The 52720-nt window shown below is 41.1% G+C and overlaps 3 protein-coding genes, 1 long non-coding RNA gene and 1 pseudogene across 4 annotated transcripts; 1 reads left to right on the forward strand and 4 right to left on the reverse strand.

Moving 5' to 3' along the window:
- Positions 1–2661: 2661 nt before the first annotated feature.
- Positions 2662–3072, reverse strand: LOC117461905 (histone H3). Its single transcript, XM_034103901.1, has one exon. It carries the CDS (start codon positions 3070–3072, stop codon positions 2662–2664), a length of 411 nt encoding a protein of 136 aa, XP_033959792.1.
- Positions 3073–5899: 2827 nt separating this feature from the next.
- LOC117461933 (histone H2B 1.2-like) lies at positions 5900–6495 on the reverse strand. Its single transcript, XM_034103928.1, has one exon. It carries the CDS (start codon positions 6479–6481, stop codon positions 6101–6103), a length of 381 nt encoding a protein of 126 aa, XP_033959819.1. The 5' UTR covers positions 6482–6495; the 3' UTR covers positions 5900–6100.
- Positions 6496–8161: 1666 nt separating this feature from the next.
- On the reverse strand, positions 8162–8477 carry LOC117461944 (histone H4). The gene has a single exon (XM_034103939.2). The coding sequence runs from the start codon at positions 8471–8473 to the stop codon at positions 8162–8164; it is 312 nt and encodes a 103-aa protein (XP_033959830.1). The 5' UTR covers positions 8474–8477.
- Positions 8478–14452: 5975 nt separating this feature from the next.
- LOC117461894 (histone H1-like) lies at positions 14453–18029 on the reverse strand (annotated as a pseudogene).
- Positions 18030–24241: 6212 nt separating this feature from the next.
- On the forward strand, positions 24242–28653 carry LOC117461955 (uncharacterized). The gene is made up of 3 exons (XR_004553766.2): positions 24242–24309; positions 24499–24572; positions 28568–28653. It is a non-coding gene; the product is annotated as an uncharacterized lncRNA (long non-coding RNA).
- The last annotated feature ends 24067 nt before the right edge of the window (positions 28654–52720 follow it).

A 52720-nucleotide genomic window follows, 5' to 3' on the forward strand; every position in this document is an offset into this window, starting at 1 on the left:
TTGTTCCGTTATGAGATTGATGTCATATTCTTTAGGAAATAGTTGACTCTGTTGTGAAATTAATCTAAAACGTGCTTTCTTATTTTACTGATGCCTCAAACATCTTGGTGGGAGAACAATTTCACTAAAGCAAAATACAGTCAAGTAATCCATATTATCCGTTTTGTCACTTTGCCTTAATCACATTAACTTTTTTTCTATTGGCATAGTAACAAACTATATTATGGCCTTTTATTATTTTAGTACCGTTTATACTTTTACATTAGTTAAAGTTTATATGCAATGTTCTGTTGTAACATTGTTAAATTAATGCTTCTGGGCTTGATTACCTTTAAAATAATGACGTGTTAATAAGGATAAACCAATCAAATGAAATGTTGGACCAAACTATGCCGTTAAATCTCTATCCGACTGTTTTTCAGTAGGATGGCAAGTTCCTATCTATAAACAATTATTAGTTTTTTCTCACAACAGATTTGATTTTCTGAAGTGAATCTAACTTTGGCGACCATGTAAGGTCATAAGGTACAATTAATTTGTTTAGGGTTATTTATGTATGTACTTATTTATAGAAGGACCATGCATACAAATACATTAATCTCAGCAAAGAGAAGAGATGCAATATGCCAGATTATAGCCAATAGCTCATTTCCATCTGTGGTCCTCAGGTTGACTAAAATGATGAAAAACATTTAATTTGGATAATTTACTGACAGAATAAAAAACTCAATACTTACCTCACCAAAGAACGTCACTTCTTGAATCTGGTTTTTAATGTGTGGCTGTTGTTATTGCTTGCTTTTAATTTGACTTCAACCATATGTATTTGTTGTTCTTTTCACCATCTCTGTAAAGCAACTTTGAGCACCTGTAAGAGCACTTACAAAATACATCCATTATTTTTACTCACCTGTTCATAGTGTTTAAAGTGAACAAGTTATAATGATAGCTTTTAGTACACTTAAAACAGCCTTCCCCCAAAGTTATCAAGGAATATATGTATCCCTTGTGGCTCTTGAGTTTTAGAACTTTAATACATATTTTTATAATATGCAACGAGGCGTGTGGTGCAGTGGCTTGTGCGTTGGTGTTGGGATCAGGGAGCACAGGTTCAAACCCCACTGCAGTCTGTATGTCGTTGTGTCCCTGAGACACTTCACCCCATATTGCTCCTGTGGGGATTGGCCACAGTACTGAGTATGTAAATCGCTTTGGATAAAACATGTAATGTAATTAGAGCTCAGTATTTGGCAGTAATATTATATAAATAGTGTGGATGATCCATAATTGACATACGTTGTGTTTACACTGATCTATTGCTCACATTTTAATGTCTTTGTAACTTCAGTAAACAACAACCTTTCTTGTTTCATTCATCTTGGTACAGCTAACCAAAAATAATATGAACCAGGATCATCATAATAATGAGTAGGATTGTAACTCTTTGAAAGTGTGTGTGGCTCTTAAAAGAGCCGTTGTGTTTGGGTGTTCTGGTCTCAGGTCAGTCTAAGGCTGCAGCCCCACGAGGACGAATTCGGTCGTTTGCGTTACTGTTTAGTGTCATATAGACCGTTCGGCCACACGAGGACGACCGAATATGGCACTAAACGACTGAGGAAACGACAACGGGTCCCAAGGTGGATAGAAATGCATACGCCACTCTCTGGGGGGTCAAACAGCTCCGTGTGTGCGCCCTATACGGACATTTTCAGATCACTGATAGTGATTGCGCAATAGCCCCGCCTCTCCCCACCTCTTCTGCTCACCTCCGCTTACCCCGCGCCAGTGCTGAAGTGTTTCGCCACCAACAACAACAACAATGGCGGATCGCAGAGTTGCTATCGTGCTCCGGACGCTATTGACCATGCTACAGTTGTTTGTGCAACATCTACAGCAATAATGATGAGGCAATAGCCCCGCCTCTCCCCACCTCTGCTGCTCACCCCCACGTCAAAGTAAACTGCACCCTGAATTCAGATTATTTATCTTTCTCTCGCGAGTGAAGTCTAATCTGACAGGACGGAGACACGCAGCTCTGCCCACCTGCAGCTCCTCCCGCTGCAGCAAAACACACACTTCAAGTCAGATCATCACCCTTAGCTATTTTAATTACCTCTCAAACTCCCTAAACTAGTTATAAATATGTTTATTTTTTACTGTCGGCCGGGTCACTCATTACTGGATCAGCTGCTGCATGAGACAGACACTGACGCTGTCCGAAGAGAAGGAGGAAAAAGAGAGGCTCCGTGTATTTTATCATTATATTATATAGAGTCGTTATTCATTTGTTTTAAAGCTCAATAAATAACAAAGAAGACCTTTGACCGGCACTTTTATAATTTTGTCCTGAAGATTTCAACTTTAATACACGCTGACTGGCGAAAAACTCTGCCCGGTTCCCTCGGCCCCCACCGCGGAGAATAAACAGAAGGGCAACCATGACAACCATGCTTCTTCGCTGCTTTTGTGGAGGAAGTTACAGCGCCACGTAGAGGCTCCTGCATATGTACTGCAGCTTCTCCAGCGGTTGGAGCTAAACGGAGCGGTCTCGTGTGGGCAGACACTATCCGGATAATTATTGCATGTGGACGGAAGCCGTTTGCGATTGCGTTTGCGTTAATCCTATGCGTTTAGCCGTTTTCGTCCTTGTGGGGCCGCAGCCTAAGCCCTCTCCCCGCGGATACGGCGGGCCAGCTGGATGTCCTTTGGCATGATGGTAACCCTCTTGGCGTGGATGGCGCACAGGTTTGTGTCCTCGAACAGGCCGACCAGGTAGGCCTCGCTGGACTCCTGCAGAGCCATGACGGCGGAGCTCTGGAAGCGCAGGTCGGTCTTGAAGTCCTGAGCGATCTCCCTCACCAGGCGCTGGAAGGGCAGCTTGCGGATCAGCAGCTCGGTGGACTTCTGGTAGCGGCGGATCTCCCTCAGAGCCACGGTACCGGGCCTGTAACGATGAGGTTTCTTCACTCCGCCGGTGGCCGGGGCGCTCTTACGAGCAGCCTTGGTAGCCAGCTGCTTCCTGGGAGCCTTTCCTCCGGTGGACTTACGCGCTGTCTGCTTGGTTCTGGCCATTGTAGTTTCTCAGTGTTCACAGCGAGAGAAAGAGTGCAGGGTTTCTGTGAGCAGCGGCTTTATAAAGGAGCTGCCGGAGCAGGGCCGCGCTGATTGGTGCAGGCCAGGAGACACGTGCGCTGTAGCTGCTTTACTATTGGACAATGTAATCCACTCCCCCACAGGGGATGATCCGGGGGCTCCTCAAAATGAACTTTTGTTTAGTTTACGGGGAAATAAATATGATTAAATATAATATAACCCGTCCCTAACCCTGTCATTTTCTAACGTATAACTATGATTTAATTTGTAGTGAAAAACTCGCCCTGAAATAAAGGAATCATTTAGTCAACAACACTAAACATTTGCCCAAAAGTTAAATAATAGTAAACTAAGTGATACATGAACCAGTTTGAAAACAGCTATGCTCTCTTTCTCTTTTCCATGTGGAAAATGGCAGCTGACCGTGCTCTTGTCGACGCTTCCATCCGTCCGTTTTTTAAAACAAAATGTTCCATCCACGGGGCCGACCAAAGCGGTCTCATCAGCTTGTTCGTTCATGTTTGATTATTGTTCACCGTGGTTTGTTGTTGTTTGAAGTCCCATGCTGAAGTCATGAACGTTAGTTGGTGCTCCAGTATAATCGGTACGCCTGAAACTCATCCAGTGAGAAACGTTCCGCTGTGCAAAAATAAGTGCGATTAAAGTGCGATTAAAATGCGTTAATTTTTTTAACGCGTTAATTTTTGTGTATTAATTAATCTTAAAGTCCCGGCCCTAATAATGATCTCTTTTAATAATTTTCTCTCAGTAATCACACAACAAACAGATTGACTCACTGTCATCACAATGAAACACGTCCAGAAGAATGTCATGCAAAGCTGCCTGCCTTCCTTCCTTCGACTCTCCCTGAACTGCCTGATATTTTAATGTTCAATGTTAACCATTTGAGCAGATAGCATTAAGTATAGAAGATCGCCGATGCTAATGTGCCGTTAGCCTACCTCCCGCCCCCTTAGCACCTGGTGGAGGGGGCGATAGGCTACTCTTCTAATGTTTCACAAAATACTTACCATCATGACTACTCTTACGGCCCGTCCACACAGCGGCGTGCGTTGACGCTTCCCCATTCACTTTGAATGGGGTGACGTCAATTTTAGCCGAAATGCATCGTGGGAAGTGACGTGGAGCGTAGCTGGCTGCAAAAGTTGAGCAATGTTCAACTTTTGACGCCTCAGCGAGGCGTCAGCCAATCGAATCATATGCCAGTACAAGCTCTAGCCAATCAAACCGCTGCTTGTGTGTCAGGGGCGGGAGATTCATGTGATTGGTTGTTGGTCGAGTTTCAGACACGCCCGCCGGCAAGCGTCAGCGCACGCCGCTGTGTGGATGGGCCGTTACTGTTTAACGTGTTGGTTTACTTCATGTTAAGGCTAATACAAATGACAAGGCTAAGTAATGTAATGCTAACTAACGTGCTCGCTACTAGCTAGGTAGCTAACTTGACTATGTTCCATGCAAAACATGTATATTACCTGATATGTTTGGTCCAACGACTCCTGGTCCTTTCATCAGACGGGAAGCGATAGAACGAGCAAGTGGTTGGATCACTTTTGTGATTCCAACCTGGTACAAAGCACACAGGCATCTTGTAAAAGTGAATGTATTGGAGCAATCTCTGGAGGGAATAAATCAGTTATGAGATCTTCTTCTTCTTTGCTTTAATTGCGAGTCGCAACCAGTCTTTATCGCCTATTACATCACTTACGCGACCCAACAAATGGGATTTGGGATTTGTAGTCTTTCTAGTAGCGTATTTGTCAGTCTTATATTTCAACAGTTTTACGACAAACTGTGACTTTTTTTTACATGGAAATGATTGTTTAAGATTGACAAACATCATATGTGTCATTCGTGGCACAATTCAAACGGGATCAAAAGATACATTTTCTCTCTCCATTGACTTCAATGTATAATTTTCCGCTTCCGGGGTCCCATGGACCGGAAGTAGATGGGCGTGACTTCGCCTCTCTATAAGAATACAACACTGAGGACGGAGATCTCTTTTTGTCCCCCTCTTCTCCCCGCTGTAGCCTAGCAGCTGATCTCAGAGCACGCTCCCCTCTCCTGCAGGGTGGCGTGGTCAGCTGCAGCAAACAGAATCAGCCCCCTGCAAAAAAAGCACTGGAAAGAGCAAATAGAGCGAAATGAGGCATGGCTAAAATGCAGGATCTGTTTGGTAATAGTTTTTATAGGTGTTGCTATCTGTTTTGTGTAGCGTGGTTCTACAAGCAAGTCAATGCATTCATTGGGTGGTATCAGAGAGTTACACGGGTCTGTAAATGCAATGAAAACAATTGGCCACAGCACATCATTTATATTAAACATGTAATTTTTACTTTTGAATACTTCAGTACAAAGGATGTATTGAATAATTTAAGTGATATGTGTACACATAAATCATTAGTCAAAACAGGGCTACATTTGATTTAATTAAAAAGGTATGTGGTAAACTGAAGAGCAGTTTGGGAGCCGAAAGAGCTGGCTCTTCTTGGTGAGCTGAGCCAAATGATCCGGCTCACCAAGAAGAGCCAGAATTCCCATCACGAATTCAAGGGAGGCTTTAAGTGTCAGCAAGAAACACCATCTGGATTGTTGTTACAGCACATTAGAGTTTGTGGTGGCAGAGGGACAACATGTAATAATAAATGTGTTCATTTGTCCCCTCTAAAGATTTGCTAAGATAAAGATTACCACTTAGCATTTTCTCTCAGTATTGCAGTAAAATAGCCACCATATTTCCTTCACATTGTGAATGTATTTATTTTCATTTTGGAAAAACAAACACCAGTGAGGTGGTATAAACATGTAGTGAAGAATGAACAATATCCAATCATGGTTTATCTTGCTTTACAAAACATTATGTAAAAATAAAAAGTTATTTAGATTTCTGGTAGAGTAGTTATAGAGTAAAACAGGATGGGCTCTTTGGATGGGTTGGGTGGCTCTTAAAAGAGCCTTTGTGTTGTTGGTATGTCAGCAGCAGAGTTTACTTGGAGCTGGTGTACTTGGTCACGGCCTTGGTGCCCTCAGACACGGCGTGTTTAGCCAGCTCTCCGGGCAGCAGCAGGCGAACAGCGGTCTGGATCTCCCTGGAGGTGATGGTGGAGCGCTTGTTGTAGTGAGCCAGACGAGAGGCCTCACCGGCGATGCGCTCAAAGATGTCGCTCACGAAGCAGTTCATGATGCCCATGGCCTTGGAGGAGATGCCGGTGTCGGGGTGGACCTGCTTCATCACCTTGTAGACGTAGATGGCGTAGCTCTCCTTTCTGGACTTTCTCCTCTTCTTTCCAGTCTTGCTGACGCTCTTTGCGACGGCTTTCTTTGAGCCCTTCTTGGCCGCCTTGACGGGGGGTGCTTCAGCAGGCATGATGAGAGAGAGAGGTGCGACAGAGTCGAATGACTTCTTTGTCACAGTGTGGTCTATTTATATTCACATGATGCAAATGATACTGTGCTGTTGCTCGCACGGGATTGGTTGTCTTCTGCGCAGGACGGAGCATGCGCTTAACGAATTTTAGAATCAAAACAGATTGGATGACAACATGTAAAATGAACCCCCCATTGATCATGTATTTGTATTATTGGGGTTTTATAATGTGTTGTACATGAATAAATCAACAAATCTGTTGGGATCAATGTCCTTTTAACCCTTGTGCCCTCCTCGGGCATTTTTGTACATTTTTCCTGACTTTTTTTTTTGATTTGGTAATCATTTCAGCTGTGTTACAGCTTTTGGCATGGAATTCTGTAAGAAGTCTTCTTTTGAGAATGGCAGTGAGATCAAAAAAGGTGGTTTGAATGGCAGTCAATGAGGCATTTTTTGCCACGAAGGTGTCCAGAGGTAGTATGTAATACTACGTAAAAAATAATAATGCAATCAAATCAATGTTGTTGCTAATATTTGACTCATCCAAGACTATTAACCACCAAAGTTCCATCCGCCTACTAATTATTATATTGAACATCTTTAATTTTTTGTGTTTTTTTGTAATGAATAATGAAATAATTCAAATAATTAAACAGGCATTTAAAGGGTTAAAATCCTGAAAATGATTGAATGTTTGGTAGTTTTGAGTACGTTAGAAGTTGTTTATGTGATTCATGAAAAAAAAAAAAGTAGAAAAATATATTGATGTATGATGATTTAATAGCAGTTGTTTGGGGCGTGTACATGTTTGCCATGAAGGTGTCCAGAGGTAGTATCTGACACTACATCAAAAATAATAATGCAGTGAATTCAATTGTGTTGCTAATCTTTGACTCATCCAAGACTCTAATAACCACCTAAATTCCATCCCTCTTCTAATTATTATATCGAAAACAATTCATTTTTTTTGTCATAGTGAGATAATTCAAATAATGAAACTGGCATTTAAAGGGTTAAAATCCAGAACATTATTGAATGTTTGGTAGTTTTGAGTACGAAATAAGCTGTTTAAGTGATTCATGAAAAAAAAAAAAAGTTAAAAAGTATTCATGTATGATGATTTAATAGCAGTTATTATGGGCGTGTACATTTTTGCCAAGAAGGGGTCGAAAGGTTGACAATTCGAGGAGGGCACAAGGGTTAAGTCTTTCTTATGTTTTTAACTATGTATAACGTGGACAACAGAGAAACACACATTTTTAATGACCAACAAAACAAGTGAGGTGAAAGTGATGCTTGTCACCCTCTAGTCCACACGTATTAATCTACATGAATCCCAATACGTATGACTTTAAGATCATAAAATAAATACAAATGTATTCATTATAAAAAAAGTTTAAGAAACCACACACAGCTGGAAGTAGAAGTTTTTAGAGCAGTCGTGGTTGTAGTTGTGGAGACTTTATCCTCTACGAACAGATCATTGATTTGTTCAACTTGGATGTCGGATAAACAACATTGTGAAATGGTCTACATTTTTAATATCCAGTATCCTACCAAGAGTTTGAGATGGAGTTTAGGTTTGATATAATGTTCATCGAAAGGAAACTGACTCTTTGAGTAATGTGGGTGGCTCTTAAAAGAGCCGTTATTTTTCCAGGTACGTCAGGGTGTATATGTTTAACCTCCGAAGCCGTACAGAGTGCGGCCCTGCCTCTTCAGGGCATACACCACATCCATGGCGGTCACGGTCTTTCTCTTGGCGTGCTCGGTGTAGGTGACAGCATCACGGATCACATTCTCAAGGAACACCTTCAGCACTCCACGGGTCTCCTCGTAGATCAGACCGGAGATACGCTTCACTCCGCCACGGCGAGCCAGACGGCGGATAGCGGGCTTGGTGATGCCCTGGATGTTATCACGGAGAACTTTGCGGTGACGCTTGGCGCCTCCTTTGCCGAGTCCCTTTCCTCCTTTTCCTCTTCCACTCATTTTCAGGTATTGTTATATCAGCTCGTTCAGAACGAATGACTAGAAGCACAGTGACCGGCAGTATCTATACTTTCACTGCGGACCTAAGAGAAGACGAAGAGCGGGAAAGCTGCTGGACGGGGCCAACGCTGCAGCCTCCACAGTAGGCTTGTTTGAGACAAGCAAGACCTGCGCAGACCTGCGCAGTTGCGATCAACGTCTTGCTAGTGCGTTGCATGATGGTTAGTCATTTTGTCCGACTTGCTCTGGAGGCTCGCCCACATGAGACTTTGAAATCTCGCGGGACAAAGACGCCCGCAGCCTTGAGAGCGAGGCAAGGCGAGTTGGCGCAGTTGCTAGGCTTTTTTGAGACAAGCAAGACCTGCGCAGACCTGCGCAGTTGCGATCAACGTCTTGCTCGTGCGTTGCATGATGGTTAGTCATTTTGTCCGACTTGCTCTGGAGGCTCGCCCACATGAGACTTTGAAATCTCGCGGGACAAAGACGCCCGCAGCCTTGAGAGCGAGGCAAGGCGAGTGGAAGCGAAATGCTTGATGGGAAACGGCTCGCTGGTATCTCGAGCTGAGCGCTTATTGGTGGTGTTTACCACGTGCTGCTGATGAAACTCTCCAATTGGCTGGCAAAAGTGTGTTGTTGTTTTGTGTCAGTTTTACGTCGCCACATCCATTCCCATTTTTCATCATTGTTCCACAATGTTTATCATCATGAAATTAATATCTATATATTTTATACTATACTGCTTACCGTTTTTATACTTTATATATCTTAGCATATTCATACACACTGTTCATACTGCTCACAGGCTGATATCTAGTGTATTCATACCCCTCACTGTTTATTCATCATTCAATTCATTCTATATGTTATTCTGTAGATTGTGTACATTACTTTTCACTTTACTGCTTGTTGCACTTGGTTAGAAGCTAAACTGCATTTCGTTCTCTCAGTACCTGTAATCTGTGCAATAACAATAAAGTTGAATCTAATCTTGAGCAGGAACAAATGTATTTACTTAGTACATATCTGACATTAACGATTAAACACATGTGTGCATTCTTTATAAATGCAAACCGAGTCAAGCCGACTCCGGAGGTGGCGGTATGCACCTTAAAGTTGTTTGCAATCCGCCAAAAAACCGAGAGAAGAAGAAGCAGAATGCGAAGAAGAAGATGAAGAAGAAGAAGCCGACTCGGAGCTGTCCGACTTCAGGCGAGCTTTTTGACACCTCCCCCGGCTGCGATCGGCTACTCTCGTCTACTTTCGAGGCGAGCCGCAATGTGTCTCAAACAAGCCTGCTCTCCACGAGCTGCGGAAGCGAAATGCTTGATGGGAAACGGCTCGCTGGTATCTCGAGCTGAGCGCTCATTGGTGGGTTTTACCACGTGCTGCTGATGAAACTCTCCCATTGGCTGGCAAAAGTTTGTTGCTGTTTTGTGTCAGTTTTACGTCGCCACATCCATTCCCATTTTTCATCATTGTTCCACAATGTTTATCATCATGAAATGAATATCTATATATGTTATACTATACTGCTTACCGTTTTCATACTTTATATATCTTAGCATATTCATACACACTGTTCATACTGCTCACAGGCTGATATCTAGTGTATTCATACACACTGTTCATACTGCTCTCAGGCTGATATCTAGTGTATTCATACCCCACTGTTTATTCATCATTCAATTCATTCTATATGTTATTCTGTAGATTGTGTACATTACTTTCCACTTCACTGCTTGTTGCACCTGGTTAGAAGCTAAACTGCATTTCGTTGTCTCAGTACCTTTAATATGTGCAATAACAATAAAGTTTCTCTTTAAGTTAAACCAAATCATTAAAATAAAATCTATTGTAATGTAATGATTTGGTTTAACCTTATTTATTGAATGCATCATTTAAAATGGCAAGATTAAATCAAATTACATCCATGTTGTACACATCATAAAGCTTAAAGTGGCAGCTAAAGAATTAACACAGCAGCAGGTCTGTTCAATTCATGCTCTTTAAGCTTCATGTGTGCGGATCTGAAGGGACTGATCATTTGTAGCCTGTCCACCTATCAGTTTTGCAAACATTAAGAGGGAGGAGCATTTCTATTGCATCCACTTCATCTGCAACGAAAAACGTCAACGCAATTTCCGCCATTGCAAACCCAGCCAGTCAAGCCGACTCCGAGTCCGAGCTGTCCGACTTAAGACGAGCTTTTTGACACCTCCCCCGGCTGCGATCGGCTACTCTCGTCTACTTTCGAGGCGAGCCGCAATGTGTCTCAAACAAGCCTGTTCTCTTCCTTCTAATATTGTTTATATAATTCAGTCAAGCTTTATACTAAGCGTTTGATGATTACACGTTTGTTAATATGTAATAAAACCCTCATATGCTTAATAACATTTATAATTGAAATAAGACCCTTTCTGAGATTAACATTACATTTAAAGTTGATCAAAGTTTTCCAAAAATACTCTTTATAGGAGACTTTCATTCTGTTTCTGATGAGTCAAGACATACATTTGTATAAAACACGTCAACAATTTGACATACAAGTAATAATTAGTCCAATAGAAACACCTGAATGTATACACTGTATTTAGATTTGGGTGTTTCAAGAGATGTACCAAATAGTTCATGTTAAATATAAAATATAAAGTATATATATTTTGATTGGCATTTGATGTCATGAACCTGCACAAAGTCAGTGAAGATTGGTGAAGTGAAAATACAAATGATCCTGTTTTAAACAATGAAAAACTGAAAGGATTGTGTGTGCACATGTATTCACCCTCTTTGCTATTTAGCCCCAAAAATGACCTTCAGAGTCAAAACATTATTTAAATAAAGCTAACTTAACCTGTGTGCAATCAAATGTCTGATTATATCTGTATGTATACACTTGTTGTAGAAGGCCCACATCTCCCACACCACTTAACAAGTGGCAATACTTAGCAAGGAAACTACACTATGAAGACTAAGGAGCTCTGCAAACAGTTCAGGGACAAAGTTGTGGATAAGTATACATACGGTTGGGTTATACAAAAACCTCACAAACTTTGTACATCCCACGAAGCACGATTAAATCCATTATTTCATTTTTGAAAAAATATGCCACGACAACAAACCTGCCAAGAGAGGGCCGCCAACCAAACACACTCTGCAAGGTGAGCATTGATCAGAGAGGCAACAAAGAGGTCATGGATAACCCTGAAGGAGCTGGTTAGCACCACAGTAGAGAGAGGAGAATCTATAGGACCACAGTAAGCCGTACACCCCACAGAGCTGGGCTTTAAGGAAGAGCGCCAGAAAGAAGCCATTGCTTAAGGAAAAAAACAAGAAAACACGTTTGGAGTTCACCAAAAGCCATGTGGAAGATTCCCCAAAATGGATGTGCCAAGCTTATAGACACATACCCCAAGCGACTTGCAGCTGTAATTGCTGCAAAAGGTGGCTCTACTAAGTATTGACTTTGGGGGGGTGAATAGTTATGCACGCCAACGTTTTTTCTTATTCATTATTATTTCTTATTTTTTTCACAATGAAAAATATGTTTTGCATCTTCAAAGATTCATGTTGTGTACATCAATAAAAACAACATCTGCAAAAATCTAATTGAATTAAATGTTTTTGTGCAATAAAACAAGAAAAAGGCCAGGGGGGCTGAATACTTTTGCAAGGCACTGGAATGACACAGAAGGATGGAGCAAGTATGCAGCCAAGGCCACTCCATAGTGTTACTAAACTGCAGGACAATAGTATATAATATTGTATATAAATGGTAAGTTATTGCAGCATTTTATCCAAAATGCTGAGCCGACATTTCTCTTCGATTGCTTCGAGCAATAACAATTCTTCATGTGTATCCACAGAAATTCAGTTTGCAGGGAATCCTATGTTCAAAGTACATTAGTGCTGACTTAAGAGAACTTAAGGGTCCATATTCGATAAAGGAAATATTTATAAGAATTAGTGATACTAAAATGTGAACAAATCCACAATTTCTCAGGATGTGATAATGGTACAATCCTGTGGATTATGGGAAACATTAAAACATAGGTTAACATGTAGAGAATTAAATAAAGCTAAAAATAGTATGTTACTCTAATCAAACAGTATATTATTTTAAAACGGATTAAAGTTAAATCTAAAACAGGTGAAGAAAATATTTCTAATTTGAAAACTGAAATTGATCAACTAAACCGGGAATTATCATAACAAATCTGAAATATATAATAGAGGAAACTTAACATATGCCATTAACACTTAAGTTAAATTAAACAAGAAATAAAAATAATTGGTTTATTCTTTGAAAACTGTGCTGACCTAAATTGGGAGAATAAACTGATTGAACCCCTCCCAAATAATTAAATAATTAAACAAACACGTACATTTGGTGTGGGGCACAACGAGGGAGGTTACTCAGCGTAATTTATTATTTAAAATAATGGAATATGGAGGCGTATTTGGAGACGCAGACCTAGATATTAAACTTAAAATGACTTTTGTTAAAAATGTTTCCAGAGGCAATATCAAGGAAAGCACCCTGGGTTGGGGATAAATCAAGGTGGACAAAAAGGAGAGGTAGAGTGAGACATGGCCCATATTACAAATTAGTATATGCTGATTTCATAAATGAATATACACCTTTGAATGGAATGGACTTCCAAGTATGTATATATTTGTTTTAAATAAATGAATACAAATATGGTGGATATATTCTATCAGAAAGCCCCAAAGTGTTTTATTCTACGTCCCTTGTATGCAGATATGGAAGACCAGATGCACCGTGGTAATACATCAAACAATAATTAACAGTTGTACCAAAACAAAACATATCGGAACAGAGCTAAGGAGAAGAGAAAGCCTCGACAAGTCACAGACTACCATGGAGCATACTGAGTCTGTGATTGAACAAAGGCTGATCTGATCTCTGTATTCAGGTCTTTAAAAGACTTCTGATCTGATCTGACAACATGGAAAGACATTTTAACCTTTCATTTGTAACAATATTATGAAGTCACAATTATATGAAGCATTGGATGAGAACCACAACTATTATGTTTAAAAAGTACACAAATGTAACGTGCCATACTATAATATGATTGTTATTCTACAATGCACGATTGTTTTACTTCATATATAATAAACTTGTGGGTTTTATATAATATTGTTTCAGTAACCTTTTTGCATTTAAGTTTAATTTGAATTGTGATAACATGATATAATTTCAATAATGTACTGAATTATTATGTTACAGTGTGTTCAGGCATTACACAATAAAAAGCGTTTGAATAAATATAGAAGTAATAAGATACAAAATAAAATAAACAGTGAATATAAGTACAGAAGAAAATACATATTTTAAAAATGATTGACATTATAGAATATTGTGGATGGATTCAAATGTGTACATGTAGTTGACTTATATACCAAAGTATATAAATGACAGATGTGCAAGGTTGCTGTTGTGCAGAGGTCTGTTCGTGGTTCTGGAGAGGGAGAAGCTAAAGGGAGCTCTCTGCCAGCCGGAGGAGACGCTGGATCAGTCTGTGGGAGAAGGAGCTCCGCTGTCTGTCCGGCTGCAGAGGGGGGTGAGGGTAATGGTTCATGTGTAGTAAAGACACGTTCTAATATAATAATAGTATGTCATTATGAAATATGGATTTTAAAACAATGTCTATAGGAAATAATGTACATGTAAGGGATAATGTTTGAGAGAGAATATGTAAGTAGTAGATGTATTAACAACAACATAATGAAATGTATTATATTAAGAGGAAATGGATGAATGTCGTATAGCAGGTAACATGTTATTCATGTTTCATTCAAGTCATCTTTATATCAGTTAATTAACTTCTTGTAAAAAGTAAGGTAGTCTGGTGTTATACAAATATAAACATGTAATATTAAAACAGGAGAAGTGCTCTTTCGGTGTATGTGGGTGGCTCTTAAAAGAGCCTTTTGGAGATGAAACAGATGGTCTGTTTACTTCTTCGCTGCTTTCCTGGCTGGTGCCTTCTTCGCTGCTTTGGCAGCTGGTTTAACCACCTTCTTCACAGCTTTCTTGGGGGTTACGGTCTTCTTGGGGGTCGCTGCCTTCTTGGGGGTCGCTGCCTTCTTGGGTGCTGCCTTCTTGGCCGCCAGCTTCTTCGGGCTCTTAGTGATCTTCTTCACGGGGGTTTTCTTTGCAGGAGTAGCAGGCTTCTTCGCCGTCTTGGGAGTTACTGCCTTCTTGGCTGCTGGCTTCTTGGCTGCTGGCTTCTTGGCGGCGGGTTTCTTCGCTGCTGCCGGCTTCTTGGCTTTGACTGCGGGCTTCTTCGCTACCTTCTTGGGCTTCTCGGCGGGCTTGGCTGCCTTGAAGGAGCCGCTGGCTCCGGATCCCTTGACCTGCACCAGGGCTCCATTCTCCACCAACTTCTTCACGGCGCGTTTCACCTGGTTGGCGTTGTCGATGCCTTTAACGGCCAGCTCTTTCTTCAGGGCGACATAGGAAATCCCTTTACGCTCCTTGGAGGCGGTGACGGCTTTCAGCACGAGATCAGTGGCGCTGGGGCCCGCCTTCTTCATCAATCAATCAATCAATGTTTATTTATATAGCCCAATATCACAAATGTTACATTTGTCTCAGTGGTCTTCACAGTGTGTACAGAATATCAGTATGACAATACGACACCCTCTGTCCTTAGACCCTCACATCGTACAAGGAAAAACTTCCAAAGAAAACCCAGTTTAAAGGGAAAAATGGGAGAAACCTCAGGGAGAGCAACAGAGGAGGGATCCCTCTCCCAGGACGGACAGACGTGCAATAGATGCCGTGTGTAAATTGAAAAGATAATACATTTGCAACATAGGTAGTCCAAATGTTTGGAAATGCATGTGTGTATAATAGGAAGATGAATCCACGAGGATATCCATCCAGGACCTATGATCCAGGACCACAGCCACGACTCAAGATCCAGCGCTCGCGATCCAGGACACAGGACCGCAGGATCATCCATGACTCCGGATCCCAGCGTATATAGACACCAAAAAGAAAGACATTTGGGGAAGCTGGGTTAATCGGAACATGAGTGTACACGGGTATAGACAGAGAGAAGGAAGAAGTAAGATGTCCCCCGACAAACTAAGCCTATATCAGCAAAACTAGGGGCTGAATCTAATCAGCCCTAACTATAAGCTTTATCAAAAAGGAAGGTCTTAAGCGCACTCTTAAAAACGGATAGGGTGTCTGCCGCCCGAACACAAACTGGAAGCTGATTCCACAAATGTGGAGCTTGATAAGAAAAGGCTCTGGCTCCCATTGTACTTTTAAAGATTCTAGGAACAACCAACAACCCTGCATTCTTGGAACGCAATGCCCTAGTAGGACAGTAGGGTATAATGAGTTCTTTAAGGTAAGATGGCGCCTGCCCATTAAGGGCTTTGTAGGCGAGAAGAAGAATTTTAAATTCTATCCTGTGTTCTATAGGGAGCCAGTGTAAGGCAGCCAGAACAGGAGTAATGTGGTCCCTTTTCCTAACTCTGGTTAGTACACGAGCCGCAGCATTTTGAATCAGCTGAAGCGACTTGATTGACTTCTTGGTACTCCCTGATAATAAAGAGTTACAATAATCCAGCCTAGAAGTAACAAATGCATGGACTAGTTTCTCTGCATCGTTTTGAGGCAAGATATGCCTGATTTTTGCAATGTTACGTAGATGGAAGTAGGCGGTCCTTGAAATTGATTTTATGTGGGCGTTAAAGGATAAATCCTGATCAAATATAACACCAAGATTCCTTACAGTCTCACTGGAGGCCAAATTAATGCCATCCATAGTTAGTATGTCTTTAGATAATTTGTTTCGTAGATTCTTCGGGCCAAGTACAATAACTTCAGTTTTGGTCGTGTTTAACATCAAAAAGTTTAAGGTCATCCACGTTTTTAAGTCCTTAAGGCAGTCTTGAATTTTATTTAGATGATTAATTTCATCAGGCTTGATTGATAAATATAGTTGAGTATCATCCGCATAACAATGAAAGTTTACAGAATGATTCCTTATAATATTGCCTAACGGAAGCATATATAATGTGAACAAAATAGGTCCGAGCACTGAGCCCTGTGGCACTCCATGGCTAACTTTGGTTTGCGTGGAAGATTCATCGTTAACACGTACAAACTGAGAGCGTTCAGATAGATAGGACCTAAACCAGCCTAAAGCAGTTCCCTGTATGCCAACTAAGTGCTCTAGTCTTTGCAATAGGATATCATGGTCGATAGTATCAAATGCAGCACTAAGATCGAGCAAAACAAGAATAGAGACAAGTCCCTTGTCTGAGGCTATTAGAATATCATTTGTGACTTTAACCAGAGCTGTCTCTGTGCTATGATGTGTTCTAAAGCCAGACTGAAAATCTTCAAATAAATCATTGTTTTTTAAGTAATCACACAACTGTTTTGCGACCGCTTTCTCAAGAATTTTTGAGAGGAACGGAAGATTAGAAATAGGTCTATAGTTGGCTAAAACCTCTGGATCGAGGTTGTGCTTTTTAAGAAGCGGTTTTATCACTGCTACTTTGAATGATTGTGGAACATAGCCTGATAATAAAGACATATTCATAATATTTAATAAAGAAGTGCTAATTAATGGAAAAACTTCCTTCAACAGCTTAGATGGAATTGGGTCTAACATACACGTTGATGGTTTAGAAGAGAGAATCATTGAATGTAATTGTTCAAGGTTAATGGCTGAAAAGCATTCTAGTTTACTATCTAGTGTAATATTAGAACTTACGATTCCGGGAGCTGTTGATAACACTATACTGGTCGAAGGCAAGAGGTCATTAATTTTGTTTCTAAGAGTAACAATTTTATCGTTAAAAAAGCACATAAAATCATTACTACTGAGTGCTAAGGGAATAGAAGGCTCAATCGAGCTGTGGCTCTCTGTCAGCCTGGCTACAGTGCTGAAAAGAAATCTTGCATTATTCTTATTCTCATCTATTAATGAAGAGTAGTAGGCTGCTCTCGCTTTACGCAGTGCTTTCTTATATTCATTGAGAGTAATATGCCAAATTAAACGAGATTCTTCAAGTTTAGTGGAACGCCATATCCTTTCAAGTTGTCTAGACTTTTGCTTTATTTTGCGGGTTTCGGCATTATGCCATGGAGCTAATCTATGTTGTTTTATTTTCTTCTTTTTCAAAGGAGCAACAGAATCTAATTTTATTCGCAGCGCATCTATAGCACTATCAACAACATGATCAATTTGGGGTGGTGTACATTTTGTATAAGTTTCCTCCCCTATATGCAGACATGCTATCGAGTTAAGTATTGGTTGAATCTCTTCCTTAAATGTGGCTATAGCACTAACAGATAGGTTTCTGCTGCAAGAGCTTTTGACTAATGCTTTGTAGTCTAGTAACAGTACTTCAAAAGTTACTAAGAAATGGTCGGATAAAGCAGGATTATGCGGTTCGACTAATAGTTGCTCAATTTCAATACCATAAGTCAGAACTTCGGCTTGGTGGCTCTCTTCCTCGGGGACTTGGCCGGTGCGGCGGCGGCGGGAGCGGATTCTGCCATGTTGCTTTCAAAGTGGATTCTCTGGACTCGGTGAGACTGAGAGAGAAACCCAGCAAAGAGCGGAACTTAAACACACCATGAGAACCGTAGAGACTCAATCGCAGCCTGTCTCACACGAGCAGCAGGCATACTGTGCCACTTTGTGTTTTCTCTTCACGAACAAATGTAATAAAATCACACCTGGAGGAAACAATATATTGTAAAATTCACCCTAAACGATAGCAAAGGAGTTTCTCTTCATGTAAAAGTGAAATTAACCTCAATATTGTGTTATGATTTTAATGGGAAGCCTTTCGACCTCCCTCAAATGCTGCCGTGCGAGTCGTAAATATGTGACTTTCCTCTCTAATTTCCCTCTTAAATGCTTTAAAATACTTTCAAATTCGACTTAAACTAGTCTGGCATAGAAATTAGATGTTTGGTTAAAGACCTAACATAAAAAAAGGTTACTAATATAAATACGTTAATGTTAAACAGAGTTTTGTCTCTGCAAACACACTCAAAAGAGTCGTGGGATTGTACTCCGGTTCTGATAGGGAGTCGGTATGGTTTCTTTTACACTTCACTAATTTAGGATAATTTAACTTAATTCAACACTTTGATAACATGTAGGCCCATCTTTTCTTCTTCAGAAAACTAAGTAACCTGCCGTTTGCCTGCTGGAGTGATTTACAGTATGCAAGTACATTTATTTTTTCCGAAAACACGTCAATCATATAAAGTGCATTCATCTATAATTTATCATATCACTTTTACGATTTTTATTTATACATTTTGTGTCTTTTAATTTCGTATGTTTAACTTTAAAAGACACAGCAGAAACGCATTTACAAAAAAACACTCAAACACTTGGAACATTTAAATCGGGGGCTGTTTTTGAGAAACTTGATTACTTTAGAGTTATTTGTTACACTCATTAAAGACTATTACCATAAAATCACTAAATGTGCTCCAAAAAACACCTTTAATAAACTTTAGACTCAGAAGATTAGAGACTTTAAATAGGCTTCTTAGGTGTTTTGGCTCCACACATGTCTGACTAGGATTTTAACTTTATTTATTATTTAACACCGGTTAAATGGGCTTGTTTCTTTCTCTCATGTATTTGTGTTCTGCATACTCTTAAAATAAAGCATTATCTTCTGACTGTTTATCACATATATTCTTAAGGTCACGATGAATGACCAGCAGTTTCACCACAATACATTGTTTTTATTCAGAAATGTTAACCAAATAACATTAGAAATAACATAAATTGCAGAAAAAGAAGATGTATGCTTTTCTGTATTTAGTCGACGCATAACCTGAAAACCTTTTAAAATAACTTAATCTATGTATGTTTTAGTTTTTTGCCTTTAAATACTTCTTACATGAATCTTGTGATGCACCAACTTGAACACACCCGTAATTGGGTGATTCGGGTCTTTAAACAGAAAGCCTCTTCCAGGCTTAAAGCCTGAGTCCAAATAAATATCACTACAATAAACAATATTTATTTTTACATTCTGTTTTTGTCCATCGTATTCTATTTACATCTATATAGACTCTTTCATTTCAACATAAAATGCACTATTTTATTCTAATTGATTCTACTGTTTCTTTTTGCACTATTTTAATTGCATTTGTTTGTTTTTTTCAATCAGTTTTGTTGTCTTTTGTTCTATATTACTATGTTGCATTGTTGGAGGAGCCTGGGACTTAAGATTTGCATTGCCACGTCGACACTGTAGCTACTGTGCATATGACAATAAAGCCTTTGAATGTTGAATCTACCGCCCCCACTGGTCCTTTCCCATACATGATTTACTCTGCTCTTTACAGCTCTTTGCACTTATAGTTAAATGGTAACTGTATTGTGTTGTCTCAGTTGAACCTGAAAATAACTCATTGTTGTTTCAAATGACATCTTATGAAGCGTCTAAAAGATAACATTAACACAAATCAAACATCAAATCTAAATAGTTTGCAATACTTTATCATATATTCTTATATATTTGATGTGATCTGTGGCAAGATCTGATTGATTCCTTGTTCCTTTTAGGTTTCATTTGTGCATGTTGCAACACCCATTTTGAACATTAAAGGTGGGGTAGGTAAGTTTGAGAAACCGGCTCGAGATACACTTTTTGTTATATTCCATGGAATGCTCTTAACATCCCGATAGCAATGATATCTTGAGGTGGGGTACACTGAAAAAAGGGGAAGGTGGGGTTGTTCAATTTACAAATATGCAGTTAATATATGAGACAGAATGTATTCATGTTTCTCATCGAAACATCAATCAATCATGTAGAACTATTTTAATCTTGAGGGGTGTACGTTCTATAAGTCTCAATCATGTTAAGAAATAAGAACAAAGTTATGTTTCTGTAACTCCGCCCACTGAGCACATACGTCAGCAGCTTGCTCTGCAGCTGATTACTCAGCTTCTAATTATTATTTACAAATATTTTATTCACAAATCAAAATGGTCGGACTCAAAACCGTACTTTAATAGTTTCGTAATTTAACCTGAACAATATGGCACTTTAAGGGACAAGATGTAAAGCAGGAAAAACATCGCAAAATGTCTTTATTTTAACAATGTGAAGCTTTTTTATTTTTTTGTTTAAAGGGGGGTGGGGGGAGGGGTTTTACCATATTTTCTTCTCGTATCGGAGGAGTAAGCTGGTTCTCTCCCGAGAAGATCTCTACAAGGTAAAAGTTATTAAAAGTTATTAAATGTCATCAATTGTTCGTCATCGTTACAGGTTATCACAAGACGCATTGTTTGCAAAAAGCAGATCGTTCACATTTGCCGTTACAACGAGCAACGTAAATACAGCTGTCAATTTGTAAACGTTGTCATTCACTCACTGGTGTTAGCTAGGATAAAGCCATGAACATCATAAAGTGAGTTTATATTGATTGACAGCGTGTTTTTAGTGTGAGTATTTGTAGAGCGTAAGTCCGGCAGTTGCTTGAACCTTGTCCAAAGTTATGCACATTAAACCGAGCTCAGGCTCTGCATGTCTAGGCTACTCTTGTGCCGACTTTTAAGGGCGCTGAGGCAGGTTGTAGGCCTACCTTACGTTAAGCGACCATCTTTACCCATTTAAGGTGTTGATTGTTAAAGATATATTACAATATTGTCTGTGGTTATTGTCCGCAGTGTTTTCCCCAAAAAATTGTGTATAAAATGTTTTGGTGTAAAACAAATGATGTAAACCATTTTTTTTGCAAAAGGACTCTGCTTTGATCCGCTCTGTGTTCATGTAAATACAGTGGATCAAAACTGAGACACAATGTTGTGTGTGGGGGTGTGTCCCGGAAAGCGACACTTGTGATTAGTTGTTCCTCGTCATGCACGAGCCGTGCGCGTTGCTGCGGTCCCACAGTTGAAGGCCGTGGCCTGAAAAAAAGACATTGGAAGCCAGTGCACGTCTCCATTGATGAAACCAATGGAAATTAGCTCGCAATGCTGATGTGTATGGCTCCGTACAAAGTTGTACTTATTTGTGTGTGAATAATGAAATAATTGCAAATATGTTTTTCTGTGAAAGGTAATTAGTGTGGAGAAGATCGACCTCAGCCTTTCTTTGAACATTGTTCAAAAGGCTCTGTAGTAAATGGTGAGTATTCAAATGTTTTGTGTGATTTACTTGACTAATTGAAAACTGGTATTGGTCTGACAATTTCTGAATATTTATTGATAATATTTACATACTGCAAACATTGCAGGGATATACACATGTTCTGATTTATTGGGCAACAGTTATTCAGAAAGTGAGAGGCAAAAGCCTGCGATAAAGCCTCCTTCACAAAAGGGATCATGTTTTGTTTGTTGAAATGGCTATAAGGGTGTTTCTTATATGTAGTCTTACATTACAATAATACTTATTTTAAGTCGCTTTGGAAAACAACATCAACTAAATGAAATGTAATGTAGTCTAACCTGGTTGTTCTTCATGGGTGTACTTGATATACAAAGTAATTCTCACTATATCACAACACCATTCAACAGCACCACAGATTCCATCCTCCAAAAAGAGCTTTTGTGAAAAAACCTCTCACAGAGTTTTAACAAAAAGTAAGATCACCTCCATGAAGGAAGGATTTATTGCAGGACTTGTGTATTCGACTGCATTTGATTTTGCTACTGTAGATTAACCTAATAAATTGAGTTTGCACATTTAAATATAATATATAGTAACTTGCCTTGCCTTATCTTTCTCTCTACAGTGAATGTGGAAGTGTAAGGGGTGTCCAGTTGCTGTAGCAAGTAGGTCTGCACTACTTACACATTATAAACTTGAGCATCCACATTTTGGACGCACAATTCGCTATCCATGTACATATTTGAAATGCCCATGCACATTTAAGACATGGAATGCTTTAATTGTACACCAGAGTAAAGTGCATTCCACACAAGTTAGTCAGACCCAAAAAGAGTTATCTACTTTCAGTTGTCACATATGTAAGTGCAATAATGTATCTAATGAAAGGGAGTACTTTGTTCATATCAACACACATCTGAGAAAAAGTGAAAATGTCCCTTGCATGTTTGTTGGCTGTAGTTTTCAAACTAGTATTTATGGAACATTTAAGTCCCATAAGAGTCGTCAACACACACCTCAAACCTTAACTGATTTTGCACCTGCACTTTAAGAAATGAAATATGGATGTTGTTTGCATTAATTGCTTTTTTTATATTGAAACTACTAAGTAAATGCACTTTTTACAATTAAATCAAGAGACTTCAATTGCATTTATGTAAAAGTTCAAAGTTTTGGGATTACATTACCATGTTGTGTTGTATTTAAATGGTAAAGTTATTTAAAACGCACTGATTGTCCCAAAGTGCTTGCCGTACTTTCTCAGCACATGCGCTGTAAGACCGGGGACATGCGTCATTTGGATCCTGTGACTGAGATGTGGATACTGAACCGCATGTTTTCCCTTTCCTGTGCCATCCTGCGATTTTATGGTAAGTTTCTTAAATATTAACATATATTAAACACAAACGGTCTCTGAAATACAAAAGTTGATGTGTATTTTTGATTTCCCTGCTACCAACTGTATACTTTGATGATAGATTTGAAAAGCGGGTGCAGCCTAGCTAACAGCTAGCTTAACGGTCACTTTTATGATGTTCCCTTGCACTTAAAAGTGTTAGAATATGTCACAAAAGAGGTGACATTTCAAGCTTTGTCTGTAGAAGTCTCAATCGTTATGTATTTCATGATTTTAGCTTGATGTGGTTATAATTAGTAATGTTAGCTTAACTTTTTTTAAAAGGAGGGAAAAAACGTGTCCACTGTAAGTGGACACTTAAGTATTATTTTGAACTTGGGACTATAACAAGTAATGGAGTATTTATACTTTTACTTAAGTACAGGATCTGAGTACTTTTTCCACCACTGCTTAAGATATTAATTTAATATCGAAACAATCGCACAATTTAATATGTGCGAAAAAGCACAGTCCCACCGTCCGGGACATATTATTTACAATATTAGACAAGTAGATCTATCAATTGACTTGTCCAGAGGACAAGTGATGTTTTTCGCTCTCATTTATTTATTGACAAATTATAGATAAATTCAGTTTACAAAAGGACGAGCCCAGCTCCAAGCTTTTTTTAAAGCTGTAGTGTGGACGGGCCGTTAGACAGGGGCGGGGCGGGAAGTGGAGCACAGTGGCAGGGTTGGGAAGCAAAACTCGGTTCCGAGTAGGAACAAATAACAATTTTCTGGTAAACGGATTAATAAGAGTTGTGAGGACAGGAGGCGAGGCCGAGCCCCGCGGACTGCAGCTCTCTCTCTCTCTCTATGCTCCGTATCAGCTGCACGGTGCAGCTGAGCTCAGCGTCTCTCTCTCTCTCTCTTTCTACACACAGCGGCTCCGCTGCCCGTTTAACAGCCTCATCTTTGTCAAACTTTCTTATGTTCTTTCTCTAACACGTAATGAAGGTTATTATTATTAAGCATTGTAGCTTCTATGTTGTTAATATTGACCGCCATTTCCTTTATGAAGTATCTGGTTTACACCAGTAGATGAACTCCTGTCCTTTCTGCTGGATGGATATTATTATAGATGCAACAGCTTTAAACAAAACATTTTAACCTGTATCACAATGTGTTGCAGGTAAACGCAGAATTCACCCACATCACTGCCATTCCGCTGCTGCCTACATTCATGTCTCAACTGGATTGCCATTCGTCTCAGCTGATGAAAGTTTTCAAAAAGAAGGGGAACAGCAGGACGCAATTTGGGCCTGATCATGGCAGCCATGGACAAGGTATGTAGTTGTATACAATTGTGTAGTTTGGGCACTGCAACACCATATTCTCTTTATCTCTCTCTTGTTGTCCCTCATATACATATATGTTAACCTCTCTGACCCCCTTTCTTTGACTTGCCAAAAATCAGCACACAAGCATAATCAGTATTCTCGTGTGACGATTTTGAAAATGTGTTTGTCCCTCAGGATCCCACAGTTGAAACACGACGCTCTGCGTCTACATGAATGAAAGTTCCGAGAGCTTCATCAAGGAATATTTGGTAAGTTGAAACATAGCCAAACACAGAGAGATATATATATATGTGTGTGTATATATATATATATATATATATATATATATTAGGGCTGTCAGTCGATTCAAATATTTAATCGCATGATTGTCCATAGTAAATCGCTATTAATCGCAAATTAATAGCACATTTTTCATCTGTTCTAAATGTACCTTAGAGGAATATTTTTCAAGTTTGTAATACTCTTATCAACATATGAGTGGACAAATATGCGTTATGCTAATGTTTATTATCGGTTGAACAAGGACAAATATTCTCATGAATATTAAACAACAACCTCTGAACATTACAAATATTTGCCTCAAATCAACCTGGAACCTCTCTCATACAATAATACAAGACAAAGTGTGTGTGTGTGTGTGTGTGTGTGTGTGTGTGTGTGTGTGTGTGTGTGTGTGTGTGTGTGTGTGTGTGTGTGTGTGTGTGTGTGTGTGTGTGTGTGTGTGTGTGTGTGTGTGTGTGTGTGTGTGTGTGTGTGTGTGTGTGTGTGTGTGTGTGTGTGTGTGTGTGTGTGTGTGTGTGTGTGTGTGTGTGTGTGTGTGTGTGTGTGTGTGTGTGTGTGTGTGTGTGTGTGTGTGTGTGTGGGAGCTATGTGCAACTCAAGGCATATGCTCGAACGGAGCTGCCTGGACGCTGCAATCATGTTGTACTGAGTGTGCTGACTTCTCCTACAATGTCCCACTGTCTGCTTCCTGCATAAAGTCAAGTGCTCGGCGCAGTTGTGGCGAAATGTCGCTCCTCTGTTTTCATTTAAACAGCTCCTTATATCCGTTAGCGCAGCTAGCTAGCACCAGATGCTAACAACAACAATGCACGTAAGGTCTCTCTCGCTCGCTCGGGCCACACATACACACACCCTCCCGGTCCTCCCAATAGCCAGTCGGTGAGCGTGGAAGTGTGGTCTGCCACTAGTGTTAATTTCGTTGACTAAAACTATGACGAAATATGTTCGTCAACGACCTTTTTTTCCATGACGAAAACGAGACGATGACGAGACGGCACCGACGGCAGTAAACAATAATTGTAACAAAATCATAATGCAATATCGTTGACGAAAAGTGACGAGACTAAAATGTAGTTTACTAAATAAAAACTATGACAAAATCTCTCTTTTTACTTTCGTTGACGAAACATGAGGAGACGAAATATTATCAAAGATAACGTTAAATCTCTGATCGTCAGTTTTTCTCCCAGCAGTTCCATTTCCGGTGCTGCGGCAGAGCAGCAGCTGTTTCTGTGCTGCGCGCGGCGGTACATTTGAATTACACCGGGCAGCGGCACAATATGAACTGGCAGGAAGACTCGGGTCATGGTCTAACTAACCTTATTTAACAGAAAATAAAATGGCAACAACAGGGCTTAGGAGCAGTGGTCGCGTTAACCGAATACCCCCCCGTCAGCGCGAGTGAGTGATACATTGTGCACTCGACGGATAATAATGGATTATGACGGAAATGTTACAATCCTGTCCGTCAAAATGACTGACAACGAAAAAGTCTAAAGCCACCACTGCTTGGGAGAAAGAAACGATGTGATATTTGGGCCCATTTTCGCTACAATGAGGCGGAGAAAAAAAGCGAATGCATTGTTTTATCATAAGGGAAGCAATGTGGCCATAACACAGCTGGTAAAAACACCACAAACCTGACCAGATACTCTCTGCAAAGCTGCTTTCTTAATCATTCAACCTGTGTTTTTCATCAAATAAGGACAAGATATAATCTTATTTATTTATATACTAAAATGAAAAATTATTGGTTTTGGCTAGACTAGTTTGACTGAAATGTTCTATATAATCTGATGACTAAAAAAGACTCAACAGTTTTCATTGACAAAAAGTAGACTAAAATAATTAGTTTTCTTTGACTAAAATAAGACTAAAATGCACAGACTTTTAGTGGACTAAATCTTGACTAAAATGTTTACTGTTTTAGTCGACTAAAATAAGACTAAAATGCTCAGACTTTTAGTCGACTAAAACTTGACTAAATAAAAACAGGATGAAGGTGACTAAATATGACTAAAACTAAAAAGGAAATTTAACACAGGACTAAGACTAAAACTAAATTAAAAAATAGCTGACGAAATTAACACTATCTGCCACAAGCGAGCGGCAGGAGCGGGGCATCAGCTTGTAGATGGTATTTTAAACTCAATTCGTTAATCGCGTTCAAATAATTAGTGGCGTTACTTTTTTCCGCGTTAACTTGACAGCCCTAATATAGGGCTGCTCAAGTTAACGCGTTAATATATAAAAATTAATAATAAAATTAACGCCACTAATTATTTTAACGCGATTAACGCATGTGTATTTTGTTTCCTCGGCCGCCCCGTAGTTTCAGAGCGCATCGAGTTTAAAATACCATCTACAAGCTGATGCTGCTGACAGCCCCGCTCCTGCCGCCCGCTTGTGGCAGACCACACTTCCACACTCACCGGCAGGCACCGACTGGCTATTGGGAGGACCGGGAGGGTGTGTGTATGTGTGGCGCGAGTGAGCAAGAGAGAGACCTTACGTGCATTGTTGTTGTTAGCATCTGGTGCTAGCTAGCTGCGCTAACGGATATAAGGAGCTGTTTAAATGAAAACAGAGGAGCGACATTTCGCCACAACTGCACTTTATGCAGGAAGCCAGCCAGCGGGACATTGTACGAAAAGTCAGCACACTCATGATTGCAGCAACATGATTGCAGCGTCCAGGCAGCTCCCATTCGAGCATATGCCTGGAGTTGCACAACGATCCAACACACACACACACACACACACACACACACACACACACACACACACACACACACACACACACACACACACACACACACACACACACACACACACACACACACACACACACACACACACACACACACACACACACACACACCATTTGTATTGTATGAGAGAGGTTCCAGAGGTTGTTGTGTTTAATATTCATGAGAATATTTGTCATTGTTCAAATGATAATAAACATTAGCATAAAGCATATTTGTCCACTCATATGTTGATAAGAGTATTAAAAACTTGAAAAATATTCCTCTAAGGTACATTTAGAACAGATCAAAAATGTGCGATTAATTTGCGATTAAATATTTTAATCGACTGACAGCCCTAATATATATATATATACACCTGAACATACACACCTGAACATCAGCAGGAGAGGACTCTTTAAAGTAGAGATACTACATACTGATATACACCTGAACATCAGCAGGAGAGGACTCTTTAAAGTAGAGACACTACATACTGATATACACCTGAACATCGGCAGGAGAGGACTCTTTAAAGTAGAGACACTACATACTGATATACACCTGAACATCAGCAGGAGAGGACTCTTTAAAGTAGAGACACTACACACTGATATACACCTGAACATCAGCAGGAGAGGACTCTTTAAAGTAGAGACACTACACACTGATATACACCTGAACATCAGCAGGAGAGGACTCTTTAAAGTAGAGACACTACACACTGATATACACCTGAACATCAGCTGGAGAGGACTCTTTAAAGTAGAGACACTGCATACTGATATACACCTGAACATCAGCAGGAGAGGACTCTATAAAGTAGAGACACTACATACTGATATACACCTGAACATCAGCAGGAGAGGACTCTTTAAAGTAGAGACACTACGTACTGATATACACCTGAACATCAGCAGGAGAGGACTCTTTAAAGTAGAGACACTACATACTGATATACACCTGAACATCAGCAGGAGAGGACTCTTTAAAGTAAAGACATTACATACTAATTTGAACCTGAACATTTGCATAATATGTCCTCTTTAAATTAAAAGCAAAATATTGTTCATGTACATTTACAACTACATGTATTTTATTTACAATGGATCCAATAAAAGGATTTGCTCATTTGTTTCATATTATAAAATTATGTGTGTCAGGGCTAGTTCTCATACTGATAATCATGTATACTATGTTCTAATCCCACTTTAGGATGTTGAACTTGCAACAACACAAATGGAGCCAATGGTATTGGGATGGGACTCTATCTTGTGAAACACGAAGGCGCAGAGCCCGGGGGAACCACTTGCGGATGTTGGCGTCATCATCGAGGGAGTTGGAGTGCTGCGAGAGCTGAAATACTTGGCAAATGGATGTGCAGTACTGCTTGGACTGATTTAAAGCCTCAATCTGAGCTACCCCAAGGAGCTGAAACATACACTTGAATTCATTCAAAAAGTATTGATGGGGTTGGATGGCAACAGACTGTCAACCAAGGTGCAGGTTCCGAAAAACAGATTACAAGAGTAATCCCAAGGACAAAATACAGTTAATTTCCATCTCGGTACATTCTCTCACACACCGCGCGCACACACACACACAGACAGAGAGACATACACAATTGTGTTTCTGCTTTTGAAAGTTCAAGGCATACGTTCATTTGTATAAAAGAGGCAAAGATGTAATGTAACACATTATGTGCTTGAGCAATATTATGTAAGTGTTTGGAAAGATGTAAAAAAACACCATACTTCATAGTAAAGTTGCATTTAAAAAAATGTTCATATAATAAGTCATTGTTGTAGCTTTTGAGCCCACATGTTAACTTCTTGAGATCACTCTGTTTCTCATCACTGTCAAATTCAGCAGCTGTGGGTTTTTTACGCAAAGCGCTTTAAAATTATAATATTTGCCCCCACCACTGTTGGCTGTTGGAGTTAAGTGTTTTTTTGTTGTGGCAATTCAGATGGTTGTTTGCTAAATGCAATGTTATAAGTGTATACTACTGAACTTTGTCTAAAATGAATATTTTAAATAAAATGAGGGGAATACAAATTACTGAGTTGTAGTCATTTGAATTACTTATATTGATAGAGCAATTTGGATTAAATTATGTTAAGCGCAAATAACACAATCCTACAACATAAATGGAACTAATTTGTGTTAAGTAATTACAACCTAACTGTGTTAGATAATCAGTGCAAACTTTTAAGTAAATACAACATCATTGTGTTAAGTAAAAACAACAATTTAAGTAATTTCAACATAACTGTGTTAAGCAAATACAACATAACTGTATGATGTAGCATTTAATTAAGGTGCTTTGGTAAGATTTACTTAAATGCAAGAAGTAAATATTAGTTTACTCGTCTGTTTCCTATTTACTTAACCTTGTTACGTGCAACCGGTTGACATAACTAGATTAAGTAAATCTAACATATCATTTCTTAGAGTGTGGTATTGTGAAAACAACTTCATCATCATCATCAGTACATGATTCTTTTGATCATTGTCAGGACGAGGAAGAGGACATTTCTGTGACATCCTTAGATCATAAAAGTCAGGACAACGCACTCCCAAGAATTGTTGAGCAGCAGCTTGCAGCAGCGTTGTTGAAGTTGGAGTATTTACTGCATGTGCAAGGTACAGCAATTGATGCATTTCTGCAAGAACTCTACTACTTACTAAGCTCAGCATCAGTCCCACTTTCTAGAGGTTTAGTAAGTGAGATCCTTGAGCGTCATAACATCCAAGTGGATGACTCTGTAGTGACTGAAATCGCCACAGCAGTTTGTTCATCTAACCCAGTTCATAAAGCAATTGAAAAAGGTGGCCCACTTAGCACTTCGTATCAACGTAAACAATTTTACAAAAATAAATTCAATGTTGTGGAACCAATCACCTACATACTTGATCGTAAAAACAAACACACTTTTCAGTATGTCCCATTGTTAAAATCCTTGCAGCAAATATTGAATTGCAAAGTCATTATTGAAAAGATTATTGAAAGTCATTGTGGACAGCAGGACATAGAAATTGACCAATCGTTTGAATTCAGGGGGGTATACTGCGAAGCAGGATTTTCGCTTAGCCGGCTAAATTCAGGGAAAACTCCGGCTTTCCGGTCATCCGAAGCTGGTTCTCTTTTTAGCAGGCTAGATCTCCATGGTAATATATGCTAAGCAGCTAACCTGGTCGGGACCAGGTTAGGTTGCAGGCTAAGAGCTCAACTCAGTGAAAGCACCGCCTGCTGACCAATCAGAGCTCAGTGTGCGGAGTTTAAAGCGATCAAGTCATATTACAGGAGAAAGGAAATACAGAAAAACTGCCGTCGCAGGAAAGACGGCCGGCAAAAATCACCGACTGTGTGAACGTGAACATGAATAGAATATCACCTCCATCTTCAGAGCAATCTGACTATTATAACATTAGCGTTAAGAAAGCTTACTTAAATATCGGCCACAACATAAGTAACCGGATCAGAGTACATTAAGTACAGTCCGCGGCATATCACTTCATAATGTATCATATATCTCCTTATCTGAGTCAGCTGAGCCGTATCTGGCACATACTGTATGCAGAAGTATTATTTTAAGCAACACATAAGTTGACGAAACACTCGAGACAAATGTAATTGAAGTCAGATCGTGTTTTAGACGGGGCAGTGATATCATAAACCTGTTAATGTACGCATTCAAACACTTTTTCTTTTTCCAGCTGTATTCACCTTGCAGGTGCAGCTCTGTGGCTTTTATCCTGGATAAAGTGTTTAAGTCATGGATGTTTAAAGTTTAACTTCTTCATTTTTGACTAGTATTAAAGTTCACTTTTCATTCAGGAAGTATGACGCTGCGCTGTCAGTGCGCTTCTCCATGTTTGTGATTGGTCTAATGCTCCAAATACCACCCCTTTCATGTGAACGCGTACCTAACTAGATAGGACACGGCTGGCTTGAGCGATCCACTTGATAACCAGCGTCGTAGGACCGTTTAGCGAGAGCGCGTATGTTTTGGATTAGGCCAACCGGCTAACTCAAACATATCCAGGTTAGGTTGAACCAGGTTCGTAGCATAGGCCCCTGGTCCCCCGAAAATGGTTTGCATTTTAAAGAGAACAGCTTTTTGAATGCTGAGGAATCACGTATAATTACGTATATCACTGCGTCTGTATGTGGATGATTTTGAAACTTGCAATCCCTTAGGCACCTCTCGAAAGAAACATAAGCTTGTTGGTGTTTACTGGGTATTAGGTAACCTTCCACCTGTCTCTCACTCATCTTTATCATACATTTTTCTTGCATTACTTTGCAAAAGTGTTGATGTAAAAACATATGGTTTTCACAAAGTATTAGAACCTTTTCTGCAAGATCTTAAAACTCTGGAGGACCATGGTGTGTATGTCCCTTTGTTAGGCAAGTATCTTAGAGGTACAGTGCAGAGTATTATTGCAGATAACTTAGGGGCGCACAGTATTGCAGGCTTCACTGAATGTTTTTCAGGTGACTTCTTCTGTCGGTTTTGCACTGCAAAAAGTTGTGATACTAGATCGGACTGTCTTGCATCTGGTGCTTTTAGCTTGAGAACTAAAGAGGTTTATGCTGCTCATTTAAAAACTGCTCTTGAGAATAATGTGCATTGCTTTGGAGTTAAAAGAGAGTGTGTTCTAACCAAAAATCTGTCTCATTTTCATGTTGTCACTGGTTTTCCCCTGGACATTGCTCATGATTTATTTGAGGGTATTGTCCCGGTCGAGCTGGCCTACTGCTTGTCATTGATGACATAAAATAAGTTATTTAGACTAGAGGGCCTGAATAAAGCTATATTGGCTTTTCCCTATAAATGGTCAGACAAAAGAAATAAACCACATGTTGTACCACAGAGTCTTTCGGGTCGTAAAACTATTGGAGGTAATGCCCATGAAAATTGGAGTCTACTGAGGTTTTTCCCATTTTTAATTGGACACCTAGTGCCTAAAAATGAGCCAGCATGGCACATATTGATGGAATTAAAATATATTGTTGAGCTAGTTGTTGCTCCCGTGCATACAGATGAATCAATATCGTACCTCGAAAGCAAAATAGTTGAGCATAGACAGAGGTACGAAGAGCTATTTCCCAGTGTCAGACTTCTACCCAAGCACCACTATCTCGAGCACTACCCTCAGATGATAAGGTATTTTGGCCCTCTAGTCACACTCTGGACAATGCGATTTGAAGCCAAACATAGTTTCTTCAAGACGATTGTAAAGCATACACGTTGCTTTAAGAATATAACTCTCACTTTGGCTTCAAAACATCAATTTATGATTGCTTTCCAACTAAACTCACCATCCTATGGTCAATTTAGCCTTGATGTATTAAGTGTTTACACAGTAGCAGTTGATGTACTTAAAGTGCCAGTGAAGTGCATATTTTTGCGCCAAAATGAAATGGCAGTTTCATTCCTTACATATCATTGTGCCTGTTCATGGCTAAAATAATTTTAATTATTGATTAATTCATTATGAAAAATTAAAAAATATTTTTTAATAATAACGGCCGTCTGAGCCTACCGGAAGTTACAGACGATAGCGGCGGTGACGTCACAAGATGGGCCCAGTCATAGATATATATAAACACTAGATGGCTCACACGCGCTGCTGGCCAATGGAGACCGACGTTGCCACTTGGCCGCCATCTTGCTACAGGCAGTGCTCTCATTCATAACATTATGGTTTACTATTTAAATAACCATAGCTTGCTCAATTTTCAACCGATTTTCAAACGGTTTGGTTTTTTATAAACATCAAAGATGTAGTTATGATACTGCATACTTATAATCATGGACTTTCATATGAAAATAACATTAATCAGATAAAGCAATAGCTATACACACACACAAGGTATTTATATTAAATATTTGCCGGTGTATATATTTCCATTTATTTTATTATATTGTCAATATTTAAAATAAATTATAAATAAATTATAAAATTAAAATACATTTATATTTTATATATAAAAATCGGTCTCATGTTACCACTCTGTAAACCAAGAGTTGTTAATTGAGCAATGCCTTAGCTTGAAGAACAGGGACACAACTAATGACAATAGCATATGTTGGTATATTATTTAGATATTCACACCTTTATCAGAAGAACCAAACCAACATAAAATGTGCTCACAGACAGGCCAGTTCTGTCTAATTTATCACAATTATTTTTGACATGAGATCTTCATATCATCCTAGTTTTGTATTTAGTTTCTAGATTTGTAAACAAATCCAGAACCTTTGAAATATGTTATTGAAAAAAGACCAAGAATAATATAAACTGTACCATATGTCCTTCTGTAGTCCATTTGTGGTTTGTCTTGACTCACCCCGGCTGATATATCACAAAATCCACTGTTTAAATTGTTCCCTATATTGCCCCTATAAGGTGTCCTTGGGTGTTATGAAAGGCGGCCCCCCAACATAAATGTATTATTATTATTAAGAAGAACAACTTGGTGTGGTGTGGAGGGGATGTAGGAAGCAGGAGCAGGTGGGGAGAGATGGGGCTTCAAGGTTCAAGGTTATTTGTTTTAAATGTGTCTTGCACACAATAAAATAAAATACAGTATACCACAAAACCAATAAGACACACAGTGACACATGGCACACTAACAATCAATCATCGTCCAGCCTCAGCTTTGGTATTCTTTCACAACCATGTTATGGGTTTATTAGACTGAGCAAACATAAACATATGTGGTGATCCCACGGGTTCTTATTTGCAGACAGCGGCGATTGGAGCATCCGTAGGCTGCACAAAAGTCCGGCATAGTCAGGTACTTCTGTAAACACAAAGCCAGCAAATTCCTGTATCATAATGCAAGATGTTTTTAACAAGCCAAACCACGTGGAAGAAATCATGTGTAACTTAAGTTGTGTTGAAAAGAAAGAGCAGTTCTGCCTCTCCCACTGGTGTAAAGTTGCTGGGTGAACTTTGTAATACTAGGTCTCACTGACAGCCTCTTGTTATTAGCCAGCTAATAAATACAACCACATACACAAAGAAAAGCTGCAATTTCAACATGTCCAAGCATCCTGTATCATAGCCATGCTAATAATGTTTATAATAAACCAAACCGTTTGTAAATCAATCAAGATTTCAGCGAGTTAAGAGTATTTTTGTGCAGATCACTCACCTTACAACAGCTACCATAACGCGAATCAGAGTAACTGTTGACTGTAGCAAGATGGCGGCCAGTCAGCTACGCTGGAAAATATCCCATGAGCCATCTAGTGTTTATATATATCTATGGGCCCAGTTGTGATTGTAAACATGGCGGAGACTTTGTTAAGTGATACAAGTGTGAGAGAAATGATTGATTTTGACAGTTTTTTTCGATTTAATTCCATTTCCTGCCTTTCTACAAATATATTAGGGACTATAGTGTTAACAAATCCAAGAAAAATGTGTAATGTACATAATGAGTGTGCACACTTATCTAGTATCCTATCCATGTGAACCTGTTTTATTTGTGATGACCTCACACCCTCACCCGGGAAGATGTTTTTCTTTAAATTGAAGTTAAAGGCATCAATCTGGTGCACTTTGAGGGCAACATTAAGAGATTTATGGATACAGCTCTCAACACTCATATCAAACATATATTTCAATAATCAAAAAACATTGGAAGGATTTCTTAACCTATTTTATACAACTAACATAGATGGAAATATTTGTTTACATAGATGACCAAACCAACTGAGATAACTTAGGCTACAGTTTACAATCTAATCACTCAGAGTCCTTTACCTCCCTGAGCTGACATTATGTCTCTCAGTCCAACAGGAGAGGACTCTCCCTCTTGAAACAGCTAATCTCCGTTAGCTCCGAGCTAGCACTATATGCTAACAACAACCCTGTAACTCTCTCAGTCTCTCTTTCTCTCTCTCTCGAATCGACCAGTGGCCTTTATTTGTCATGAACAATCAACGAATCTACGAAACAATGACACCAGCGAGACTCACCTTCATCTTTTGGGAACAGAAACATCGCCACTTCGGCAGACTTGACATTACTACAGCCAGCGGCAATGCATCGCTTCCCGTGTGTTTTTCCTCCCTTTTTCTTCACTGTCGCCTCCATTGTCAGGTTTTCTCGATTGGCAATCACTTCCAGTCGACTCCGACACACTTTCCAGTAAAATACTCGCTCAAAAACTTTGATAAATTCGACTTTGAAACAGAGAAACAATACACTGTGATGAATGTAAACACTTCGGAGGCGACCATCTTGTGACGTCACGCAGTAGCTCGCAAGCCACGCCCACGAAGGCGGAGGTCAACTGCGGATTTCACGGCAGCAAATTCAAAACTCATCAAATTAGTTGCTATTCCAACATCTTTTGATATGGGTTTCAATGGACAATTTTGGTCATTACTATATGTATTAGCATAACAGATCATGCACAGGCGCACACTTCACGGGGTCTTTAAAGAGGAAGTGGTTCAAGCTGTTAGGTCAAAACACCCCAACACGTCTGAAGTGCATCTTGCCAATAATGCATCAAGTGGTGGCATAGCCTACAGCAAAGGTATGATAGTGGCTGTTACGTACTCCCCCCCTTTTTGTTGTTCTCTCTGCTGTGCAGGTACAGCTGGCTCCGCCTTCCCCAGGTGTTCCCAGTTGTCACTCAGCCGAGCTCGGCGCAGGTGCTCCCAGCTGACAATCAGCCGAGCATAAAAGAGGGGACTGAAGGAGAAGGAGGGCGATCACTACTCCGGATATCTCTGCTGTGGCAGAGATATTTTGCCTTTTTGTTGTGTTTTCTGGAGGACGTGTTAGCGTTAGGTTTTCGCGGCTTTATTTCTCCCGTTAGGTTATGTATGATTTTGGGTAGCGGAGGAAGGCTCTGGATCCTACGGCCCGTGGTGTGGTTGGCCCAAGCCCCCTCCGTCTTTTTGTTTGTTTACCTGTCCTCCAGTGTATGTTTTTAAGATTGTGGCAATAAATGTATGATCACCGTTTAGTGCCTATGTGTTGTGTACTTTTGTTTTATGTTGCGGACTGCCTCACGAGCCACTACTATTGAGTAGGGAGGCGGGTCGTAACATATGGGGGCTCGTCCAAAGGCTGTCTCGGGCAGGTGCCGGTGTGGTGAGTAGCATTACTTTCATTGAATTTGACCCAGATTATAGACAGTCCTACTCGCCCAAATATTAAGTCCCCAAATAAATCCTCCTTAATTGATCTAATTTTAACAAATGTTCCACATAAATACTCATCTGTGGGAGTATTTGCTAATGATGTGAGTGACCACTGTGTTGTAGCCACAATTAGGGACACTAAGGTCCAAAAGGTTAAACCTCGTATCATCACAAAGAGAGACAAAAAACACTTTGTGGAGCAGGGTTTTTTACATGATCTGTTTGATTTTGATTGGGGTAGAATCAATTTGTGTGCTGATGTAGAAACTGCATGGTCTTATTTTTATCTTGGTTTTATGAAAATTATAGATAGACATGCACCTCTGCGTAAATTTAGAGTGAAGGGACGAAACAATCCCTGGTTTTCTGCTGAGCTGTCCAGTCTCCTTCATGAGAGAAATAATGCTTGGGCTAAGGCTAGGAAATCAGGCTCAGAGGTAGAATGGCTACGTTTTAGGCAGCTAAGAAATAGCTTCACATCCCAAATAAAAAGTGCTAAATCAAAGTACTATTTGTCGGTTACCACAGAAAACCTGAATAATCCTAGGAAATTTTGGAAAGCCATAAAATCGATTTCCACTGGTGATATCCCAAATGAGCTACCTCCGTGCCTTACCACAGCATCTGGCACTATATCAGACAGGGCTACTATGCTAAATTGTTTTAATAAGCATTTTGTGTCTTGTGGCTCTCTGTTTGGCTGTGTGGCTCCTGTGAACGCTCCAATCCTTGACTCTGAACAATGTGGTCTGGAAAACCCTTTCAGTTTTACTCCTTTAACTGTTGGTATTGTTCATGAAGCATTATCCAAGTTAGATCCTAGGAAACCGGCTGGCCCGGACAACGTAGAACCTTTCTTTTTAAAGATAGCTGCAGATTTTATTGCTCCACCTCTTACTTCTCTTTTTAACCTCTCCCTCAGCACGAACACAATTCCAAAAGTATGGAAGTCTGCTTATGTCTTGCCTTTACTGAAAGGAGGGGAGGCAACTATTTTAAATAACTATAGGCCAATCTCTAAGTTGTCAGTTCTGGCTAAGGTGCTCGAACGCTTAGTGAGTGAACAGGTAAAGGAGTTTTTATGTAACAATGACATCCTGTCTAAACATCAGTCAGGCTTCAGAAAGAAACACAGCACCATCACTGCCACGATGAAAGTGGTGAATGACATTACGAGTATTTTAGATAATAAGCAGAGTTGTGCAGCTCTGTTTATTGACCTTTCCAAAGCGTTTGACACCGTTGATCATCGCATCTTAAAGCAGAGGCTACTCAGTATTGGCATATCCAGCCATGCAGTGGGGTGGTTTGTGAACTACCTCTCTGAAAGGTCCCAATGTGTTCACTTTGATGGGCTGTCTTCTGAGTGGTTAAACATTTCTAATGGTGTACCACAAGGTTCTGTTTTAGGACCACTTTTATTCTCCATATATATTAACAGTGTAGGTGATAATGTGGATGAAGCTACTTTACATTTGTATGCGGATGATACTGTAATGTATTGTGCAGGTCCCTCCATTAAAGAGGCTGTTGTTAAATTACAAGCTGTTTTTAACACTATTCAGACTCAGCTCTCTGAACTAAAGCTTCTTTTAAATGTTGAGAAAACCAAGGTAATGCTCTTTTCAAAAGCTAAAAAGACTCCAGAGCCTGTTTTAGATATTGTAACTACGCAAGGAACAAAACTTGAAGTTGTTGCCTGTTACAAATACCTTGGTATCTGGCTTGATGATTGTCTCTCTTTTAAACTTCATGTCAATAACCTGCTAAAAAAACTGAGGGTTAGGCTAGGGTTCTTTTTCAGAAACAAGTCCTGTTTCTCGCTGGAGGCCAGGAAAAGGCTAGTCACTGTGACCTTTTTACCTGTGCTGGACTATGGGGATTTGTTGTATATGAATGCACCTGCCAATTACCTGAGCAAATTGGATGCTGCGTATCACAGTGCTCTGAGATTTGTCACAAATTGTAAAGCGCTTACTCATCACTGTACACTGTATACCAAGGCAGGTTTACCATCTCTCTCTGTACGGAGGCTCAGTCACTGGTACACTTTTATCTATAAAGCTTTGTTGGGTAAACTCCCGTATTATATCTGCTCGCTGATAACACAGAGAGTTGCAAGCAGCTATTGTCTGAGGTCACATGATGTGGTCTTGTTAGATGTGCCAAGAGCAAGGACTGTCTCAGGTAAGACAGCTTTTATGTGCGCAGCTCCACTTGCTTGGAACAATCTTCAGCAAGAATTGAAACTGAGCAATCTCATTCCTCTGCATGTTTTTAAAGCTAGGGTAAATGAAATGCTTGCCGATACAATGGGCACTTGTAAATGTCTATAACTATGTATCCTGTAAATATAATGTATAATGTCCTTTATTGTTTTATGTTTCATGTGGAACCTATATGCTGCAGGTCTCCCTTGAAAAAGAGATCTATGATCTCAATGGGACCAATCTGGTTAAATAAAGGTTTGAAATGAAATGAAATGAAAAGGCCCTTGACAGCATTTTGTTGTTTGTTTGGCTGTATAGCGTAGAGTTGCAGTGATGGATTTCGACTTGGAGGGGTTTGTGGGTGATCCGACTTGGGGGAAGTTGGATGCATGTAGCAAACAGCAGCTTGGTCTGATCGCAGGCAGATTTGACGTTGTAGTCAATAAACAGAACAAGAAACAGATCATTAAGGGACAGCTGTTGGCTGCGCTTATAGAGCAGGAGGTATTGTCAGAAGAGGAAGTAGAGATTCCCATGGACGACGGGACAGAGGTCTCGCAGAAAGTGAGCGACCTTCAACTTCAGCTAGAGCTGCGCAAGCTGATGGTTAGAGAGAAGGAGAGTGACAACAGACTGAGAGAGAAGGAGATCGCCTGTAATCTCGAATTGAGGAAATATGAGGCGGAGTTACGTTTGAGGGAGCTGGAGCTGACATCTCACCAGACTCAGCAGTTGGGGTCTGCACAACCTCATGATTTTGACGTAGGCAAGTATACTCGGTTTATCCCAGTGTTTAATGAAAAAGACGTTGATAGCTATTTTGTCCTGTTTGAGCGTGTAGCAACAACATTTAAATGGCCTGGGAACATGTGGACTGTTATGCTGCAGTGCGTTCTCGCGGGTAAAGCGCAGGAGGTGTATACTGCGTTATCTGAGGAGGTTAGCCGGGATTATGAACAGGTGAAAGCTGCAATTCTGCGCGCTTATGAGCTGGTGCCTGAGGCATACCGTCAAAAGTTTCGTGGTTTGAAAAGACAAGATTGTCAAGCGTATGTGGAATTCGCCCGTGAGAAAGAGGTTCTGTTTGAGCGATGGTGCTCATCGACGGGGACAAAGTCTCTAGAGGACCTAAAAACATTAGTGCTCATGGAAGAATTTAAAAACTGTTTGCCTTACACAGTAGCCACATACCTCAATGAGCAAAAACCGATGAAACTGTTTGATGCTGCGGTTTTGGCTGACGAATATGCGCTTACTCACAAGACTGTCTACAGTGAGAGGACTAGGGCACAGGCCGGGTTTGTGGACAATAATATCAGAGAAACCCCAGTCTTCACTAAAGTGCCATGGCAGTCCAGCAGGCCAAGAGTTGCTGAGGAAAAACCGGGAGAGGTGAATGGGGGATCTACGGATAGGCCAGTGTGTCATTACTGCAAGAAAATAGGTCATATTGTTGCGAATTGCTATGTTTTGTGGGATGAAAATAAGCATGTAAACACAGTAGCCTTTGTCAATACTTCTCGACCGGGACCACTCAAGTCAGAACTGGAAGTGTTTGCTCCGTTTCTTATGCAGGGAGTAGTGTCTTCACTTGGGAAGGACAACAGGATTCCAGTGACAATTTTGAGGGATACAGCGGCATCACAATCTTTTATCGTGACTGGTGTGTTGCCCCTCTCGGAGGAGTCGGCTGTTGATTCGGGTGTTCTTGTGAGGGGGTTTGGGATGCAGTATGTAGATTCACCGTTGCATTATATTTACCTCGAGTCAGATCTGGTTACAGGGCCGGTGATTGTCGGGGTTCGGTCATGTTTTCCTATTGAGGGAGTAGATTTGATCTTGGGGAATGATTTAGCCGGGGGCAGAGTGCTAGTTAAGCCGGAGGTGACTGCAGTTCCTGTGGGGAATTATTCAGATAAAGTGGTCCGAGAGTTCCCTGATGTACATGTCGCCTGTGCCGTTACCCGCGCCAAGTCCAAATGTGAGGTTGAGGTTAGCAATGATGTGGATCTGGCTGATAGCTTTATGGCTATAGAACTAGATGTGCCATTTAATGACCCTCCCCTGCAGCGTGACGGTGTGAAGACTGATACGATAAGTCTCGGTACTGTGCCTGTGGCACGTCAGCAGCTGGTGAGAGATCAAAAGGCGGATGCGGAATTATCATTGCTGTTGGAGGATACGGTATCAGAAGGTGTCATTGGCTCTCGGGGGTACTTTGTCGAAGACGGGGTGCTCATGCGTAAATGGACACCGCTGTTTGCGTCACCAGATGATGATTGGAGTGTGAAAATACAAGTGGTGGTCCCGGCTAAATACCGCCGTAACATCTTAGGTTTGGCTCACGATCATCAGCTTGCTGGCCACCTGGGTGTCAATAAAACGTATGACCGAGTGCTGCGCCATTTCTTCTGGCCTGGTCTGAAGAGGGATGTAGTGCAATACTGTAAAACCTGCCATGTGTGCCAGGTTGTAGGGAAGCCCAATCAAACGATTCCTCCTGCACCGCTGTATCCCATCCCGGTTGTAGGTGAACCTTTTGAGCGGGTGATCGTGGACTGTGTAGGCCCTTTTCCACGCAGTAAATCTGGGAATAAATGTCTGCTTACCATCATGTGTGCAGCAACACGGTTTCCTGAAGCCATACCATTGCGTAACATCACTGCTCCGAGTGTGGTCAAAGCCCTGGTGAAATTTTTTTACGTGTTTGGTTTGCCAAAGGTAATTCAAACTGACCAAGGATCTAATTTCATGTCTCGAGTCTTTGCTCAGACTCTCAAACAGCTCGCTATTAGTCATGTCCACTCGAGTGCATATCACCCGGAGTCGCAGGGGGCACTTGAGCGTTTTCATCAGACGCTTAAATCGATGTTGCGTGCGTACTGTTTGGAATCTGAGAAGGATTGGGATGAGGGAGTGCATTTAATGTTGTTCGCAGTGAGAGAGGTGGTGCAAGAGTCGCTACGATTTAGTCGCTAGTCGACGGATTTAGTCGCTACCCCTGACCGGGGTCGTAGGAGCAGGCTTTGTCACGTTAATATGTTGAAGCCATACAATGAGAGGGCGAATGCCACTGACTTGAGCAGTGGCTCAGATGCTGTTACTGCTAAGTCTATTGTTCTACCCGGGGAGCTGTCTGGTGCTGATCTCTCTAAACCTGTCGCTGCCTGTATGGTGGCGCTGTCCAGTGCTGAAAGTGACACGTCTGTCACCGCTGAAGTCCCGGTCATTTGGGGGGGGGGTGAAGACGTTGTGTTCCAATCGAAGGCGGTGTTACAGGGGAGGCTGCGAAACTCAGAGATTCTGGGTAACATTGAGGCACATTTAGCACACTTGCCTGACGCGCAGCGGGCAGATGTACTGGAGCTGATCCTGAGGTGGAGCGCTCTGTGTCGTACCGCTCCGGGAGATTTGATCGACACCAGCGGGTGTATTCCACCATCGAAAAGGAGGCACTGGCTATGGTATGGTAGTATTGTGTGTTGTTAACCTGTCGGGTGTGTGGAATGAGTGGTGGTGAGCACGTCTGTCAACTAAGATTGATTGTTGTGATTGTTTTGTTTTTTTTAAAAAAAAGAAAAAAATCACTAACTCATGGTGGGGGTGTTACGTACTCCCCCCCTTTTTGTTGTTCTCTCTGCTGTGCAGGTACAGCTGGCTCCGCCTTCCCCAGGTGTTCCCAGTTGTCACTCAGCCGAGCTCGGCGCAGGTGCTCCCAGCTGACAATCAGCCGAGCATAAAAGAGGGGACTGAAGGAGAAGGAGGGCGATCACTGCTCCGGATATCTCTGCTGTGGCAGAGCTATTTTGCCTTTTTGTTGTGTTTTCTGGAGGACGTGTTAGCGTTAGGTTTTCGCGGCTTTATTTCTCCCGTTAGGTTATGTATGATTTTGGGTAGCGGAGGAAGGCTCTGGATCCTACGGCCCGTGGTGTGGTTGGCCCAAGCCCCCTCCGTCTTTTTGTTTGTTTACCTGTCCTCCAGTGTATGTTTTTAAGATTGTGGCAATAAATGTATGATCACCGTTTAGTGCCTATGTGTTGTGTACTTTTGTTTTATGTTGCGGACTGCCTCACGAGCCACTACTATTGAGTAGGGAGGCGGGTCGTAACAGTGGCACATGGATCAGTTAGTGGAATGCCAGAGTTTGCTGAAATCATTCATATGTTTGTTAGAAATGAGGAGCTGTCCCTCATTGTGAAAGTGCTGTGTGGGTGGTACAGTGCACACTACAGAGCCTTTGAACTAAGTTTGTCACCGTCAAGAGAGATCAAAGTTGTGGCACTCAGTGAACTCACTGACCCCTATCCTCGAGCTGATTATATGGTTGGATCAAGTCGCATGGTGACTGTAAAAAGGCATATCCTCATAAAAGGTTAGTAGATCTCGACACTGTGCATGCTGAATTCCATTTGTGTTGGCCTCCGCTGCTTTCCATGCCTCTTTTCTCTTCACTCTCTGGTTGTTTTGGTTGTGCCATATTGAGTGTGGGATTTTTTTTAGCACATTGTCCTTAGCATAATGTAGGAGCCACATATGAAGCCATTTCTGTGTTTGTTAAGATACATGTTTTTTGAGTCACTATAGGTGGTGGGCGTGTCATTGCATTGGGGTGGTGACGTTTGTGCTTATATCCGGTTGCTTTTACCTGTGCAGGTGGCAATAGATGGGGGAGTGAGCTAGAGAAGGACAATTTTTGTTGATCGCACGTACTCACGCAGGCACATACAAGGAGATACGTAAATTCATATGGAATATTGCATTTTTGGAAAGCAAATAAAAGGTCAAACGCATACTGTGTTGGAAAGACTGAGTTTTTGCGCGTCCACAGTGTTTTTTCTCTTGTTTAGTCCCTCGCGGCACTTGGTTTAAGATTACTGCCGCAATATTAAGTCAACAAAAAAGTTTATACCACAGCGTGGATCTACGGAAAACGAAGATATATATACGGAGATTCCTAGGATCGATCTGGTCGCTGTGGAATTACAAGGAAACATTGTGTGCTGTGTTCGCCGCTGTATTGGAGAGCGGATTAAGGAAACTTCAGCGTACTGCCGGGAGGATAAAGAAGGACTGACGGACAATCCACACAGCATCAAGAGCGAGCGGTATGTAACTTCTGCATTCATGCTGTGTAAATGTTTGTTAGAACACAGTGTGAATAAGTTACTGCTGCGTGTCCATTGGGGACTGACTTGTTGCTTGCGTGTGTTGGTTTGTGCTGCTAGAGGTTGCTTATTATCGGCAGCTGTGATATATTGAGCGTTCGGCTGAGTGGATTGGAGCTTGTGTTGGTGCATTCATTAAAACATTAAAAGAATATGTCAATAAGTGGAGCAAATTCAGATGTCAATGTGGCAAAAATGGATGAACAAAAGAGAGAGTCGATACTCACAGCCAAGGCTTTGGCAAATAAAATGGAAAAGCTTCAAAAGGAACGTCAATCAAAGGTTCACAAAATGAAAAGTGTGATTAAAACAATGAAGGGTCTCATGCAAAGGGATGACAACACTTCACAAATACAAACTCAACTTGAGCATTTAATTCAACTGGTTAATGAAACCACCCTGTTACACAAGTCTGTAATTCCTCTTCTTCCTGCAGACGAACAGGAAAAACAAAATGTATGGTTTGCCAAGACACTGAAATGCAATAATGGATTTATCGACGATGTCAAGCAATGGCTTTCTGAAACTGGGAGACAACCGAGCAGCACCATCGCACATGTGCCCTCAAATGAGATATCTGATAAACACCAGCAAAGTATGTCTCATGTTTCAAAACACTCTGGGAAAAATGTTGAAACTTCCGAAGCACAAGATGAAATAAAACCAAGCGACAGTGTTTCAAACATAAGAAGCATTGTGTCTTGCAAGCAGAGCTCTGCTGGAACCAGGTCCAGTGTTTCAGCTACATCATCATGCATCAAAGCTGAGGCTGACATGGCCGCTCTCATGGCACGACAAATGTTACTAAAAGACAAGCATGCATTGGATGCACAAAAGGAAGAGCTCAGGAAACAGAGGGAGGAACTGGAAATGGAAGTGGAAATAGCCGCATCAAGGGCTAAAATGAATGTGCTAAGATGCTCTGGAAGGTCTCGTGCTGCAAGTAACGCATCTGTGAGTCCCAATGGCATGAATTCTTATTTGCAAAGGGGACGAAAGGAAGCCACACTCAGTGCTGGAGCAAAAACATTTGTGCCTGACACAAACAGGCCTACAGGTGGCCAGTCTGACGCACAGTTTTCGCACAGAGAACATGAAGTAGCCAATGGACATCTGCAACATCAAGCCACAAGAATATCAGAGGCCAATATACATCAAAGTTCAACACAATCACATCCACAGTTACAGCACCAAAGCAATCACCCAGCAGCACTGGCACCAAGCAGCAGTGCTCAGAACCCATTACTTCATGTCTTAGAAAGACAAAATGAAATAACATCCATGTTGGTTCAGCAACAGTCTCTTTCTTTTCTGTCTAAAAGAGAAATCCAGATTTTTGATGGCTCTCCATTTCAATACCAAGCATTCATAAGAGCTTTTGAGCACAGCATTGAGGAGAAGACTCACAATCCTAAAGACCGCCTGTATTTTCTCGAACAGTACACCAGGGGGCAGCCTTTGGAGCTTGTCAGAAGCTGTCAGCATATGGCCCATGACAGAGGATATGCCAAAGCAAAGGCTTTGCTACAGGAGCATTTTGGTAATGCACAGAAAATAGTTTCAGCTTACATGGAAAAGGCTCTTTCATGGCAGCCAATAAGAGTAGAAGATGTGCGAGCTCTGCAAGCTTACGGTCTCTTTCTGAGAGGATGCTGCAATGTCATGGAAGAGTTGGAATTCATGTGTGAGTTGAACATGCCTAGCAATATGCTAGCCATCATAAAAAAGTTGCCCTACAAATATAGGGACAAATGGAGAACCCTGGCCTATGACTTACAGAAAAGGCAGGGCCGGAGAGCTACATTCACTGATATTGTTAACTTCATTGAAAGACAGGTGGATATTGTGAGTGATCCACTGTTTGGAGATATACAGGATACTCCACCAGCAGCCAACAAAGATGTGAGGAAAGCTACATTTGAACCTCGTTCAAGGATGAGGGGAAGCAGCTTTGCTACTACTATTACGACAGCCAATAAAGTGGAACCTGGAATAAGAATGAAGGAGAGAGGCTCACTAGATACAAGTGTTTGCCTGTTTTGTGGAGGTGGACATACACTGGATCTGTGTTTTCAACTGGAAAGAAAGGCTCATAGTGAGAAAATCGCTTTCTTGAGGGAACATGGTGTGTGTTTCGGATGCTTGTGTATTGGGCACATGAGTAAAGACTGCAGGAAACGCCTCTCGTGCAAAGTATGCAGTCTGAAGCACCCAAGCATACTTCATATCTACCAGAAAGAGAAAGAAACTGACACAATGCAAGCTAAAGGAAAAGCTGTAAGCAGTGCTCTGATCTCCGTTCAGTCCAGTGGTCTTACAGGGGCCGGTGAGCCAGATTGTACTCTCTCCATAGTGCCTATTCAAGTAAAGTCTAAGAAGGGACATGAAACAATCATAACATATGCCTTCCTGGATCCTGGGAGCTCAGCATCATTCTGCACGGAGCGGCTGATGAACAAACTGAATCTCAGGGGAAGAAGAACAGACATTCTCCTTCGGACAATGGGTCAGGAGAAAATAGTTGGAAGTCACATTGTTTCTGACCTGCATGTGGCTGGATTAGACAGCAGTCATTATTGTGAGCTGCCTGACACCTACACCCAGAAAACTATGCCAGTTCATCGAGGCAACATTCCTCGTCAGAAAGACCTTCAGAGATGGCCACACCTGAAACATGTAATGATTACTGAGATTGATTCAGATGTGGACCTGTTGATTGGAACTAATGTTCCTCAGGCACTGGAGCCATGGGAAGTTATTCGGAGTGTAGACGGGGGCCCATATGCAGTCAAAACTATGCTGGGTTGGACTGTCAATGGACCTCTCAGAGGAGACAGGAGTAGTGAAATGACTTGTGGACAGCCAGATGTCACTGTCAATATGATATCTGTTGCAAACCTTGAAGATCTGTGGAAGCAGCAGCTAAAGGCTGATTTCCCTGAATGCAGTCAGGATGAGCAGATGGGACCGTCAAGAGAGGACTGTCACTTTATGGAGTACGTCACAAAGTCTGCTAAGTTGATGGATGGCCATTACTGTATTGGCTTACCTTTAAGGAAAAGGGATGTTCGTTTGCCAAACAACAGGAGAGTAGCAGAACAACGTACACTGAGCCTCAAGAGAAGGTTTGATAAAGATGTTTCATTTCATGCTGATTACACCGCTTTCTTGAATGACATCCTTTCAAAGGGCTATGCAGAGAAAGTGCCAGTTGTGGATCTGGAACGCAGTGACGGCAGGGTATGGTATATACCACACCACGGTGTATACCACCCAAAGAAGAAAAAGATCAGGGTCGTATTTGACTGTGCAGCTACATTCCAGGGAACATCGCTGAATGCGCAGCTCCTACAGGGACCAGATCTTACCAGCACACTGGTTGGAGTTATGACAAGATTCAGAAAGGAACCTGTTGTACTCATGGCAGACATTGAAGCCATGTTCCATCAGGTTCAAGTACCAGCTGAGGATTCGGATCTGTTGAGGTTTCTCTGGTGGCCAAATGGAGATCATCATCAGAACTTAGAAGAGCACAGAATGGTTGCACATCTGTTTGGAGCTACATCATCGCCAAGTTGTGCTAGTTTTGCCCTTAGAAAGTGTGCAGAGGACCATCGGGAGCAGTTCAGTCCCAAAGTAATCAACACTGTCCTGCACAATTTCTATGTTGATGATTGTCTAACATCAGTGGTTTCAGAGGAGGAGGCAGTGGAACTCTATCATGACCTCTGTGCACTTTGTGCTCAAGGGGGCTTTCATCTCACAAAGTGGATTAGCAACAGACGTACCGTGCTTGCTGCTATACCTTCAATGGAGAGAGGGAAAGAAGTTAAGGATCTGGACTTGGATAATGACACACTCCCTGTGGAAAGAGCATTGGGCGTACAGTGGTGTGTTGAGTCAGATGTCTTTAAGTTCAAGATCATGATCAAGGACAAACCCATAACCAGAAGAGGGATCCTTTCCATGGTCAGCTCAATATTTGACCCATTAGGAATATTGGCACCTGTGGTCCTATCAGCCAAGATGATTCTTCAAGACTTGTGCAGAAGAGAACTTGGTTGGGATGATATTATACCAGCCTCAGCTGCACAAGAGTGGAACAATTGGCTGAAGGAGCTCTGCAATCTCGAAGAGTTTAAAGTTGACAGATGCCTAAAACCGGTGGATTTTGGGGAAGTGACCTCTGCTCAGCTACACCACTTCGCAGATGCAAGCGAAGACGGCTATGGAACAGTGACTTATCTGTTATTACATAACATCAAAGCACAAGTGCACTGTGTTTTCATTATGGGAAAAGCTAGAGTGGCCCCATTGAAACCAATAACCATCCCTTGAATGGAATTGACGGCTGCCGTGGTTGCAAGTCGTATGGACAAGATGTGTAGGAAGGAGCTGCAAATGCAACTTAAAGACTCCATCTTTTGGACTGATAGTACTTCCGTAATGAAGTACATCAGTAATGAGACATTAAGGTTTCGAACCTTCGTCGCAAACAGGGTTTCAAAAATATGCAGCGTATCAAATCCATCTCAGTGGAGATATGTTCCCACCGCAAGCAATCCTGCCGACTGGGCTTCCAGGGGAGTCAAAGTGGAAACGCTCCTGAAAGATGACACATGGGTGTCTGGACCTCAGTTTCTCACTGGACCTGAAGAACAGTGGCCTGGGAACCCTGATGGCTCTGAAATGGCACCAGAAGACCCTGAGGTCAAGATAAGTCTGAATGTGAACGCTGTGCAGGTTGAAGAAGAGATGGATGCTGTAACCCGATTGATCAATCACTTCTCTTCTTGGATCCACCTGAAGAAGACAGTTGGTTGGATCCTTAGGTTGAAACACCTGCTGCTGTGCCTTAGTCGGAAGAGGAAGCAATTGAGTCTGACTCTTGCTCAGTCTGGCTTGAATAAGGAACAACAAGACCGAGAGATTAAAAAGGAAATGCAGACTATCAAGGCTCAGGTGGTCTCCGGTTTTCTTTCTATTGAGGACCTCCGGAAAGCTGGGAAAGAAATTATCTGCTTTTGCCAAAGAAAAAGGTTTCCTGATGAAATTAAAGGCTTGCAAAAGGGAGAAGGTGTGAAAAGGACTAGTCACATCTACAAGCTCAACCCAGTACTTGAAGATGGTGTTCTGAGAGTGGGAGGACGTCTCAGTAGAGCAGCAATGCCTGAAGAATCTAAACATCCTGCTATATTGGCAAAAGATCTTCACATTTCTGACATAATTCTACGGCAAGTACACCAAGATGTGGGACACGGTGGTCGTAACCACATGCTATCTAGCCTGCGACAAAGATACTGGATTCCTGGTGCTAGTGTGGCTATAAGGAAAACCCTGTCAAAATGTGTTGTTTGTCGGCGACTAAATGGAGCTCCAGGAATGCAGCAGATGGCAGATTTACCTCGAGACAGAGTTTCTCCAGATGAACCTCCATTCACTCGTGTTGGAGTTGACTATTTTGGACCTTTTCAGGTTAAGCGAGGAAGGAGTACAGTTAAAAAGTACGGTGTTCTCTTCCCATGCTTAACAGTAAGAGCCATCCACATTGAAGTAGCTTCATCCTTGGATACAGATTCCTTTGTTAATGCTCTTCGACGCTTCATCGCAAGACGTGGACAAGTACTGGAATTATGCTCAGATAATGGAACCAACTTCGTTGGAGCTGAGCGTGAATTGAGAGAGGCAATAGAAAGGTTGAATATTGCTAAAATCAACAACACCTTCCTTCAGAAAGGAATAAAGTGGACTTTCAATCCCCCTACTGGATCCCATCATGGAGGAGTATGGGAAAGGTTGATCAGATCTGTGAGGAAGGTTCTGAATTCCAGCCTGAAGGCACAGAACCTTGATGAAGAGTGTCTTCACACTGTTCTTTGTGAAGCCGAATCCATCATCAACAGCCGTCCCATAACGAGAGCATCCACATATCCCAATGACTTGGAAGCACTAACCCCTAACCATCTTTTGCTGCTAAAAACCAAGCCATCTTTTCCACCTGGACTGTTTCATAAAGAGGACATATATGCTCGTCGAAGATGGAAACAAGTTCAGTACATCTCAGACTTGTTTTGGAAACGATGGATTAAGGAGTACTTGCCTCTACTCCAGGAACGACAGAAGTGGTCAAATGTCAAGCGCAACTTCATACCAGGAGATATTGTGCTCATAGTCGATGACTCAGCACCTCGCAATTCATGGCTTACAGGAAGGATTGTACAAACCATTCCAGACAGAAGAGGACTTGTACGTCAGGTGCGAGTGAAGACAAAAACTAGCTATCTGGACAGGCCTATCACAAAGATCTGCCTTCTACAGGAAGCAGAAGAGCCGTCAGGAAATTAAGTGAACTTCATAGACCTTGACATTGACATTTTTTCCGATTTTTTATTAAGTGATAGTAAAGATCACTCCTTCATAGGCTAACAAACTATATCTTTTTTATTTTATTTTCTATTCTTTGCCTAAAGAAGAAAAGGACACTTTGACAAAAGGACGTTTTATCCTTAAAAGTTTTTTCTTGATTGTCTCCTACATAATTTTCCAGTTGTGTAATTATTATGTTGATATAATTAGGGGCCGGAATGTAGGAGCCACATATGAAGCCATTTCTGTGTTTGTTAAGATACATGTTTTTTGAGTCACTATAGGTGGTGGGCGTGTCATTGCATTGGGGTGGTGACATTTGTGCTTATATCCGGTTGCTTTTACCTGTGCAGGTGGCAATAGATGGGGGAGTGAGCTAGAGAAGGACAATTTTTGTTGATCGCACGCACTCACGCAGGCACATACAAGGAGATACGTACATTCATATGGAATATTGCATTTTTGGAAAGCAAATAAAAGGTCAAACGCATACTGTGTTGGAAAGACTGAGTTTTTGCGCGTCCACAGTGTTTTTTCTCTTGTTTAGTCCCTCGCGGCACTTGGTTTAAGATTACTGCCGCAATACATAATATGTTCCACTTTACTGTATTGCATATCACACAAATGTTGGTTAAATCTTCCCTCCTAATGTTAAGACACAACCCAAGTTTGCTTGTTGAACTTAAACGTTTTAGTGGAGGAGTTAATCGGAGAATGACAATGACAGTGTCAACAAACGTGAAGTTCGAGCCACCAAACGAGTTGCTTCAGCTGCCGAGAGAGAGGTAAATATTGCAGCACTACCAGATTACTAGCTCACACATGTATTTACTGACACAGTGTGACCTTATTAATTAACGCAATCGCGTCCAAACTAAATGGTAGCTATTATTATGACGTACAATGGAGAATTGGGGGTGTTCTATAGCTCAACTAATTAAACTGGCATACACACGCTCATCTGTCGAAAACGGCCCTAAAAAGGCTATTGTATAAGTATTGCTGGACTAGGTGTTCAATGGATGGTATTGCAGGACCCAGAGGGCACGGAGCACAGAGCGGACAGCAGATAAGGGAATTTCAGTTGTATTGCTTATAGATTATCAGAACATTTCAAAGGGGACACAGCCCCATTGGATATTAACCTATGGATTAACTACATCATCGTTTTTATCGTTGTAATGCCATTGAAGACCAATTTAGACCAGACAATGAGGAAGGTAAGCCGTTAGCCTGGAGCGTGTTAGTACCTAGCGCCACTTGTTTTGATGTACGTTTTTGTTGATAACCTCGCAAGTTTGTATCGTTCAGTGTTGAGGTGGGCACCGTTCAATTCTGTGACTTTACGATCATAAACAATGTGTTGGATGTGCAGCTAGGATAAGTAATAAGGGAGCTAGGAGTGATTTTCGGTGCAGTAATAGGTTAGCATTTTTCGCTTTGGGCTAATTCAGAGGCTCACTGTTAGCATTGTGTGTTTTTTTGAAAAAATTAATGAAAAAGATCAGTTAAATTAGTTTTATCCCGTTATATGGATATAAAATATTCATAGTTTATTAAATATTAAGGTTCCTTAGACGTTGTTTCCTGCAAATGACGCAATTTCGGTTTCCGTGGGGCCTAAGAGGATAACAGAGTATGTTTTTATTTATTTTCCGATGGCATCACCACGCAATTGTTACATGTACACCAATCTGTGTTGTCCATTCGTCCCGGGTTTTGAGCAACATCTTCTTCCTCTGAGACCGAGTCGGTACTGGAACTGGTGGTATCCCACTCGGCGAGTTCAGAACCGTCAGTACTTTCGGCGGATTCCGGATCGTATGCCACTCTATTCGACCGAATCGGTTCATACGCATAGGCCATGGGATGCCTGGTAACTGTAGATGCTTCCACATCAATGTCATCTCCCGACGAATAGTCAAATTAATCTTTCAAAACGTCCATCTCATTGCAAAATTCCTCCATCGCTGCCATATCTGCTACGTTGTGTTGACTTCCGGTATGGATACCCGGAGCGAAGACCCATCCAGTGACGTCACCATTTGGGACTCCCCTAATGGCTGCGGCCTGGTCCCGGAATTCCCCACCCGGCCTGCGGATAATTAATTTTCTTTTGGCGAGAAATATCATATACAATAAATATTACAATCAATATCCATTGTAAAATGAATAAACTACCGGAATATTATAGCTGTAATTGGTGTTTCCTTTCCCCTTTAAAATATATTCTTTAAGAACACCTTAGGAATCTCAATCACTGCAAACTTTGTTAACAAACTCTGCAAAATTATGTATAAGAATCAGGCGGAAAGTATTCAATCTTTCGACTTGAAGATCACGCTATAAATAAATAAATTACAGAAAATGGTAAATGTAGCTAGGGAAACCAACCAGTGATAAATAATTAGATAAGACATTAGATATCACTCCTACCTTAGGAAGCAC

The sequence above is a fragment of the Pseudochaenichthys georgianus genome, chromosome 17 (genome assembly GCF_902827115.2).
Source record: "Pseudochaenichthys georgianus chromosome 17, fPseGeo1.2, whole genome shotgun sequence".
Lineage (NCBI taxonomy): Eukaryota > Metazoa > Chordata > Actinopteri > Perciformes > Channichthyidae > Pseudochaenichthys > Pseudochaenichthys georgianus.

What these genes read in the sequence shown, in the direction of transcription:
- LOC117461944 (XM_034103939.2), bottom strand. Translation starts at nt 8,473, where the DNA reads ATGAGTGGAAGAGGAAAAGGAGGAAAGGGACTCGGCAAAGGAGGCGCC.
- LOC117461933 (XM_034103928.1), bottom strand. Translation starts at nt 6,481, where the DNA reads ATGCCTGCTGAAGCACCCCCCGTCAAGGCGGCCAAGAAGGGCTCAAAG.
- LOC117461905 (XM_034103901.1), bottom strand. Translation starts at nt 3,072, where the DNA reads ATGGCCAGAACCAAGCAGACAGCGCGTAAGTCCACCGGAGGAAAGGCT.